This window comes from Coffea arabica, chromosome 10c (assembly GCF_036785885.1).
Source record: "Coffea arabica cultivar ET-39 chromosome 10c, Coffea Arabica ET-39 HiFi, whole genome shotgun sequence".
Lineage (NCBI taxonomy): Eukaryota > Viridiplantae > Streptophyta > Magnoliopsida > Gentianales > Rubiaceae > Coffea > Coffea arabica.
In genome coordinates, this window is record NC_092329.1 from 3,482,113 (window position 1) to 3,550,841 (window position 68,729).

A 68,729-nucleotide genomic window follows, 5' to 3' on the forward strand; every position below is an offset into this window, starting at 1 on the left:
TTTTTTTTAAAGAGGGCAGGGCTGCCAATGAATTCTAGCAGCAATTAGACACTTTTAAGAGCAGTGCATGGAACCCATTCTGGTCTAACTTTCTTCTTCAGCGAATTGTAAAGTTTAACATGAAAGATGAAGAAAGAAAAGTCGGTGACCCATCATCCATCATATAATTAATACTCCAGTTAAAGCATAAGCATCATTGGGTAATTCATTCATTTTCCACAGCAACTTTTAGAGAGAACACATAATTAATTAACGTACGAGTTCAAATGTTGCTTTAATTTCACAGCAATTTTTCCAGTAGTAATAATTTACAATGCATTTCTTCCAGTGATTAGCGAGTAGTGATACTACAAAAATTTCCCCTCGAAATTGTTTCAGCACCTTTAATTATGAATTCTTAGAGAGTAAGAAACCACAGTATGTCACATTATACCCATGCCAATATTCTCTCTTTTTTTCGTTTGACGTGAAAGGCAGGCTTCCAAGGCAGCAATAATAAATATTCCATCCCACCAGAAGGTAATAATGCAGGACCAAACTTGTTCCTCAAAGTGCCACGATCCCTAGCAGCCTGCACAAAACTCTTTTGATTTGATGTTTTAGATTCCCCCTTCGGTCCCAATCAAATCAAATGAACCTCTTTTTGTTATGCTTCCTCTTTACAAATGACGACGGCCCAAAAATCAAACTCACTTTAACGTGGAGTGTGAATTGATCACACACCGGCAAAAGCAGGTGCGGGCATGACTTTGGATAAATGGTTGCAAGAAAATGCCAAAAAACGAGAACCAACCCGCTAAATACGGCAGTCCGAAGCCAATTATGCCTGGAAAACCATTACTACTGTTAAACAATGCTATGCTAGTGGCAAGTTTTAAGGGAAAACTGCTTAATAAACTTTCATAGCTGCGTGTGTGGGAAATTTATGTTCAGATTCTTTTCTGCCATCCAATTAACATCTTTAATTCTTGGCAGGCGGCTATAAGGAGGGTAATCACGAGATGGCAAACGTAGTAGTACCAGACAATCCGACTTCAAGAGGATAAACAAAAATGGCAGGGACGAGTGGAAGAAACCTCGAGCTATGGAGTAAACATAAAGAGTCTTTTGATTCTGCAGACCCATGAATTTTTTCCTCGCTATCGGTTCATGGAACTGCGCTATGACATTGACGCTTCCCGTTTTGGTAAATTTACTTAAAACGCTACAACCGGTTGTACTAATCCAAGATTTATGAAGCTCATCCACTAGCTTTGAGGCACAGGATGTCAGTAGCCAGTCGAAAAGAATACAAATGACTATGGAACTCAAGATTTCCAAATGTTGGGAGATCCAAATATTTATCTTCTTCTTTCATCCCGGTAAGGTCCTTCACTTTCTTGATCCTTCAAGAAGCCTAAGAATGCAAGAAAGCCGAAAAAGAAGAATCCTCCAGACCAATTGCCTCCACCTCCACCGCCACCACCTCCACCATCACCATCATCACCGGGTGGAAATCCAGTCCCACCATCATCTAGTTCTGGAGATTTTTCCTTCCCTGGCATTCAGTACAACATCCACTATCTCAGAAATCCTTGATAGCAATCAAATTATCAGAGGCAAACTATATTTGTCATGCTTATGAAATCAAAAAAAAAAAAAAAAATTTATTGCTCTATAGGTTCTATATTTGCATGTTTAGTTTCTCAGAAATTTCACGCCGAGGAGAAATTCTGGTTCTTGGTAGCCTAATATATAAAGGCATGTCAATACAAGCAGCTGATTATGTTACAAACACGGATATCATGGACAGCCATAAAAAGGTTACCTTGAACAGGAGCGACAGTAATTGTCGATGATTGCCGTGTAACTGTTTGGGTCTGCCCTTCCGAGCATGTTGCATTCTTAGAAAAAGAAATAAAAACCAAATTATCAACTCATATATTGCTAATCATTTTGCTTACTGAAGTAATACAAACTGAAGGTAGACCCAGAAAATATACTGACACATCCTCAGACTTATGCATGATTACTTTTACTGATTATTGTCGCCTATCAACACCACTAATCTACCAACAGCCAACTCTCAGAAGTCATGCGCTAGCCTGTAAGCCTAATTAACCCTACCTGAACGCAATGCCAGAGTTCCCTGGCCTAAATAGTGTGAGCTTTTTTTTTTTTTTTGGTTGGGAGAGTGGGGAGTGGAGAGAGAGACGAGCTAACATTGAACCTTTTTCTTTTCCTTTTATTTATTTTTTGGCTCATTGTACAGAAGGATTCACGATGAGTAAATCATCAGTTAGATGAGGCTCAGACAAATTCTCATTTCAAAAACATCACAGAGAAAGCAAAGATTCTTTAAAAAAAAAAAAAAAAAGAGGAGGAAGTAAAGATTGTTGATGTTGAATATATGATTGTTAAACAACACCGGCATAGATTATCTCCAGATAACTTATAGGCAAAGTAAGATTACCAGGGCAGCAGAACATATTATGGAAGTTTGCTTTGTTCGAATAGCATGATTGATGGGTGTTCTCTTGTCAAGAGGCCGAAACCGTAAAGACATTGGTTTCAGTCCAACAGGACCACATCCAATATGCTTGATTTGCACCGGCCATCTATCCTCTGCTTTTACTGCACCAAAAAGGCCTCTAATATGAGAAAAGATGAAATGAAGAACAAAAGCATATATGGACCAAATGCAGATTTAATAAATCTATAAAACACATGAATAAGAACTCACAAAGACTTGGCACAAGGACAGTGTTAATCACCATAGAAGGGTATCATAAAAATGTCACCAGAAACACACTAGGGAGATTCCCTGAGATCTCATGTCATATGCTCATAAGTCTCCTGTGCAATTACCACAATATACAAGTGTGCAGAACTATGACCTAGCTCATTTACAAGATTAAACAACAATCTACTGCAGTATTAGAGCCTACAACCAAACACTGTCAAGGACACGAATCACATCCTCATCTACATCTGCTCGCACACATAGTAATACAATCAACTACATTAAGCTAACCCATCAAAATTACAGAAGTGCATGTATTTGGCCTAGAAATTCACAAAGTATGCTTGGGGCACAATTTTAACTTGAAGTTCAGTAAACAATCTATGCTGTAAAGCTACACATGAATGCATTAATTTGGACATATGACGGATGAAACAAAGAAGCAAGTTTGTCAAATAATAGAGTAATTGACCAACTTCTCATGCAGGTTCTATATGCCTGACTACAAAATGTTTGCAGTTTCCACCACTTCTCAGAGTTCTAAACTTAGAGGAATCCACCAAGGCTCAACTAACTGTGCATAGTAAGAGAGCCCTTTTGTGCTCATAATGTTGTTTTTAAATTAACAAATGACCATTCTTCCATGTTTGAGGGTTTCAACCCTAAAACTTGATAGTCAAGATTCAACCCTACTGATTTACAACATTTTTTTGAATAAGCATAGATCCAAAATCCTTTATGCTTCTGTATGATCCTTATCCTTGTGAAAGATATTGTTTCCACTAAGATGTGCTCCCAGGAAGCAAAATTAAGACAACAGAAAGGTCCAAAGGCACCAGATGTTTGCAGGCAGAGTACAAGTGATATACACAAAGTTTCACAGTCTATGGATTTATGTATTTATGCTATTTTTGACTTTCCATCTAACATTCATACCACTACAAAGTACCCAGTACAAAATTCGTGTCCTTATGCTTAGAAACTCAGAAGAATTCCAGTTTCCTTCTCTCAATTATTATGGCATCAACATACAGCATTCAAATCTCAAATGTTGATTGCTGGCTAATAAAGTTGCTGATTTCCTCTCTTAAGGTTATGCAGTGACTGAATAAGTAGCCAAAGATGTAAGACAACACGTAAATTAAATAACTACGGAAAAGAGTATCAACGTCATTTTAAGAAAGAGTACGGAAGTTCATTTTAAGAAAGAGTGCCCCTCATTCTACCAGAAAAAATGTTTAACTAAACAAGGATATCCCCATGTACACACACGTCTTCACTCAAAATCCAAGAGCTGCACTCTATGAACCTAAGCACATAGCCCTATGAATTCCAGACTGTATAAGTGCAACACAACAAAAGCACTGATAAATCACAGGCAGCTCAGAAACAAAAGAATTGTCAACCATCTGTTTCACATGATAAAGACAAGATATCAATGTCAATAAATAGAACTTATACACACCTGTGGCTAAAGTAGATGTGCCGGCACTTGTGCATGCCATCAAAGACATTCTGTCAATAGATGATATGACCTGAAAGTATAGCCACAAGTAACTATGCTATCAACGATAGAAAAATTTTTCGAAAAAAGTAAATAGATGCCCAGTTTAATACATATTCATCCTATTTTCCAGGCATTCGTATGACAACTCCATCCTGGATGAACGAAACTTAATTTTAATCTCCCAAAGTTCAATCAAGAAGAACATCTAAGAGGCCACCCATATTGGTACTTAGTTTGTGTAATTAAATTTCAATAGATTGTCAACATCATACACTTCCTATCTTGCAAAAATATCACATTTTTCACAATAAATGAAACTCAATCCAGGGAAAGGTCTTGGTTTAACCTAGCAGAACGAAAACATCAATTATTAAACTTGTTCGTGAAATTAAAAAAAAAATCTTGAATAGAGAAATAATAAGAAAAAGAGCACAATTTTTCCACATCCCAAATTAAAAGGGCGCTGATTTTCGTGTTGAATGATTAGCTGCTACAAAGTAGCAAAAAAGAAATCTAATCCAGCAGAAGGAAAAAGTAAAAAAGAACCATTAATTCAATTGCTTTCCCAGCTCGAATTCTAACATATCCAAACTTATCCGAGCTATAATCGAGCTATTAAGGTTATCAACAAAGTCGACCCTCTGAATCAAAAAAAAAAAACGGAATACTAAACGAAACCAATCCCAGCCCTCCAATATTCCCACTAGTTTAAATCTATAGGACCAACAATCAATATATAACAGAGAGAGGAAAGGGAGGGAATTGAAGAGAGACCTTACCCTGTTGTTGTTGTTGTTGTTGTAGAAGGCAGCAGCTGAGACTAAACGTGAGAGCGGATTGAACGAGACTTTTGGGGCAATCAATCGAACAGATCAAAGAAAAGAAAAGAGGGGAAAGGGTTTGCGAAGCTGCAGATGAACTATCCACTTATCTTCTAAGATTATTGCTTTGAACCGCCATATTTTTCCATTCTATGGGCACGTTACGATTGGATGGCGCTTCCAAAGTAAACTATTGGTTTTCTTTTTTTTTTTTCCCCTTAAAAAAGAGACTATTGCTTCTTCTTTTTTTCTTAAGCCCAAAAAAAATTAATTGGACGGAAGGTTCTGGACCCTCGAGTACAAATATTTCAAGTTTTGTTCAGTAGTGTTACAATAAGGAGATTTTCACTAATCGAAAACGGAATAACCTTTCCTTTCTCCTTTTCTTTTCCTTTTTTTCCCCTGTTTGAGAAAACTTTGTCGGATTGTACTTGCTAATAAAAAGAAACAAAGTTTAATTGAAGAATCAATTAAAAAAAAGGGAAAATCGTTCAAAACGTCTCTCACATTTTACAATATGACTTTTGTCGTCCCTCACTTTTAAAAGTGTAATTTTACGTCCCTTACAAATTCACATTGACCAAATTTGGTCCCTACCTAGGTTTCCGACTAATTTTTTGCTGGAATCTACCATGCGACTTGCATGTGATCATTTTTTAAGGGCAAAATTGTCAAATCAAATTTTTACATAATCTGATTCATAGTCCCTCACATTTCACAAAATGAATTTTTTCGTCTCTAACATTTTATAAAATAAATTGTTTTGTTTCTGACATTTCAAAAAACCCACGTATATGTATATTTGATTTTACCTAAACAGTATGAATAACATGTAATTTATCTCTATTGGATTTCAGCTAAACATGCTAATCGTAGTTATACACATACTATTCAATAGATATATATAGGGGTTTAAAACTAATAATTTTGTTTGAAACCCATGTATATATTTATATGATTTCACCATTTGAACCTATTCAATATTTGTAACCTTTCTCTTTTGGTAATAATTTATTTATTGAGTTGCATAATAAGATCATCTAATTAATGGGTCCTAACTCAAATTCTATAATTGTGCTAACAAATTTCAGTTTAAATCTGAAATTTCTACTCGACACTTTTAAGACCAACAGTTAAATTACTTGCCTTGAGATTGTTTTAAAATTTGAAAGTGCCAATCATTTATTTCTTTTTGTCATACTTTTCTTTTGTTTACTTTTTCAATCCAAATTTAATTTGATATAAACACTCGATAATATTTAGGATTAAATGTCTTCTTTATTTTCAAATTTCGAGTAAAAGAAAATGAATATAAGTGAAAAATTAACAAATCTTTTACACCTATGTATATATCTATTTGATTTCACTTGAATAGTACGAATAGTATGTAATATATCTCTATTTGATTTCACATGCTATTCGTACTGTTCAGGTGAAATCAAATAGATATATACATGGATTTAAAAAAATTATTCACACACATGATCAATAAAAGATGAAAAAATTCATTTTGAAAAATGTGAAGGATGAAAAAATTCATTTTGTGAAATGTAAGGGACAAAAAATTTTATTTTATGAAATGTGAGGGATTATGAATCGAATTATATAAATTTTAATTTGACAATTTTACCCTTAAAATATGATCACGTGCAAGGCACGTGGTGAATTCCAACAAAAAACTAGTTGGAAACCTATGTAGGGACCAAATTTAACCAATATGGATTTGTAAGGGACGTAAAATTACATTTTTAAAAGTGAGGGACGAAAAAGTTATTTTATAAAATGTGAGAAACGTTTTGAACGATTTTCCCTAAAAAAAACGCTGAAAGTGAAAATCAAAAAGATGTTTGTTCTTTCACGTTTTCTTTTTGGAACGGAGTTTAACATTGAGGAAGTGATGTTTTATATATATACTAGTGGTAAAAGGCATACTCAATGTGTGTGCAAGTTAGAAATAAATTGTTTCTTATATGAACTTATTTTACATAGATTTTTTTATATTACTGGACATGACTTTGTTCTTTTATGCTTTTTTTTTTTTTCCTTAAGAGTATAATTATGTTGTGTGTTTATGGGTAGTTGTATTGGAAATAGGTAGTTATAATGAAAATAAGTTGTGTTCACGGTAAATTTTAGGTCCTATGAAAGTAGAAGTGAAACATGAAAAAGCGACAAACAAATGTTTACACAAAAATTCAAGATTTCCACTTTGTGTATATGTACTAGTTCTCAATGCATACCCAATGTGTGTGCAATCAAAAAATACATAATATTTATGGTCATATATTTTAAATAAAATTTTTATTACTTAACCAAACTTTAATCTTTTAAATATTTTGCATAAAATAATTTTATATTAATAGTTATAATATTTGGGATTAGTTATGTTGAAAACATATACTTAAATGGTTAAAAGGAAAAATAGATGGGTAGTCAAAGTAAAAATAGTTTTTATAAGGGTAAATTCATAAAATGACAATAAATATTAAGTTGAATGTTAACACCAAACTCTTTCCTCAACCTTTATATATATAGAAGTATAGATATAGATATGTATATGTATATATGAATAAAGTTAACATGGGCTAAGGAGTGTAGATTTCCTTTCTCTTCCAAAGTTGGGCCCAGTTTAACATTTCTTCTGGACAGGACTCAGGGCCACAGCCTTTGATTGGGCTTCTCAGCTGCAGGCGTGGTGATGTCCTCGCAATGTGCTGTTAGTTGAAGAACAAATTGACTCTAACTTTGGTGCATTTGATATAAAATTGAAATTTGAAGACTAAAATATGAAATTTAAATTCATTATTGAATTGTTAAGTCTTAACTAATCTAATATGATATATTTAAGTGCATAGCACATTGAGTTATTCCATCACTTACTTAATTAAATTAGATATTCAATTATGGCTTAGAGGAAATGGAAAGCAGCTTTTGGGAATAAAACAAAACTTACTACTGTAATTTTAGATTAACATTGAATCGGAGAATTCATATTTTGAAGAATGTGATAATATATACTAAACGGATTTTTTCAACAGGTGCTCAACAAGTATTTTTTTCTTGATATGCATTTAACGTCGCATATCAATTTACACGCCAATAATTATTAGCTTTTCTCATATTTATATAGTTCTTTCTTTAATTAATTTTAAATTTTTTTCAAAAGATTTGACATTCAAATTATATTTTAAAGAGTGCGTGTTGCTTTGACTTTTCCCGATCGCAATCGTTAGTTAATCATCACTATCGAGACAATTTTGTTAATTACTAATTAACAGAATAATCATCGTCTCACATTGACCAAAAGGTCGAAGAAATGGACAAAAGGAAAGGAATATTCTTTTCAGAAGATCTTTTAGTAAAAAGAGTTGCGACACCACAACGTAACGCATCTAACCTGAGACCTTAGGCTTTCCGACATGTCAAACTGGGAGAACGAACATAAGTCCAGCCAGCCAGCTATATATATACTACTACAAGAAACTAAAGATTAGCTGTGTAATTAGTTTTATTTGTTTTACACTTGACTCATATTTTCTGAATTTCTTCCTTTTTTACAGATTTCTTTCTCATTAATCATATATTTTTTTCCATTAATGTACTACAGTACGATATTGACTGATGGATGTTAATGCCCCTCGATCATTTCTTCTTTTGTTTTTCCATGATTGTCAACATCTTTTGTGTCCGGACTCAGTAGTAGCAATATACCATCCTTGAAACGTGGAATTAATGTTTGATTAAACTCAAACGTGGGACACGTAACATGATCCAGTGGTCCTCCAAACTTGGCCTCAACAACTCACACGTAACCCCGCAGCCCACAGCTCAGACTTGCCAACAAATCAGATCCCTCACTCACTTCCCACTGTGGACTGGGACTCTACAAGAAGCAGTACCCCACCAATATTCAGACTCCTCTCTCCCACCGCAATCGTCCATAAACACACAGAGAGGATCAACGCGCCTTCTCTCGCATTTCATTCTTTCATCGTACTATAATATCTTTGGGCATTCACTGTATTGTCAGCTTTTCCCACCTCAACCTTTTGTGTTCTGTTGGAAATCAGAAGAATCTGAATTCTTGTCGGGTTGCTCTTGATTTTTCGGTTACTGAAGTTTTCCTCATTTTCGCGACCGGGGTAGTGGTTGGTCTGTTATTTTAGTGATACACGTGATTTGGGTCTCGAGTAAAAATTTGATCTTTGGAAGATTTCTCTTTTTATGGCAATATACATGTGAGGTTGTTGGGATCTTTTTGGAAAAAAAAAGTTTTGCTTTTTGTATCAAATAGGTATCTCAGAAAAGCTAGTGCTATACTGTCTACGTATTCTTAAGAGTTCCTCGTACTATATTATATTTGTTGAGTCACAATTTAATATTATATAGAACAAGAATCTTTAGTTGATAATCAGGGGGGTTTAGTATCTGGTTTGGGTTCTAGGAGCGGGATCGTTGCAATGGATTCCTGCTGTGCCACCATGAAAGCAAATGCCCATCCTTCGCAATTTAGAAGGGCTTTTGGCTATGGAGACAGTGGATTTCTGGGAAAGAAGATCAAGGGAAGTCTGAAAAGCAAGGCTTCAGGGACCAACTTTTGCAGGAGTTTGAAAAGTAGTAGTGTAAACAGGGCTAAAAAGATCAAGCCTGGGGTGGCTTTCTCCATCTTTACACAAGATATAGACCAAGAGATTATGGTTAGTGAACACCTCTTTGTGAAATTTGTGCTTTTGGCCTATATATGTGTGTGAGCGCGCTCGCGCGCGTATCTTTCTCCTTATTGCTGGCACAATGATGAATATTTAGAGTTGTTTTCTTTTATTTTTCATGTTGGATTCAGCAATTTGAAGCACCAGTATTTGATGAGAGTTCAACAGTAGATCCTAAAACTGTAGCTGCAATCGTTTTGGGTGGAGGTGCCGGAACTCGCCTGTTTCCCCTTACCAGCAAAAGGGCTAAACCGGCTGTAAGAACGGATCCCACTATCTTGGTTCCTACTGTTAATATCTATGGCTGTCACTGTTGGTTTATATTATTGTTTTTTTTTTTTGGCTGCAAAAGTTGGACAGAATTATAGAATTTTGTGGACTATAGAAGGGTTATCCAGTAAAGTGCATTAAGAATTTGTGAAGTTACAGTATTATCATGATTCAAATTATGCAATATGGAGACACAGAACCAAGAAATTTTATTAAAATTCACTCACTATTAGTGAAACATTTGCTTCTGATGTGGAATTGTATTTCAGGTGCCAATTGGAGGTTGTTATAGGCTAATTGATGTGCCCATGAGCAACTGCATCAACAGTGGAATACGGAAAATTTTTATCTTGACCCAGTTTAACTCATTTTCCCTTAATCGGCACCTTGCTAGAACGTACAATTTCGGAAATGGTGTGAATTTTGGAGATGGGTTTGTGGAGGTAAGATCAATCGGGACCTTTTGGAAAGCACATTTTTCATCTTTAAGTAGAACTAGGATGGATAGGGGTTTATAGTTAGCCATTGTTTACTCTTTCGACAAATATACACTAGGGGCACCATTTTTTTTGTCCAAGTGTTAAGGAATATATTTTAAGCACCCTGCAGTCGAATCTTTTTGAAATACAAATAAACAATTGCCTAACATGATGGCAAAGGCAACTTGTTGCTGTTCTAAGAGAAATTTTAACTGGAAAACAGGTTCTTGCTGCCACTCAGACATCAGGCGAAGCTGGAAAGAAGTGGTTTCAGGGAACTGCAGATGCTGTTCGGCAATTTACATGGGTATTTGAGGTGCGTGTTTAGAATTGTGCCTGTTACTGGGAAAATTCCGAGTGAAAAGCAATAAAGCTTGGCCTTGACTTGTTTTTGTAGGACGCCAAGAACAAAAATGTTGAACACATAGTAATATTGTCCGGAGACCATCTATACAGAATGAATTACATGGACTTTGTTCAGGTTTATTTTCATCTTTGGCTGTATGCTTTCTCTAGCACTTTCTATTTCTCAAAATTTAGACATTAAACAAAGTTATACTTGCAGAAGCATGTTGACACTAATGCAGATATTACTGTTTCATGTGTACCCATGGATGATAGGTTCGTAATCCATCTATCTTCCAAACTTCGTATTTAAACCATATCATCACCTCTCTCTGCCTCTTTCATTTGATAGAATAGACTACAGACGAACCCTTAAAGTGGGTAATGGATCAGGAACTTATGTTTTAATTCTTTTCATGGCAGTCGAGCCTCAGATTACGGGTTAATGAAGATTGATGGGACAGGGCGTATTATCCAATTTGCTGAGAAACCAAAAGGCGCTGATTTGAAAGCAATGGTATTTGAACTCGAATCCCTTATAAATACTTTTTGACATATCCGGCTTAAGTTGATATGCATATCACTTTGGTATTTTGACTGTTGTTGCTTGGTGATTTTAAGTTGCCCATCCTGAGCTACTCTTCTTTTCGGCTTGGATACAGCAAGTTGACACCTCGCTTCTTGGACTTTCTGCAAAAGAGGCTATGAAGTATCCATACATTGCATCAATGGGTGTTTATGTATTCAGAACAGATGTTCTGCTGAGCCTTCTGAGGTGGAAATATCCTTCCTGTAATGACTTTGGCTCTGAGATCATTCCCTCAGCTGTGAAGGATCATAATGTTCAGGTGAGAATAACAGTTTACTGATTTTATAGACACAATCTTTGTTGCCCATGGCCTTAGGAATTTGGTTAAGTGTTGGTCAGGGAACTTTTTACTAACTTGGTTTGGTGATGAAATTTTATCATCAGGCGTATCTTTTTAGTGATTACTGGGAGGACATTGGGACTATAAGGTCGTTCTTTGACTCCAATTTGGCACTTACAGAGCAGGTCATTTTCCATTTTCTAAGAATATTCTTTAGTCTTACTGCATTTTTGTTCATCTAATTTACTATAGAACTTCATCATTGGGTTAAGTTGGAAGTTTCATAAAAAACTTGCAGCTTTGGTTGTCAGAAATCCAAAATTCTTATAATTCATGCCAATACACAATTGGGAAGAAGAATTTTGTTTAAGAGAAAAAGTTTGCAGATGGAAACATGAAGCCTCCAGCACAGTATGGTGGCTGCTTGCCCTTTATGAATTACTTCAACTATAATACAGAGCTTGGTTTATTACTCTGTCATTTGCAGTTTGCCTAATATGGTGGCTCCTAGCATATTATGAACCTGTTTGGCAATTGCATAAATCTTTAGTACTCTGTCAGTGGCAGTTTGTATCTTGGAATTAAAGTACAATTTTGATCTTAAGATTGGTTTTCAATGGTAAATATGTATCAGCTATTAGCTTCTGAAGGACTTAAAAAGTCCCCACGCTAATTATAATTTGTTTCTTTTGCAGCCTCCGAAATTTGACTTTAACGACCCAAAGACTCCTTTTTATACATCTCCTAGATTCTTGCCACCTACTAAAGTTGAAAAATGCAGGGTATGCTATTATGCTCGTCTATCTTCTTAGAGCTTGTTTCTTGCACATCTCACGAGTTTACTGGCCTTCTCAGATTGTGGATGCAATCATTTCACACGGTTGCTTTCTTCGGGAGTGCAGTGTTGAGCATTCTATAGTTGGCGTGAGATCACGCTTAGACTATGGTGTTGAATTGATGGTGGGTAGAAGTATCTTTAATTGTAAGAATTGCTTTTGGCCAACATAAAGTTAAGGTTCTGTGTGAAAATAGTGTTTTGAAGATTTACCAGTTGGTTTTGAATGTCATGCTGAGTTTCTTATACCATCATCAGTACCAGTTTTTTTTTTTTTTCTTTTTTCCTTCAGGCATCATCAGTACCGGTTTACCCGCCGCTAAAATGCTATGTCATGGTGTTTTGTTGTTTGTTACTTGAGTCTAATCAGTGCAGTGAAAGAGTTCAATAGATTATTAAATATTATCGGCAAAATCTTATGTTTTCTTTTGAGTGCCATGTGTACTTATGCCAGATGATTTTTTCGAATTTCAGGATACTATGATGATGGGTGCGGACTACTATCAAACTGAATCTGAAATTGCATCTTTATTAGCAGAGGGGAAGGTGCCCATTGGTGTTGGACAGAACACCAAAATTAGGTGAGATATTATCATAACTTGCAGACCGTCACTAACTTGCAACTTGTTTTAGTAAATAAATCCATAAACTGAACTCTGTTGTAGATCTCATGGCTTAAAATCCCATTCATTCATTCATTCATCGTCCATATAGTAATTTTTCCTCTAGGAGACTTGGATGTGCCTTTTATCTATGTGCTGACAAATTTCTTTCATCCTTGTCACTTTGTGTATCAAGAAATTGTATAATAGACAAGAATACCAAGATAGGAAGAGACGTGGTCATTACAAATGCGGATGTAAGCCTTTCTTGCTTTCTATTTTCTGTGCTTTGCTGGGAATCCTTATACAGGAGCATCATGCTGCAGAGGATTTATAAGTTTTATCGGATGTTACAGGGTGTTGAAGAAGCCGACAGACCAGAAGAAGGTTTTTACATTAGATCAGGAATCATTGTCATTCTGAAGAATGCAACAATTAAAGATGGAACCGTCATATAATGGTGTCAAGATTATCAGTTTCTGCTACGATGAGGCCCCTGTATATGTAACTATGCTGTGTTTTTGTTCAGACTCGTTTAAGGTCTAAGTTTTGGAATAAAATTTAATGATGGCGAGGACTATGCGAAGTGATGCTTCTAATCTGATTCTTAGTTTCTCAAGAATCATAATCCCCTGTGAATATAACTTTCACGGACGAAATGGTTCATCATTTGGTCTCTCTGTTTCATGAAAACTTTTCCCATCAAGTGACGAACAACAGAAAATCATTGCAGAAGCTTTTTTTTGTGTACCCCCAAAAAATCATGCCAGTTTACAAAACATTTTACATCCAACCAAACGGACGAGAGAAATCTTGAAGCGTTTTACATCCTACCCCGAAACAAACCGTGAGAATTCCTCCAAGTAAAATTTTACTTGGAGATTGATTTATCCCATTTTCTCAAGGTCCAAGATTGTCACCATCAAAGTTTCTAGCTTCCTTCCTTGGTAATGCATTACTGTTTCTAGAATACATTCTTCGGATTTTATTAAGCCTTCGTGATTGCTGGACGATGATGCTTGCTGTTGAAGAACTTTCACTCAAGATGACCTCGTAGCCATCGCGAAGAGGGTCCATTCCTTCAGTTAAAAATTGCCAGAATAAGCCACCTGCAGCCGCCCCTCCGCCACTGGCCGAGGAGTAAATGGTTGAATAGACAGTATTGAACAACAGGTCTCTCTGATTCATGTTGAAGCCGGGATCTTTTGATGATTTCCCGAATTCTGTAAATAGAAGGGGTTTTCGAAGAATCTTCTCTGCATCCTGAATGTGGCTTTGGAGCCAGTTGATCAAGAATGAAAGTTGAGCTTCTTCACTTTGGCCAGCTAACCTATCCATCCATCCACGAATATTCAAGAATTGTCATAGTACCATGTTTTAAAAGACTCGGATCAGTTATGAAGACAACAAAGATTGGGAGTGCCAGTTACCATGCATCCGGATACGAGTGAACCGTGGCAAAATCAATATCCTTAATTTGATTATTTGCTATGAAATCTGTTCCTGCTTGAAAATTTGGATTTAAGTGCTGCTTTTGAGCATTCGATGATCCGTAGAACCCTTCAAGCCCAGCTCCTAACAAGTGATTTCTGTCTATGGACTTCAGGAACCAACCCATTTCTGAGATCCAAGCCTGCGAACGAGTGCAAATCAAGTGAGTAATGAATCAACCTCCTTTAGCGCATGCCAATTCTATCGACCTCCTTTTGCATAAAACAAATGGGATAATATCAGAAACCTTCCCTGAGGTTTCTCTTAATATCACTTGACACCCCTAAAGTTTTAAAAATATCATTTACCTCCCTTACTTTTGTTATTTGTGTAACAAAATTTTTAAAAATCCTAAACTACCCTATCACTTGCTAAATAAAAATGTTCCTAAACCACTTTGTTCACTTCAAGAAAACCATCACATCAAAAGCAATCTCTTGTAGTACCACTACATCACAATTCTATACCCCATAAAAATATAAATTTGAAATACAAAAATGATATTTGAAAAGAAATACACTTGCATTAACTTAATTCTATATGCTCAAAATCGATTTCCTATAAATTTACATTTTTTTCCAACATCTTCTTAACCCTTTACTCAAACCATTAAACTATACCAATCATTATAAAAATCAACCCAAAATAAGCAAATAAATCATACTCCACTTTATCACAATCACAAAAAGTAAAAGATAAACAAAATTTAATTTATTATAATTTACAATAAAATATTGCATATTTATCCAAAAAATATGAGTAAGAGAGAATGATGGAGAAAAGGGAAAAAGAAGAATGTGACTTCTGTTTCTTTAATTTTTGAGCTTCATTTATTTGATATGTTGTGAATTATGTGCCAAGTGAGAGTTAATATAGTTATTTTACAATTACTAGGGGAGGTAAGTGATATTTCTAAAATCTAGGGGTGCCAAATAATATTAAGAAAAACCTCAAGAGAGGTTTCTGATATTATCCCAAAACAAATTCCAGTAAGCGATTGAAACTTGAAAGTACAATTATAGTACGAAGTTAGCGCCCAAGTTTTTCTTATCTTTTGTCTTTTATTTCTCCCTTCCAAATTTTGTGTAGTTCCAAGGTGCAGCCCGTGACTCTTTATGGGGCCAGGTTTAGTGCCCGTGGCTTCTTTTTGTAGGACGCCTGGTCACAACTAACCAAGACATCTTCTGAGGCCCAGGCCTAGCCTAATGTAAATAAAACAGAAAGACAAAGTACTAGATCCACAGTAAATTGTGACCAGTCATTTGGTTTGTTAGTCCACCACCAAGACTTTTGGTCTTGATTATGGGTGAAAGGTCGAGGGTTTAAACCTTATCTTCTATCGATCACTATTTGTGACTTATCACTTTAGTGACTTCCTTTGATGGTGTTTTCCATCGGTTAGCTTTCCCCTCCCCTAGAATAGGATAGAGTAAGTTATACAAATGTTATCGTTGTTGAGAAAAAAAAAAAAAAAAAAAAACTAGATCCATAGTAAATTGTGAGAGAGTGTGGACCTCATAAATTATTCACAGGGACGGTTATATATCCTCAATTATCTCATACTTTGATTAACACTGCTTGTAATTTCTTTGGGATGTGGGACATGATGATGAATTTCATTGATGGGAAAAAAAATTCAAAATACAAACTGCTGCCCACACAAGCCTAGCTATCAATGTTGTCAAAGAGATATTATTGATCGAGTGATTAAAATTGAAATCCCAGAACTAGATTCATGTCTCTTTGTAGAATTAGCTATCAATGTAGAATTAGCTACTCTTCCTATTCTTTTGCCATGCAATGTACCCATGCCCATGCTAATGTGGTGAAATAAGACAATTATGTGTCCTCTGTTTTCCTGATAGACCAATAAAAGTGTATACTTTGAAGACGTTCAACTATACTGTAATGACCGAGCTGGAGTCTAGTTATTTGACGTTAGGAAGTTAGTTGTAGAAGATATTCCAAATAACAGATTGCATGTGTCGGTTAATTGATCGAGCATGTGAGTCCTTTCATATTGCATGCGTTAGTTATATTGTTAGAATACCAGAAACTAGTATAAAGCAGAGGAGGAAGAGAAGGGATGTAGTTTTTGGATGTAACAATTCTCATTTCCCGTCTATACTATCTTAGTCTTCCCCTGCTCTCTCTTCTCATTTCCCCTGTATCTGCATTTCTCTCAATTTCTGTCTTGAATCCGTCCCTTGTTGGGCAGGTCCAGTACAATTGGTATCAGACGCTTGCGGTCCTTGGATCTGCAAGCTCAGCTACCGAATCTGTAGCTGACTATGGCGGAGGGCACCAGAATGAAAGGCTTCGAGGAACAACTGAGGAAGCAGGATTCTCGGATCCAGGGCATCCTTGAAGCCAATGCAGCTGAACGACTAGCACTGGAAGAGAAATTGGCAACAAATCACTCTGATATGAAGGCACTCTTGGAAGCGAACTCAGCTGAGATGAAAAATTTCATGGTTTCCATGAATGCTCAATACACCGCTTTTGTGAGAAGCTTGCAAAGCGACCGAGGGATCTTAGGAATTTCACCAGACAATACGGAGAGGCAACCTGTCCAAAGGCCTCAGAGAAACTTGGAGTTGGGGCTATCCAATCAAGGAGAGAGGAATTTCCTACCTGTAGGGACTCCTAAGGTGGAATTTCCCAAATTTGATGGCTCTAACCCCAGAGAATGGGTCAGGAGATGTGAGAAGTTTTTCCGTTTATGTCGCATTCCTGATTCGCAGCATATGGATTTAGTGGAATTGCATCTGGATGGGAAAGCTAGTATTTGGTATCAAGGTTTCAAGATGGACAAGGGGGAGTTACGATGGGATAGATTCAGCCAAGAGTTTTGTAGTCGATTTGGGAATTTAGGGGAGGATGACGTTATAGAGGAGTTTAACAAGCTTCATCAAACTTCCACAGTAATTCACTACCAAGAATGGTTTGAAGAGCTGCGAGCTGCCGTGATGCTCAAGGTCCCTGGTCTTACTGAATCATATTACATCTCCAGTTTCCTAAGTGGCCTAAAGGAGGAGATTAAGTCTGTGGTCAAGATCCACAAACCTGCGACCTTGCAATCAGCATTTGAGAAGGCGAGATGGCAGGAGCATTACTTACAGGTTATGGCTAAGCAATCTAGGATGGCTACAAAACTAACTCAGGTTACGGAGACAATACAGAAGAAGCCTGCACATCAGATGTTTGATAGCAGCAACAACAAAACTACTCCCCAAGGCTCTAGGAGGATTACCCCCACTGAGTTCCAGTACAGGAAGGATCACAGTTTATGTTTCAAATGTGGAGAGAAGTTCTCCCCTGGGCATGTTTGCAGGAATAAGGGAATTCATTTGCTGCTAGCAGATGAGGGCGAGGCTCAAGTAGAGGAAGTAGTAGATGAAGAGGATGAGGTCATTGAGTATCAAGGCAACAAGTATGGCAGGGATATTACACTATCCCTCCACTCAGTTTCTGGCCAATTGTCTTCCAGTACCATTAAGATGTTGGGAGATTATGGTGATCAAGAGGTGTCAATCCTGCTGGATGGAGGTAGCACCAACTGCTTCATAAAGCCAACTATTGCTCAACTCTACCCTGAAGCTGTTAAGAATCATAAACCTTTTAAAGTCAGAATTGCTGATGGGAAAGAATTAGTTTGTGAGCAATGGATTCCTGGTATGAAGTGGATGATGCAAGGCCATCATTTTACTCACAATGTGTATGTACTAGACTTGGAACCGTACGACCTGATTTTGGGGGTTGACTGGATGAAGTGTTATAGCCCCATGACTTTTGACTTTCAAAAGTTGTCATTATCATTTGAGAAGGAGGGTGAAATGGTGTTACTACAAGGGGATTCCCACTCTGCCAAGGTGTTGATGAAGCAAGGAGTATCAGCCCAGAAGTATTGCAGAAACAAAATCAGAACAGCCTTGCAACACTCTTGCATGATACGAGTACAAAACTCACAGGTAACTACTGTGCCCAAAACACTCACTCAATTACTTGCTCAATATGATGACATATTTGCTGCACCTACAACTTTACCCCCCAACCGTAGCCTCAATCACCAAATACCTTTGAAACCTGATGCTAAACCTTTCAAGATTAGACCCTATAGGTACCCCCACAGGCAAAAAACAGAAATAGAAAGGCAAGTCAAGGAAATGTTGGCCATTGGTATCATCCAAACCAGCCATAGTCCTTTTGCATCCCCAGCCTTAATAGTTAAAAAGAAGGATGGCACTTGGAGGTTATGCATTGACTATAGACAACTTAACAGCCTCACTATCAAAGACAAGTTTCCCATCCCAATCATTGATGACCTCCTAGATGAACTGCAGGGTGCCAAAATTTTTTCAAAAATTGATTTGAGGTCAGGGTACCATCAGATAAGAATGCACCCATCTGATATCCAAAAAACAGCTTTCAGAACCCACTCTGGCCTCTATGAATACTTAGTGATGCCATTTGGCCTCACTAATGCACCAGCAACTTTCCAGGCTCTAATGAACTCGGTATTTGAACCTTTTATTCGAAAATTTGTGCTAGTGTTCTTTGATGACATTCTAGTTTACAGCCCCGATTTTGACTCCCATCTCAAACACCTCTCCCTTGTTCTTGACACCCTCAGAAATCACTCATTATATGCAAAAATGTCTAAGTGTTCATTTGGGCAAGATAGAGTAGAGTACTTGGGGCATATAGTTACTGGTGAGGGAGTCTCTGCTGATCCTGCAAAAGTGGAAGCTATGCTGTCCTGGCCATCTCCTACCACTGTTAAAGGTTTAAGGGGTTTTTTGGGACTGACAGGATACTACAGGAGATTTGTGAAGGGATATGGGAAGATCGCTAAACCTTTAACTAATCTGCTAAAGAAGGATGGTTTCGGGTGGGATGAACAAGCTGAGCAAGCTTTCCAAGAACTCAAACATGCTATGACTCAAGCTCCTGTACTAGCACTTCCTGATTTCCTTGGAACATTTGTATTGGAAACCGATGCTAGCCAAAAGACCATTGGAGCAGTTTTGATGCAGCAAGGTAGGCCTATTGCTTTCATGAGTCAGGCACTTGGACCCAAAAATCAAACACTGTCCATATATGAAAAGGAATTATTGTCATTGATTACTGCAGTAGGGAAATGGAGACACTACTTGCTAGGAACTCACTTCATAATCAAAACTGATCATGAAAGTTTGAAATACTTACTGGAACAAAAAATCACTACACCTCTCCAGCAAAAATGGTTAGCAAAGCTGATGGGACTAGATTATGAGATCCAATATAAAAGGGGTAAGGATAACTTGGTGGCTGATGCTCTATCTAGAAGGATGGAAGGAAGGGATGAAGGGTCAGGTGGTGAGGAGGTGCAGGTCCATGCCATTACCACAGCAAAGCCATTATGGTTAGCAAGGGTCTCTAGCAGTTATAATGGGGATGAGAAGGCCAAGGAACTACTGACTGCACTAGCGGTAGACAAATCTAGTGTGCACGATTACACATACCATCAAGGGATTATCAGGTATATGGGAAGAATGTATATTGGGAGTAACTCAGAATTAAGGGCTCAGCTCATCAATTGCATGCATGATTCTGCAATTGGAGGGCACTCGGGGAACCAAGGAACATACCAGAGAATGAAGAACTATTTCTACTGGCCGGGCATGAAAAAGGATGTGGAATCTTACGTACAGGCTTGTGACATTTGCAAGAGGAGTAAAGGGGAGCATTGCTCCTACCCAGGGTTGTTGCAGCCATTGTCAATTCCTGAGCAAGCATGGCAGGAAATTTCTATGGATTTTATTGAAGGACTACCCAAATCATATGGTCATAATGTCATTTTTGTGGTGGTAGACAGATTTACAAAATATGCTCACTTCACCTCCATGACTTCTCACTACACTGCTAAGAGTGTGGCTCAGGTATTCTTCGACCAAATATTCAGGTTACATGGGCTGCCTAATGGGATTGTATCTGATAGAGACAAAGTGTTCACTAGTATATTCTGGCAAGAGCTTTTTAAGCAAGTAGGGACTGAACTTAGTTTCTCTTCTTCCTATCACCCTCAGTCTGATGGACAAACTGAGAGGGTGAATAGGTGTCTAGAGACTTACTTAAGAGCTATGTGCTTGCAGCAACCAGGCCATTGGAAAAGGTGTTTACCTGCAGCTGAATGGTGGTACAACACTAACTTCCACTCCAGTTTGCAGATGACTCCGTTCCAAGCTTTATATGGCTACAAACCATCCCAATTGAGTTTGCACTCAAGTGACACTCCAGTTGCTGCTGTGGAGGATTGGATAAAGGAAAGGGTAAACTGGAATACATTGCTCAGGGAAAATTTATTGCAGGCTCAGAACCGAATGAAGCAGTTTGCAGACAAACACAGAATAGATAGGTCCTTTGCTGAGGGTGATTGGGTGTATCTCAAGCTGCAGCCGTATAGGCAGACTACGGTAGCACTAAGGAGGAACTTGAAGCTGGCAGCCAAGTATTATGGCCCATATCAGGTGGAAAAGAAGATTGGGTCAGTTGCTTATAGGCTCAAGCTTCCACAGGGTGCTGCTATTCACCCTGTTTTCCATGTTTCACTCTTGAAACCAACGTCTAAGGGAGCTCCTATCAGCAATGAATTGCCACAAATATCGGAGGAAGGGCTCTACACTACTGCCCCCACTGCGGTTCTAGACAGAAGAATGATAGACAGGGCTGGTCAGCAGGTGGAGCAGGTCTTAATTTGTTGGAAGAACATGAATGAGGAGGATGCTACCTGGGAGGACTTGACTGTTATACAAAGCCAATTTCCATCCTTCAATCCTAGAGACTAGGATTGTTTGAAGGGAGGGCAACTGTAATGACCGAGCTGGAGTCTAGTTATTTGACGTTAGGAAGTTAGTTGTAGAAGATATTCCAAATAACAGATTGCATGTGTCGGTTAATTGATCGAGCATGTGAGTCCTTTCATATTGCATGCGTTAGTTATATTGTTAGAATACCAGAAACTAGTATAAAGCAGAGGAGGAAGAGAAGGGATGTAGTTTTTGGATGTAACAATTCTCATTTCCCGTCTATACTATCTTAGTCTTCCCCTGCTCTCTCTTCTCATTTCCCCTGTATCTGCATTTCTCTCAATTTCTGTCTTGAATCCGTCCCTTGTTGGGCAGGTCCAGTACATATACGTATGAAAAGAAATAAGAAAATGAGGAGGTATAGTTGAACATTCTGAACCTGTATAGTTTTGCCTGATGCATCTGTGGTGCACCTTGGTTCGTTCATAAGCTCCCAAGCCATTATTGTGGGATCATCCGTGTAAAATACTCCCGTGATGCTATTTTGTCTGGTTAGAACAGCCTGGCCAAACACGGGAACTCATGGCTGATAAATATGTTCTCGTTACCACAATCGTGAAAATAGTAATGCGGATAGAAATGCTAAAATCAAAAAATTTTGTTCTTTGCTACTTTGTCCGTCTTATCTATTATACTGACTAATTACGAAACACAAGAATTCTTAGGAAAAAAAAAAATCTTTTCCAACGAATGTGAATAGAAGAAAACGATGACAATAAAATGTTTGGCTGCACCAACCTTGATGTGATCTTTATAGTAGCCTTTGACAACAGCATTTGTGAAGAAATCATCATCAGAATTCAGATTCTCGCCTTTACTTCTAGCCCAGTCTACATACTGCTTCTTTCCTCCAAAATTGTCATAATTGTTTACCAAGCTTAATATCAGCCTTATTCCGTACTTTCTTGCTTCAGAGATGACAAGGTCCAATCCCTTCAACAAATTCGAGCATGCGCTCTATATTATTGTCTTCTAGATGCTAAAGCAAGTTGGTTAATTAATAACAAAAAATGGACAAATAACAGAAACGGGGCTGACCTGAAACATCTTTTCATTGTAATTGCCAGGAGAAAACTGCAAAGGGAAATCACCTCCATCATTAAAAGCCCAAGTTCTTGCAACAGTAAGGCCATGGCTAACAGCTTCTTCAAATGCAGTAGATACTTTGTTTTGCTTAGATGGGTCAGAGCCAAAGATCATCAACCAGTAGGCATTGAAACCATTTGCATAGAATGGACTGCCATCTTCTAGAAATTGTACGCCTTCAGTTCTGATAAATTCATCTTGTGCTGAAACTTCTGAAGAGGTTCGTCGGTTGTGGATCAAGAACAGAAAAATAAGAAAAAAGGGACCGAAGTGCTTCTTCATTCTTCTTTTCTGACAGTGACCAGCAATGGGAGATTTTATACACAGTAATGTAGTAAAACTAGTATGTTTCCTCAGGTGGAGGAAGGATGAACTTATAAACTAATAAAAGTGGAGACGACAATTACAAACAAACAAATGTTAACAGTTCTCTGCTGTGTTATATTGTTGTCCAACCTCGATGCTTTTAGCTTGGTATAACCCCGCCCGAATCTTGCTTTCCTTCCTTGGCAAAAGGTAACTCCCACGGGCGATTCTTGTACTGACTTGTTTCTGTTGTGAATATACCAGAATCAACATTTTGCTCGCCTATCGTAGTAAAATTCCTAAAACATCACCATTAAATCATCAATTATACGGAATCTGATACCTGTATACCCTGAATTTTTCTTTCCCTCTTTAATTCTAGTCATCCGCACAATCCCATTAAGCTAGCACAAAGGAATACATGTAATTTTGGATGGAAGCAAGTTGTTTGCAGAGCCTAGTATAGTGAACGACAACATGGATAATTTGATAGATATATATAGGTTCGTTAAAATTGACAGAGATAGGGTGTTTTTATTTATTGTCGACGTTCAACATTTTTCCATGTACAAGATGAAATTTTGAGGGGCGATATATAATCTATTTGGACACATATGGTATGGGATCCTCTTATTATGTGTATTCAGTATTTCTATAATTATATTTTATTGCTTGGATGATGAAACTTTAGGGATCTTCCGATGTTGATTCTTAAGACCAAGAAAGTTATATATATATATATATATATATATATATATATATATATATATATAAAGGGTTTCTTATTCACAAACGAGAAGTTATGAAATATATTTTAACCTATTAAAATTCATCTCCACAGTCCATCAATCTTACTACACATTAAAAAATAAAACATTATTCTAAAAAAAATATATGATTGTATCTATCATAAAAATATTTTTCAATTACCATTTTAATTTTTTTTTATTTCATATACATCACATCACAAGCAATGCTATAATATTATTATAAAATTTTTGCCCAAATAATCCTTTATCTATAGACATTCAAAGCTAATTTCAATTTAGAAGTAAATGTAGTTTGACGGTTGGATAACCGTTGCTATACAATTAACCATTCTGGAAATTTGCAGTGACCAAATTCGGATTTTTCCTTTTCTATTATTATTATTATTATCCCATGTTGGACGCTACGTGTTACATATAAGGCAAAATGCAAATGTTTTTGGGTTTTCCCTGTTCTCTTTTTTCTGATTACATTTCCTTAAAAAAATATTCTCAGTGCAACCAAGCACACCTTCTGACTAACACTACTATATTTTCATTGTGGAAATAGGGCGGGACGGTCATCAGTCCTGAGCAGTTCATGGCCATGATTTGGCCAAAAAATTTTCTATGATCCAGATAACAATGAAGTTTATAAAATTTTGTATTAAAATTACACATTATGTAAATAAAGTTACATCGTGTGTAATCAAAATTACGGCGTTGAAAATGGCCAAAACCGTTGGGGCGGTACAACCGTCCGTGCCCCTTGTCCATTGTTAACAAGTTATTAGTGACACTGACAAGCTAGAACGCCGACTGGAGTAGTGTCAACTGCACTGGAATAGGACTGAACAGTAAAGCTTCTGCTCGCTTCACACTGGTGTACTGTTATGGCGGCCAATGCTGTTTTCTCTCAATTGCCCTCTATTGGATCAACAACGGACATTGCTATTTCTTCGCCTTCGTCTTCAGTGAATGGGAAAGGTCAGGCCCCGTCGTTTGGACTCTGTAAAGATCCTGTCTTTTTTATTTAAAATTTGTGGGTTCTTCTCTGTTTGTAGAATATTTGGTTGGTTTTTCCTTTTTGACTTGTCTTTGAATACATTCCAAGCAATGGGATGAGGAGGAGACTTATTGCTTCTGATTGTAAGTAATGGGGTTTAACGGTTTTTTTTTCATTTTTTTAAAGATTTTAAAAAAAAGGAAAGAAATCTTTTTTGCTCTTTAAGTGGGTCTGATGAATTTAGCATATTAGCGTTTGGAGTTTTGAGTACATTCCTGAAAGCGTAGATTATTTAGTCGATGCTTTTATCCTTTTATTTCAGAATTAGTAGAGTTTATCCCCTCTAATTCGAAATCTTTATGCTTTTGTAGTATGCATCTTAACGTTATTTTCCTGTAAAAATATTGTGGATAAATTCAATTAGCATGAATTTTTTCAGCTCAGTTAACTCATTAGGAAGCATCTATAAATCATGAGTCCTCTAGAGTCTCGAAGTCTGTTTTGTTTATATCCTGCTTTTGTATATTTGGACTTGGAAGCCTTCTATTTCTTTCCTCTTTTGTCATTTTTATTGTAGAGTGAAAATCTAGAAAGATTTATGAACTAATATGCTTGTTATTCTAAGCACCATCAGTTGGCCAATTCTCATTTCAAGCAGATTGTTCTTGTTGTAGTAGGCCTTTACAAATTTTTATAAAGATCATAACTAAATTGATTGCACGTCATACATTACATTATCTGAAATTGGATTTTCAAATGTTTAGAAACGCCCTAAAGTGAGTTGGATTGATGCTGCTAATCATGTCTTGGCAAAGATCTGTCTCACATTCAAAATTTGTCCAAATGATGGTCCAAAATTTTCGTACTTGTGTTCTTTTTGATATTCTGCTGTTCCAGCTAATTCAGGTCTGAAGGATTTTCTACACATTAATGATTTTGATAAAGCCACGATTTTGAATATTTTGGAACGGGCAAAAGAGATCAAGGCACTGATAAAATCAGGGGAGAGGACATATCTTCCATTTAAGGGTAAAACAATGGCTATGATTTTTGCCAAGCCATCCATGAGGACAAGAGTTTCATTTGAGACAGGGTTTAACTTGCTTGGTGGTCATACTATATACTTGGGACCAGATGATATCCAGATGGGTAAGCGGGAGGAAACCCGTGATGTTGCTCGTGTTCTGTCTCGCTATAATGATATCATTATGGCTCGTTTGTTTGCTCATCAGGTATGCTGGTGAGACACCTCTCCAAATTTTTTAGACTGTATGAGAATCTTCAATTTTCTCGACATGTAGAAATTTTAAAGAAATGAAAATCTTGCTCCACATATATGATAGGCATTTCGAATGACCCTTATGATCCTGCAGTAGTTGTTTTTTCTTTACATTGCTACTCCCATCTTCATCGAATGAAGTTACTTATTAAGCCAATTCTGTTGAAAATATGCAGACAGGAGATTGTGTGTCCTTTTTTAATGTAAGTGGTAGGTCTCAAACTCAGGGCCTCTCACTTGCATTTGATTTTCATCATCTTCCATAATATTTTGTCCATTTGTTGTGTGAATTTACTTTCTTTTTCTTCTTTTTGAGGATGCTAGTTCTGCTTAGTCTAAAATAATGTTTATCTTTTATGCCGACAGGAAAAGTTAAAAGTAAAAAGTCCAAACCAACTACATTCCCCCATATATAGGAGCTCCTGAAAGACAGTGCAAAATTTTGAATTGGGTGATGTAAAAGCTTCAGTTCACTTTTCTTTGCTGATTCACAGTATTTAGAAGGGCAATGTTGATTTCTGAATTCAATTATATACATTTACCTGAGGTTAATTACTCTGACTTCAGGACATTCTTGAACTGGCTAAGTATGCAACTGTTCCTGTTATCAATGGCCTGACAGATTATAACCATCCTTGTCAAATTATGGCTGATGCACTGACCATCATTGAGCACGTTGGTCAGCTGGAAAGGACTAAGGTGTGCCTCTTCTATATGCTCTTTTACCTGGGCACTTATTTGGTTGTCAAATTAAATTTCTCAATAATCACTCATTTTGTTGGATAATTGAATATTCCAGGTTGTTTATGTTGGAGATGGAAACAACGTTGTGCATTCTTGGCTGCTGTTGGCATCAATTGTTCCTTTTCATTTTGTCTGTGCCTGCCCTAAAGGTTTTGAACCGGATTAGGAGACAGTTAAGAAAGCACAACAGACTGGAGTCAGCAAGATTGAGATAAGTCACGATCCCAAAGAAGCTGTTATAGGAGCTGATGTTGTGTATTCAGACGTTTGGGCTAGTATGGGTCAAAAAGAAGAAGCTGCATATCGCTGTCAACTATTTCAAGGATTCCAGGTATATAACCATGATTACTTACTGCCTGACCTGTAAAGCTTGACAAGTGGACCGCATTAGACCACAATATGAAGCCTTGCTACCATTTTAAGGCATCTTTTAAGACGTGATTGACTATGAGACTAGTCAAATTCCTAACCACCACCTGCAGGTATCCATTCTTCTTAGATAAATCGAGTTCTATGTTTTTGGCTTTAGGAAAAACATAGTTTGAGTACAGCCACATGGCAGAACTGAATAACTGGGAAAATATATTGCTAACTCAAAGCTTTACAAATTTTTGAACGCTATGGCTTGGATGGTGTTAACTTTTAAGTTCGCCAGGTAGCGGCTGAACTTTTCAGACGATACGATGCTAGTAGGATGAGCTACTTAAGATGACAAATATGCGCTACTTGAGAGTGATGAGTGTCTGTTGCGACTATATCTCAAAAAACAGCCACAGAAGCTCTTACAAACGCATGTGCATGAGGACTATGCGGCAGAATTATTTATGTATTTATCAGCCAGATGAGAAGATGTTGATAAAACATATTAGCATAGTTAAATTAGTAATGTTGTTCGCCAGCATGTTTATATGATGGTCTTTCTGCAATGGCAGAGCTGCTGCCCAGCAGTCAGCGCGGTTGCCAAATCAACAGGGTCAATATCACATGATTTAAGTTTTGATTATTACAAACTAAACAAAAATGTGCACAAAGATTACATTAATTTTGTTTGTTTCTAGATTTAAAGTTGTTGAAATTGTTTCTTGTTCAAGTGGTATTTTTACTTTTCAAATATTGGTCATGGTACTAATTTTATATATTTATGGGTGGCAATGTGAGAGTAGGTTGGAATTTTGCCAAATTTTAGTTGGTGCAAATGTGAGGCAAAGTGAAGAGTTTTGAAAATTTACAAGCCTAATTTTGTGTGTGTGTGTGTGTTTTTTTTCCCTGTGGGGGAAAGAGGGGAGGGGGGGTCGGGGATGCGAGGCGTATCTCTGTAGCAACTGATACTTGCAGCAAACACAGAAAAGGTAATAAAAGATTGGACAAATCAGAAAACTAGCAACATGGATATTTCCAGCATTCCGCTAAAGAAGGGATTGTGTTGTGTTACTTTCGATAATGGTTGTTTTACAGAAATATCTGTGAAATGGAAATAATCGGAAGAACCCAAGAAGCATTTGAACACAAATATATACTTCATGCTTTTTCTGAAGTGTGCGAGTCCAATGCAATGTACTTATTTTTGACGCGATATCTACTTGCAGGTGGATGGGGAACTGATGAAAGTAGCTGGGCCTAAAGCTTATTTTGTGCATTGTTTACCGGCAGAAAGAGGTGTAGAGGTCACGGATGGTGTTATGGAAGCTCCAAACTCCATTGTCTTCCCCCAAGCTGAGAACCGGATGCATGCGCAAAATGCCATCACGCTTCATCTGCTTGGAGTATGAATTTTCTTAGTCAAGGGACTTCAATTGATCCATATCATTTAGTTGACCCTTTTTCATTGTTCTTTCTCAGTGCAATTGGAAAACTTAGCCATGTCTTCCTCTGTGGTCTGTGTTTTTCTTTTTTTTCCCTTGTTAAACTCTTCTAAGAAAAGCTTAAATGTAGCGGGAATAATTATGTGGGTACGAATCGAGTACCTGTCCTATCCACTATTTGGTTGACTCGACCCGCACCTTGCGAGTCAACTATTTTCTGACCCTTATTCATTCCGCATGTCAGCGGATATCCTGTTATGAGATAGGGTCGAGTAAACGGATACCCGATCTGTCCCATTTATCATTCAATTTTTTTTAAAAAAATAATTTATACTAATTTAATTTTATAATTTACATATTCATCTACGATTTAATAAAGATTTTTTTCTCAAAAAAAGTCTCCCATCAAGAAACAAGAATGCGAAGAAAATACAAGATAAAGGAAAAAAATTAAAAGAATTCAAAATCAATAAAAGTTTGAAATAAATAACACATTTTTTAAAATATATGTTCTACATTAATTAAACTCTTTTTTATAAAACATAAGATTATGACTTTTATAAGCGAATCTTGTAAATAAATTATAATCTCTCATATTTGTAATCTCATATTTGTAATGCAATTTGTTCAATAAAATTACTTATTAACTTTAAATTATTATTTTATAATATGTATAAAAATTAAATATATATATATATATATATATATATATATATATATATATATATATATATAGAGAGCAGATAAGGTATCCGCAAATTTTTAATTATGTGACCCTAATTCGCCGCGCATCTTAACAGATACCTAAAGTGTATTCCCTATGGGTTTTTGATACACTATTTTCTATTTCAAATGAAGTGTATTATATGATATCTTAACTCATAGAGCCATTTGTGCAAATTCAACATCCGAAATTCCGAGGTGATCAAAGCTTCAGGTTCATTGGGGGTGAGGCTTAGTTAAACAAAATAGTTATGTGGGCCTTTGAGGTTAAGCCGCGAGTCTTTTCTCTGCGACCGTTACAAACTTCTTCCATTGTGAATCCAATTGTCTCTACATTGTGAAATTACTAGAATTTGCATAAAATTGCCTATTACTAGAATATCGTAAATATATCTACATGGTGAGAGGAGATTATGGCAAATGAAACGAGGGCAGCTACAATTACAGTGCTGGCACCATCTCTCGAATCTTTGTTCACCTTTCTTCGGAGTTGAATTTGTTCCATGCAGCCTGCATCTCGAAGGACTAATAGATTAGATGAACAATCACACATTTATCAAACAAATTGATGGGAGAAAGGTCACAGAAAAAAAAATTTTAAATGAATCCGGCAAGACTTCGAAAAAGGTTAAGGTGACCGTATAAGAGGGTGATGCTAAGTCTCAGTGACGGAAAATGGCTACATGACACACCGCTTTGCAGACTAATTGTTTTTCTCCCTCAAGCAACAAGTCTCAAATTTGGAGTCAAGACTCAGCATAGAAGAAAAAACATGCACCTTGAGAAGATCAAAGACTTTTTCGCATATGTACTTTTGCTGGATGCTTGCCCCCCTTTGCTGTAACTTGTCAGGATGAACATAAAGAGTTGCCTTCCGGTAAGCTTTCTTCAGAGCATTAGTGGTTATAATCTCTGTCAGGGAAATTGACTGCCATCCACTGTTTGGCCCTAGAATCTGTATTCAGTGAGAGGATTATCAGCCAATGCCTAATACAATCAGCAATTAGAAGGGCAACAACTAACTCCACATGAGAAGAGGCAAATCATATTAAGAGTCAACTAGAGTTGAACACTTCTTGCATGCATTCACATCCACCAAGACACCGAGGGAAAATAGTGTCATTGTAAATCACGTATGTAGGATCACACAAGAACTTCAAGCATCACAGCAAGGAACGTACTAACTTAACATCAAAATGAGATCAATTGGAGTATTTTCGCAGCAGTTTTTAATCAATTTGATGCAATAGTGAAGTTTGACAACTTCCAAAATCGAGTTAATCAGAGTTTTGATTTTTTTTTTTCCAATTTTGAAACTGGAACATCGCAAGACCAAAAATGAAGAAAACACTGATGCAACAAGGAAGCTGAAAACATACGTATTGGAGAGTTGACAGCAGTGCCCGCAAGTTCCCCTCCTTCCCACTGGCCCATCGCTTAATATCTGCATCAAGAGTTTCTGCTAGTCTCTGTATTTCAGGAATACAAACAAGCTGGTGAGACAAAATGCATAATCTTTTATAGGGGAGGTCAAATAGTAAGGGAGAATTATTACATTTCTCTCGGCTTGCTCTCTCTGAGCAAGAACATCTCGAAGGTTCTTCTCTGCAAGGGCTTTTGCCTGAAAAGCAGACATCAGAACATTATCATAAATAAGTAGGCCAAAGTGAATGTCCAGTATTCTTAAAAATTATGAATACAACAAATGCGTACCGCTCTTTCCATGATTCTCTGATGTCGCTCTAACCTTGCTTTACGTCTCTGAGCTGATTCATTATTGGTCCCATCAAAGCTCTCTAAATCCTGTCGGATATACATGTATCAACCACTGGAGATGCAAGTAGATATCACACTTTAAGAGAAATGACAATTTCATGAAAGACACTCACAGATGAAGAAAAGCTGTGTTTTAACCCATTAACTCTGGAAGCACCAGAAAACTTTCCAGAAGCATTTCTTTCTGCCTGCGTTCTCATCTCACTGGTAGTCTTCTGGGACAATGCTTTTTCGAGAGCACGCTCACGAGCCTCTGCAGTAGCTCTCTCTACTGCAGCACGTTCTGCCCTAAGCTTGGCATCAATGGAAGAAGCTTTACCTGTTGGCACCTTTGGCCCAGAAGACTTCTTCTCAAGCTTTTCCCGTGCTTCGGCCATTGCTCTTTGTCGAACTTCAGCAGTTGCTTTGTCCACAGCAGCTCTCTCTGCCCGTTCTCGGGCTTCAGTAAATGCCCTTTCACGAGCTTCACGAATTGCTCTTTCAACGGCTATTCTGTGTTTTTTCTGCTCTCTTTCCCTCTTGTTTACTTCAGTACTTTTAAGGCAATCCTTTGCTGCCTCTTCTTTTTGCACATTTTCTCTGATTTCCTTATCTTCCTTCGCAAAGGTTTTGCATCCATTCTCCTCATTATGTTCTGTACTTTGGCCTGTTTTCATCTCAGTATTAGTTTCCACATGTTCTTCCCATTTAAGCTCCACAGGGAATTCAGAATTTCCTGGTTCCTTTTGGCTCTTGATGCACTCTCTTTCTTCGAGATGTAATTCAATAGTATCTTTTTCATCATCTTTCTCATGAGCAATGCCATCCACATGGACACTTTCTGCATTTCCCCCAGATTCATGAACTAAACCACCACCATTTGCTGGATTGATGCCAGATTCAAATCCTCTGTCAATTTCTTCACTTTGTTTTTGCCCATACACTTTGTCAACCAACCCAGCACAACTTTCAGTTTTGATAGAATTTTCGGATTCATTGTCATTGTTGTGAATTTGTTTCTGCCCATTCATGTTGAAATCAAAATTTGATGAATCTTTAATTTCGGAAGGAGCATCATTTGCCTGTTCACCATCTACTGTGTCCTCTGTGGTGCAATTGGAAATGAAAACAGTTGTAATAGCTGTCTCTGCGTCCTTTGACAGTTCTGCCTCACAATTAACCTGTGTAAAACCAAAATCTGCTGTCTTTTCAAAAAAATCAACAACCTCAGAGACATCTCTTATCCCGCTCTCCATTGTATGCACTTCTTCACCCTTCAATGTGGATGCCTCTTCAATGTCCTGGGGTGCTTCCGCATCCTCTTCGAACTCATAAAAAGATTCTGGGATCCCCACTTTGCGAGCCTCCTCTTCATTGTTTCTTCTTTCCTGTTGATTATTTTGCTCACTGCAATTTTCTACTTCAGATCTGCATGGCTCCTGAATGTCATCTGGGTTGACACTCTGATCATTGTTGTATGCATCAAAATCCGTATCAAGACTCTCCTTGTAAGCAGCCTCCTGAAATAAATTTGCCCCAGGATTTTCCGCACTATCTACTGTTCGGTCCCAGGAGTCACCAACTTTTTGAACGGAGTTACCAACTTCTTGAACCTCTTCATTGACTTCTATCTTCTGGTGCACTGAGCTGTTATCAGCATCTTCATCCATACCATCCTCTTCTATACTTTGGCAACTCCCTGCAGATCTTCTATCCATTGCTTCCCATACATGCTCTTCCTCTGACATATTCTGGTTTTCCTCTCCATTAACAGATTGCGTTGATCTCTGCCCATCAGTTTCTTGCTTATAATAACCTTCCAACCTATCCTCAGAATCATCTTCCAGTCCCTTTCTGCTACATACACAGCAAGTGGCCCTCTTTAGCGCATGTTCATTACCAAACCATAGATGAAAATCTTCCGGCTCAAGGTCAACTTCTTCATCCACTTTGCAATCTTCTTGTCCGCACACATGAATATCCTCCAGTTTTTCCTCTCCTTCCTGATCAGAGGATCTTTTCTCTAGCTTCAAGAAGTCATTTTCTTGCAAAAGATTCCCCAACTTTTCAGGCTCAAAGTGTCCTTCACTTATTTTTTCGTTAAAATCCTCATGCTTCTCCTTGCATTTTTGCTCTTCAACTAAATTAGCTCGTCCGTTTTTAGTTACTTCATCTGCTTGGGAAAATATCTGGGTTTCACTTACTTTGTCTTTGTTAGCAAACAGAGATGACTCAGAACCGTCTACATTTTTTTTCAACTCCTCTGACCTTCCAAATGCATTTAACTTAGCCTCTGTATCCCCAGACTCAAGGATTCTGTTAACAGCATTTACTTTCTCACTAGCATTCAAGTCCACGGTCACCTTAACCAGCTTTGGCTCTTCGATGCTATGTTTTTCTTTATCCAAAGTTTGAATAGTGCTATTCCTCTTACCTACCAGCTCAGAGGCCAAAGCTGCCACTCTATGCTTTCCATTGCTAAGCAGTTGAGAAAACCACGTTGCCACCCCATTTTCCTCAGCTACTTCAACATTTTCACCATTTATTGCCACCACACCCTGTTGACCTGTAGAAGACTCCTCACAATCTTTGAAGGGTAAAGCAACTTCACCATTTCCAAATGCAAGGTACTGGTCACCTCCACAGGAATCTAGCATTTCATTATCTACACTTCTACATGCTTCATTCACATTTTTCTCTCTGACATTGTGTAGTTCCTGAACATGCTTCATTTCCCTTGCATCCTTAGTTTTTAACCTCCCCTTAGAATGCAGTTTAGAACCTTGGCCAGAATCTCTTTTTCGTTCCATTATTTCCTTCACAATTCTTATGCTTTCTTGGGCCTGCTCTATGGCTTTTTTTAAAGCAGCTGCAGGGGCAGCAGCAGCTGAATTTACGTCAAGTTCCTCATCAGAGAAAGGAGTTGAATAAGCACCAGTAACCTTTTCAGAAGCCTCGACTTTTTTAGAATTTGATCTGTTGGTGTGCCCCTTGCTATCAAACAGATTGGCTGAAGAACTACAAGGTGGAGGCACATTATAAGGATGTGACTTCATGCCAGGTTTCTCCATATTTGACAGTATATCGCTCGAATTGGATGCATCCTGATAACATTCGCCTTTATCTTTAACCAAACTTTCAGAAGCTTGTATCGTAGGGAGCTGCCATTTGGCTCTCCTCCCAGATTTTTCTTCAGATATGTCAACATTTGAGCTCCTATTATGATTAACTTCTAACTTAACTTGGGGCATTGCCTTATCCTTTTCTCCTTTTTGCTGACGATCACTGCAGTTCCTGTTATGATTAACATCGGATTTGACTGAAGGAATAGCCTTATCCTGTTCCGTCTTTTGCAGACAGTCACTGGAGCTCTGGTTACGACTAACTTGTGTTTTCAATGGGGGCATTGCTCTGTCCTGTTCTGTCTTTTGCAGACAGTCACTCAAGTCCTGGTTATGACTAACTTGTGCTTTCAATGGAGGCATCGCCTTATCCAATTCTGTCCTTCGCAGATGATCAAAGGAGCCCTGTTTATGATTGCATTCTGCTTTAACTTGAGATAATGCCTTATCCTGCTCTACCTTTTGTAAACGGGCAGTTTCATCAATAATGCATGTAAACCCAGGAACAGCATGGAGTTGAGCTATGTGTGTAGTGCCGCTGGAACCATCTTTCCTCTGTTGGCCAGTCTTATGATAAGACATATTAAACTGCTTTCCACCATCAACAAAATCCTCAGATGCTTCAGAAGAGTGGCTTTTATTCTTCTCAGAAGAATTAAAACGATCTGATCCTTTTAGAGGAGGACACGGGTCTGTTGAGATCCTAAAAAAGTCAAAAAGAAAACTTGACCTAGTAAGATAAGGTGACAAGAAAATTTTAGAAGAAAGCCTTGGAAGTAACCAGTACTTGTATGTGATCTGACAAACAGGTACATTGCTACAGATAATCACTGTAAACCTGCAACCCCAGCATCCATATAACATCACTAGATGCTTCAAACACATGCAATAAAAGCTGCTCCCTTCCTGCCTTTTGCCCTATCCCTCTAACAACACAGAGAAAATCACCCCAGAAATGCATTCATTGTACATAAAATATGCACTTTTAGTTTGTCGAGAAAAATGATAATCTGCTAAAAATCTTATTTCATAAGAAGGTTGTCAAACACCTGTCCCGTGTAAACCATAAGCTTTCTTTTATCAGCTGAACAACACCTCACATTAGCGAAAAACAAGATGTGTAATTAATTCTTCTAAACAACATCTCACATTAGCAAAAAACAACAAGATACGTAATTAATTCTTAAAGCAACAAGATAGAGCAAAAACTATCAAAACCTCCAGCTACTGCAACAACCAAAATCCCAAGAATCAGGCTTGAAACAGCAAATTTAAACTTTTCATAATCGCATAAACCTGCCACATAATCAAACTGCACAGGAAAACCTTCTAATACCTCAACATCTGAAAGAAATAATAGCTTACAGGATATTATTGAGACACAATACCCATTTTGGCATGACCAGGCCAAATTTTCCCTATTCTACCAAATGTATAAAATATACATCATTCCAACAAGGTATCATTAGAAACACATTGACTAACAATATTCCAGTTCAATCTGCGAGCTGCAACAAAGGAAAATCTATTATAGCACTTTCCTTGAAACGAAAAGTCCACGACTAAAACACAAACAAAGACAGAGAGAAGTTAAACGAGAAAAGTTCCAGTTTTTAGCAGGAATGGAGAAGATAAGTATCAGTATAATCTTCAAGATTTAAATTTGCTATCAGCAGCCAGTAAGGTCAGCTAAAGAAACTCTATCATTCTCAACATTTCAACAGAAAACAAGAAAAAAGGAGGACATTTTTCACTTCTTCCTGGGAAGATAAGCAAGACCCTTCAACAAACTAAGCATTACCTCAAGAACCCAGAAGGGAAAGGACAAACAAAAATTCAACTCTAATATCCACAAAACAAAAAAGCGAAATATAAAAATTACCTAGCTTTAGCTTTATCGCGCTTGACTTTTTTAACCCCATTAAACAACTCTTCACAAGGCGGCACAGCCATAGCTACATCATCACCGCCAGCACCACCACCAAAGCCTCCAAAAATGGTCGAATAGTCCAGCTTGCTATCGGAGCTCCGAAACCCACCAGGGCCATGTCTTTCGTCCAGGTCCGACAGGTCAAGAACCGGAATAGAACTGCCACGTGTACCATTTCTGCCACCAAAAATTTCAGCGTAGTCTTCAGCAGCTACTTTTCTTGAGGCAAATCCTGCAACAGCTCCGAACCTGGGTTTAGAGCCACCCAGCAAAACGTCGTCGTAGGCGTCTTTACCGGAAAATGACAAGCCATTGCTGTTAGCACTACTGGCATTAGAAAGCTTTCTTCTGTGATGAAAAAAAGGCCCAGTCAAAGACTCCATCGAACAAAAATTTCTTCGAGCTTTAGCCTGGTTTTTTCTCTTCTGGTAAAAACGCGTTTTTCAAAGTTTCTCTGATTTATTATTATTATTATTATTATTATTTTCTTCCACTCTTCTTCTTCCTCGGTGGTCTGTGTTAAGCCTCTGCAGGGAAAACGCTGCCCTGCAGAGCCAGACAAAAGGCGGAAGAGAAAAAATGAGTGGGGTTAGAATAACAAAATGGAGAAATGATTTTAAGTGCTTGCTCGCTGTATTGGGGCTGTGCTGGCATTTGGCAAGCAGGGAGTGACCGGTTTTGCCGGTGGGGGAGGCAGTGTGGCCCCTATTTGAGACATAACGTCGCCGTAAGGGTATTTTTGGAAATTCGGATCCCACCCCCTTTTGTAGGAATTGTGCATAGGGCTGCAAACGAGTCGAGTCGAATCGAGTTTTGGATTAATCGAGCCGAATCTCGACTAAATTTTACCAAACTCGAATTCGAGCTCGAGCTCGACGAGCCGGTAATTTCGAACTCGAGCTCGAAAAAAAAATAATTATTTTATTTTTTAAAAAATAAATAAAATAACATTTTTTAATAAATAATAAAAATATTAAGGATATATATGTAATTTTACTATTAAAATAAAAAATATATATACTTAAAATAAAAAAATAAAAAATATTATATATATATATACTCAAACTCGCGAGCCGGGCTTAATATTTTGAGCTCGAGCTTGAATCGAGCCGCTCGATTCGTTTGCAGCCCTAATTGTGCAGGCATGAATGAACTATGAAGAGGTTGAGAACCAATTTAGGACGGAATCATTTATTATTAGCTCTATTAGGCTAATTAATTAAACTAGTTTTGAACAAAGATTAAGGGTATTTGTTTTGACTTCAATTGTAAAATCATTAAAAAAGAAAAAAGAAAATTGATTTCATGTATGAACTAACTGCGTAAGAGGAAGTTGGACTGTAAGTTTGAATAATATCTAGTTCACAATAAAATACTATAAGAATCTTCATAATGAAAGCTTGATTTACTTTCTCCATTATTGCTCGTTTCTTTTTTTTTCCTCTCTTTTTGCACCCATTGTTCTGGAGAATATTTTGAGAAAATATAGTGATTGGTAGCTCTGTTTGAATTAGTTGTTTTTTAAAGTGTATTTCAAAAACTTTACTATAATTGTGTGTATGAAAAATTTTTACTGTAAATGTTTTTTGAATTGTTTTTAAAATATATTTTATGATATTTTTATAATTTATAACTTTTTAAGGTATTTTTTAAAAAAACTTTTACACCACCCACCACCACCCCCTCCATCCTCCTCTCTTTTCTTTCCTCCCCCTCCTCCTCCCTCTTTCCTCTCCCTTCTCCCTCCTCTCCTCCTTTCCCCTAATCCCAAACCTCTCTCCTATTCACGGGTGGTGGTTGCGAATCTAACCACCACTTTAGCCGCGACCTTCTTGGTTGCTATCAAAAAGGTCGCGACCAAAAGCCATGAGTCGTGGCTTTTGGCCGTGACCAGAAAGTTGCGGTCAGTGGAGGAGATGGGGTATTGGGGGATGAGGTAAGGGAAGAGAGAAGGGAGGAAAGAGAAAGAGAGAGAGGAGGATGAAGAAAAGAATAGCAGAAGAAGAGAGAGAGAAGGGAGGGTCGTGGGTGTAGGGTGATGGCAATAAGGTGGTGGCAGTGGTGGTGGAGAGTGATGGATGGTGGTTGTGTATTTTTTTGTATATTTGGAGTTTTTTTTATATATATATTATGTGAATATAGTGTTTTTAGAGTTATTTTTATTTGTGTATTATTATAATATTATATATGAAAATTTTGTTTTTCAAAATTTGAAGAATCCAAATAGAGCCCAAGTTATTCGAGCTCAATTTCAAGCTTGTCTTGTTTAAAACTTAGTAAAAAGTTAAATAGAAATATAAGTTTGACTTTAAGGAGGTAAAAAAAACACAATTTGAAGTAAATTTGAAAACTGGAGTAATTTTTGGGCTCGACCAAGGACAAAGAAGATTGGTATGTTTGGAATGTTGTGATTGCTAAGGTGTTTGAATAGTTGGTTCATGGCTGTGGCCCTGTGGGATGTTTAATTTTTTTCAACAGCCTGAATCAGACTTTTGTTGTTTTATAAACCTAATCCCAGAATTAACCTCAAAAGCCGGCAACTCTTGAGGCAATCCCAGGGACTTATATCCCAACCCAAACCCAACCCCAACCCCGATGTGGGACAAATGTACCTATAGGGGGGACCTGCTGCTAAGTGGGATACTACCACCCAATACCCTTTCAACCCTGAGGCAATTTGTCTTTTTTCAACAGCCTGAATCAGACTTTTGTTGTTTTATAAACCTAATCCCAGAATTAACCTCAAAAGCCGGCAACTCTTGAGGCAATCCCAGGAACTTATATCCCAACCCAAACCCAACCCCAACCCCGATGTGGGACAAATGTACCTATAGGGGGGACCTGCTGCTAAGTGGGATACTACCACCCAATACCCTTTCAACCCAATACCTGTGGGATGTTTAATGCGTCAGCGTTTTTACGTGTAGTTTGGGAGTGGGGCCTTTCGTAGAAGTCGCTTATAAGTTGTTGTTCGGATTGTCGTTTTAGACAGCGGGTCCCTTGGGCTTAACTGGGAGCTGCAGAGCTATGTTTGCATAGTTGAACCAAGTATCGACTCAATCGAGTACAAGGGTCAGGGTTCGCTCAGGATTGAACCAGATGATATCATAAATAAAAATTATTTAAAAATTAAAATATTGTATGCAAAAAATCTAAGAGCATGTTAATATTAATAAAGGTATATTCATATATATTTGATGTTTCAAATATATTTAACAAGAAAATACAAAGAAATTAGAACGATCAAGTAGCAATTTATATTATTTAATGAACAGTAACAAGTTTAGAATTAAAATTATGGATTTGATTGAAAAATAACATCAAACTTTAGGACACCATTTATAAAGTATGAAATATTTGAAATATATTAATAATTTTTAACAATCTAGAAGTCAAAACATAATATTGAAAATGCTTTCACCTTTAAAAAAAAAATTTTTTTGACGCCAAACCGGTTCTTCCGATTCTTTCTATTTTTCCCGTCAAACCCGATTTTTTATTTGATTTGATTGAGTTTCTATCTATTTGATTTTTTAGGATAATTTGGATCGGACACTTGGTCGGTTTCCGGTTTGACCGCTCGATCTGGCTCGAGTTTAAAAACATAGCATCAAAGTTTACCTTTACTATTCTTAATTGTGAAATGCTTCTCATAAGATGCATTAGACGGAATTTAAATCCTCAACCTAATAATATATGAAGAGTTTTAAAGGGTTATTTTTGGTCATCAGACCAAGGCCAATGACTTCAATTCTTTGTTCATTGGATATCTCATTTTCGTTTATAGCTTTTCATATATTTTGGCTGATTAATTTTGACTCATCTTCTCATGTTGTGATTGCGATTGCAAAGAGAGAGAAAAAAAAATAAGGGTCTTTCCCAAACATGGTGATGGGCGAATCCTTCATTTTAAAATTCAAACAAGATGATCATTTGACATACACGTTACAATGGAATTGAATAATAGCGAGGTTAAGGATTTAAATTTTACTTTTCATCAATGATCACAATACGTGATTTCTCAAAAAATTCATACAGGTGCATAATAGATAAAGTGACGAAGTGATGATGACAAAAAAAAAATGATCATATATTTTACGCTTCTTTGGAGATTCACTAATGGGAGAGAGGTTAATATGCATGACAACATCCTATGACCTAATAATTACAAACAAAAAAAGAAGTAATTATTACGACTTTTTGCTAAGGCTTTGATATAGTTGTCACTTTATGAGTTTCAAACTAAGGAATTATCATGTGTTGAATTTTGAAAAAGCTACACCGCTACTGGACACTGCCAAACTGTCATCCGCTCAGATATACTGTAGCATGCAAAAATAGAGAATTCAATTTAGTGCTCAAGTTTCAAAACTCGCAGTACAAAAATTTAACAAGGTAACTAGACAAATTATATATTACTCCGTTTACTAATGGCAACTTGAGCATATAAGATTGTCTATGTTTCACAATAATGATTATTTACATGTAAATCTTGAAGTGTGTGCAATACAAATTTCTGCAAAATGGTTGTGCGGCTAGATTAGCCTGAAATTAATTTAGAGTTATATCCTATTTATAGTTTCACCCAGAGTCTCTCTTTAATCTGTTTTCCTTAATGATATACGGTCTTGGAGCACAATTTTTGTAGGTCATTAAAACACATTATATATTTCGTAGGTAATTACACAATTTTGTAGCTCATGATTTTTTTCAAATGGATATAACATGTTCTAATATAAATGCAAGTATGGAACAAAAGCATATTTAAGAGCAAGGCATTACACGTATTAAAGTTATAACCATACTCTCAATTATAGTAGCCATGCATTGACCTTTCAAACTAAATTCCCTGTATTCTCTCCAGATTTATTTTTTCCCCTTGAAAGTACCCTGCACAAGGTGTTGTGTGACCCCAAAATAATGACCTTGTCAAATCATGCACCTCATAGTTCTCAACTAGACTTGATTTCAAGTGGTGGGATGGTGGGGTTTTATTCCTCCGGCACCATTTGTTTGTTTAGGGGCTGCATCTGCAGAGGATTTCACAGCACATTCAGACGGGCATTTCGCATTTTTCATCATATGCAAGACTGCCCTCTTCACTTTGCTTCCCAGTTATCCAGTACTGTGTATATATTTTACAGATGTAGTATCTTTATTTACGCATTTAGCATAAGGTACAGGATCCCTTTTGGGTAGCTTTTCTCTCAATATATTGTTTCTAATAGCGTAGATAGGTACTTTTTCTTCATGAACTGAAACAGTAATTAGCATTAGTCATTCAATTTTGGGAAAGTACAATGAAGGTGGCATTTGGTTTTGAACCATAATTAATAAAGCACCGACCAGATTCGTCTTTAAATAAAATATATTGAACTATCTGAATTATTAGTATTTCTTTATTTGTGTCAAAGCCCTCCTCCCATTGACATTCACATCTACTAAAAAGAAGAAAATGATTCCGCCAGAGCAAGAATCGCCAGACAATAGAACTGCAACCAATAAAAAAGTACAGTCAGTATTTCCAAATCGCCCAAAACATGTTACTGTCCGGACACCTTCCAACATGGCAGCTTAATTGAAAAATCGAACACGATTAAATTTTGTTACCTTATCTAACTTGAGGGTATAGGAGAATTAATATTTCAAATTACTCAACCTTTTATCTGCCATAAACTGATGTATATTGGCCATAATAAACCTCTTAGCGAAACAGTTAAATTTATATATATATATGTATAGTTATTTATAAATTAGAGATTTTGTACTCGAAACCTCCTACTTACGGGTTACGGTCCTCCCCTACCCAACCCTCCTCAGAAGCGGCATGAATTTGCACCACAGCTCATTGACAGTTTGACGCCAACCATGCTAACTTCCATGAAAATGGAAATGTATGGCTGGATGCGACCTTTCCAAGAAAAACCAAACTTGGAGGCAAGGGGAAGTAATCTTCTCTTGCACAATGTAGACATGGAAATAGACGACCTTAAACCCTTTTTTTTTTTTGGGGTTTTGGACCTTTCTGTTGTGGGGTATTCCGTCTTCATCAATGGGATCCTAGTAATGATTTTTGGTTCTTGCACATATAGAATCATTCACAGCCACGTTACATGAACTAACCGTCTAATACTTTTGAGAGCTTAGGTTAGTTTATTAGGAATGAGATCCTATAGGACCCGCATAAGCATGGCACCATCCTACAGGACCTACACTTGAAGGCATATACTAATTGACAACAAATTTTAAACCACAGACAGGGAAAAATCAAAAGTTGTCTCCTCAAGTGATGGCCCTCCATTGTTTAAAGCCACTTCTTTATCAAAAGGGTGTCTTTTCCTATGGTGGTATTATTATTTGAATTATTGGGATGTTAATTGGTAAAAGGGTGTTCCATTGATTGTCTTGTTGATCCTGTCATCATTGCATTCTAATTCCGTTTCAAAGTTGAAACGATTTAATAGAGTACTAATGCTCTTTCAATAAACAGAAGCGCTGCTTAGTGTTGATGGTGATATCAATAAATTTTGTTAATTCTATCACTTTTCCCTGTTCTCTTTCCACCTTTAACTATGAATTATTAGTCACAAAATTCAAATTCCGAACCTTAATTACTGTATGCATCAACAAAATAAATTTACTAATTGATGTGATTGATTCCCCAACTAGAACTTTTTACTTTTTAGGTCTCATTCTCAACCAAGATGTTTTTTCTTACATTCTATATGCATTGCATACAACCACCAGCCCAAAGGCTAGTGACCATCACCAATGCATTAAGACTTGGTGACCAATTTGCTACAATTAAATGTGACCTTGTTTAAAAAATTCAGGCGGGTACGTAGTGCGGTTCAATCTCCTCCGAATTACCCCAGGACCTCTTCAGACCCTCCCCTCCCCTCCCCATAGTGTTTGAAACTATTGTATCGAAAAAAAAGAAGATATGCATTGCATACATCTCATGCAACAACAAAAATTAGGACGGGTAAAAAATTGAGAATTGAGGTAGATTTGCCGAATCAGTATTCACATTACCTTTATTTTATCATTGAAATAACTTTGCTTATTCTTCTGGGACAGAACAAATGTGACGAGACAGGTTTCTTGTGGAACAAAAATCTAATCGAACGAATTAGCGCGGAGACAAAAAGAAAAAGTAAGATTAAACTACTGTGATTGGAGAAGTAAACTTTTGAAGAATCTTTGTGAAAAGATTAAAGTAATCATGGAATGAGAGAAGTGAGAAAATATAAATCATTGGAAAAATTTGATATCCAAATTTGCTTTTCACTTTTGATTTGTTTTCTGAAAAGAAACGTAAGCTAATGACAATCTGCTAGATCCACTCTGACTTTGACAGCAGATCCGCCAAATCACTGGCTCAGTGGACACCACCTAGTTGGTGCGGTGGGAGGCAAGGGTCCCACAAAAAATGCCACATTTAAGTGGCTTATTTCCAAAAAAAATTCAGGCGGGTATGATGTGCACCCGTCTGATCTGGTGATGGTTCAGTTCTCTTCGGGTTATCTCTGAATCTCCTTAGGTCCGCCCCCTTCCCCTTAGTATAGGATAAATTAGGTTTATCGTTTCCGAAAAAAAAAAAAAAGACAGCAGATCCGCCAGACATCTTTAGTTATAGATAGACAGATATCTGAACACCATTTTCTACCAATGCACACAAAGTAAAGAGGAGTGGAAATTAGTATAATCAAATCGAACATTTTAATATTTAAATTTATTTGATTATTTTAATAATTTTAAACATTTGTTTAAATATAGTTTGTTTATTTGTCGAATTGAGCTTGAATGACTTTCTTTTATTGAATTTGAATGTTATGAAACATAAAATATTATTCAACCTTGGCTTGATTAGTTAGCAACTCAAGATCAAATGAACTCTTACCAAATTGAGCTCCATTTAATTTGAGAATAGAATAGTTTGACTCATTTTTTAACGGGAGACACTAAATGAACATTGGGCCATTCCAACTTTGAATGTGATCGGGCTTGAGATGAGCCTACTTTAGTCTTACCTCCACCAATAGTAGTTAAAGTTATGATCCATCTTTTGATGCGCATGACCACATTTTGTCAGGGTTTATCCTGCTTGCTTTTACGGCTGAACATGAGGATAATGCAACGAAAATCTGTTTTAACAAATTTCAAAATGATGGCTCCTCCAGTTTGCCTATGTTTGGTATCGCTTCTTCAATTAGTAGACTTTTTCATCGGATATTACCGAAGATTTTATTTTGTCTGAACAAAAAAACTACCATATTTCCTATGTATTAAAGCAGCATTATCTTTTAGTACAATTACTCTAGTAATTTCTATCATCAACAAAAGAAAATATATACTCATGTTTCGGACGCCAGTGTTGTTGTTTTTTTTTTTTTTTTTTTTTAAAGTGCTAGACATCATCTTCATGAATAACATAAAAAGCCATTAAGATAATGATAGCGCTGTAATTTGAAAATTAAAGAGAAAATAAACATCAAGAAAATTTGAAAACAACAATAATTCTTCCCACCCGCTTATTCACTTCTCGTGTCTAATGCACATTAAAAAAAAAAAGAATAGCGTCTAATAAGGTGATTAGTATAACCAAATAAAAACCTATAATGATATGTTTCTTTCAAACATGATAGATTTAGTTAATTTTCATGCAGATAGATTAGTAATTCTGAGATCAAATGAAATATTACATATTACATATTAATTGTTGATGAGAGCTAAAAACTTTAACGCCACAACAACATAATGCAAGTCAATTAGGGAGAATTGAGTTGGGTGATAAGGTGAGAGGGATTATAAACAAGAGGTTTTAGATTCAAATCCTTTTACTTATACAAAAAAAAAAGGAGAAAAAGAAAGAAAAAGTCAATTAAAAACTGGCACTTGGTTCGGCCCATGTGAGAAGCTTTGGACCAGAAGAAAAAGGCCGGAGCACAAAGAGAAATGCGTAGTTCCAAAGGGTCCAATCTCAATGGCCCAAGAAGTCTAATATCCAGACCCTGTATGAACCACCCATATCCTGATCGGCTTCTGCACAAAATTATGGGTCCAATCTCAATGGCCCAAGAAGTCTAATATCCAGACGCTGTATGCACCACCCATCTCCTGGTCGGCTTCTGCACAAAATTATTGTAGTCTCCCATGTACTCGAACCCCTCTCTCTCTCTCTCTCTCCAATTAGAACCCTCACTAACCAAAAAATAAAATTGTAAAACCCCGGATGTCTTTTCCAATCTTGTCTTGAGGAAAAAGAAAAGAAAAGAAAAGAAATTAAATTAAACCTGAAGTACTTCTACTGAGGGCAACCAATACTCCTCCATTGCGTGCTTAGTGTGTGAAATCGTAATAACAATTCGAGAAAGTTTTTGATCGGGAAATCTAACTAAACATGTTTCGCAATCAATACGATACGGATGTGACGACATGGTCGCCGGCGGGGAGGCTATTTCAGGTGGAGTACGCGATGGAAGCGGTCAAACAAGGTTCGGCGGCGATAGGGCTGAGATCGAAGACTCATGTGGTTTTGGCTTCCGTTAACAAGGCCAATTCCGAGCTATCTTCTCACCAGAAGAAGATCTTCAAGGTCGATGACCACATCGGAGTAGCTATCGCCGGACTCACCGCCGACGGCCGCGTTCTCTCCCGTTACATGCGGTCTGAGTGTATCAATTATAGTTATTCTTACGAGTCTAAGTTACCTGTCGGACGCCTCGTTGTCCAGCTTGCTGACAAGGCGCAGGTTTTGTTTTGTTCTGTTTTTTTCCCTCTCTTCGTTCGATTTATTTGATTTTTTTAATTTTATGTTGTATCTGTTAGTACACCTAACTTTTTGTTATTCTGTTAGTTTGTATTTGTTCTATGGAATTTCAGTTTGTGAAGTTTTAGTGGACACTTAGGGACAGAGTTTTAGAAGGGAGCATTTAGTGGATTGAAGCTGGATAATGAAAAATTTTTGTTATTTGTGATTTTTAGGTTCAATCTGATCGGATAATTATGAGAAAATGGTTTATCAGAGCCAAATAGTGTCGATTAGTTTCTTATGGATATTGGACATACCTTCAGTGAGGACCATGTCTATGTGGTGCAACGAGTGCTAAATTGGGTGAGCGAATGCCTGAGTGGTGGCGGTGTTTCTGATCCAATTTATGGCTATTCGTATATCAGCTGTGCCATGGTTGAAATATAAGTTTAATTTTGTTGTCCTTTTAACATAATCCTAAAGTCACAACATTTATGTCTCACATGCTACATTGTTTGTTCAATACAAAGTATATTGAGATTTTCTTAATCTGCTTGCTAGCACACACCTTTGAATAGCTTGATTGGAGTCCTAAATTCATCAATGACATGCTATATGATGTAACATGAATTATTACTGTCTTAAGAAAAGAAAGTAGAAATTATTAATGTGATATAGATTGGACTAAGTTAGCTTATCAAAGTTTACGGTAAATTAATTGGTGCTTCTTGTGTAAATAGTTTTCCTCCTTTAGAATTTTTTTGGGTAACATCGAGTGTGTTTGGATAGGAGATTATTGGAAATATTATTTAGAATAATTACTGTAGCACATTTTGCCATATGCTGTATGTGAGATAAAAATGTGATTAAGAAGATAAAAAAAGGTGTGTTGGAAAATGTGTTTGCTTTACTTTGATAAACTTTTGTTATCAATTCCCATTGTTTTTTTTTTTTTTTTTGGTGGATGGTCTTTTCTTTGAAAAAGTTTGTAGATAAGTGGCATCTGATTACTGTCTATTCATGGACTGACCCTTATTTTTCTGTGAAATTGTTTAGATGGGTTATTAACATATGCATTGATTATACTGTTACCCAAACAAAAAAGAAAAAGGTAATATAGCTTACCTGTTAACAAGTTTACGCAATGACAATATAGCTCCTGAAGTTGCAAAATTCAGGCTTGAAGCTGTCTGAAGGTCCTGATTTGTGATATCATAGTGTAGTGACTGGCAGGCTATTTAGTGACAAATTACTCTGTGTTCATTTAAAAAGAAAAAAAAAAGAAAAGAAATGATGGTGCTTCTTTGGGGTTTTGTTCAATTTCAGAGCAGCTCACAGGAACTGAACCCGTGAAACCATCATGTCTAGGCTTTGAAAAAAGAAGAGGGGGGGGGGGGGTTGCTGTTGTTACAATTTTTCTGGGGGAAATTGTTTTGCAGAACTACTGTCACTATGTAATGACCTTTGCTTGTTTGGGTTGAGGGGTTGCATGGTTTGTGCTCAGTCCAGCTTTGCATGTGTTGGAAATGTTCCAGTCAGTCTGATGTATGGAATGCTGTTTTATTTTGTCATTCATGTTTTGTAGTTGCCTGCTTCATCTCTATCCCCCCCCCCCCCCCCTCTTTTTCCTCTCTCTGTATATTAATTTTTTTTTGGCACACTTGATGATCAAACCTGACTCTTGATGGATCGACTTTTGAACCAGGGTATTACCTTATTGCTACTAGTGTGACAGAAACAAAGTTGGCTAATGGCTTTCTTTGTAAAGGTTCTACTAGTGGATAACGTCAAGATTGTCTACATATAATAATAGTTTGCAAGTCACATTTGTACTTCTATCAGCAGTATGGAGCACCTTTGGAGTATTGTCTTGTGGAATCTTATTGTTGCTTCGGTCTATATAACTTGGGCTGCCCAGTTTTCTGATCCAAAAATGCCAAGTAATTTGGAATAAATCTTAAATTTTATGCTGGTTGCATGTAGAACTGTTATTCTTAAGATTCTGGTGCATTGCATGGTACATGCACTGCCTGGTCCGTCGGTTCAAATATCCTGGCTGTTTACAGTTGTCTCCTCAGGAGCTGAGCTTGACGAGCTATCCTCAAACTTTGCATGATTTTGATGTTGACCTTGTTATTTTATTCTTTTGAATTTGTTGATGTAGGTTTGCACGCAGCGCTCCTGGAAACGGCCTTATGGTGTTGGTCTGCTGGTAGGCGGTTTAGATGAATCTGGAGCTCACCTTTATTACAATTGCCCTAGCGGTAATTATTTTGAATACCAAGCATTTGCAATGGGGTCTCGATCACAAGCAGCAAAGACATACATGGAGCGGAAGTTTGAGACTTTCACGGAGTCCTCACGAGAGAATCTTATCAAAGATGCACTTTTTGCATTGAGGGAGACCTTGCAAGGAGAAAAGCTGACAAGCTCCATTTGCACGGTTGCTGTGGTAGGAGTAGACGAGTCATTCCACATATTGGACAAGGAAACTGTACAAGCACTCATCAATGAATTTGAGATAGCAGGCGAAGAGGCTCCTGCTAATGAGGCTGCTCCCCAGGATCAAGGGGGTGATGCTCAAGCAGGTGCCGCTGATCAGGGGCCTACTGATCAGGGGGTGGCTCCAATGGATATATGATGGTATTTGGGAGGATGAGAGTTACTCTTTGATGAATGATGGGATCTGCTCGAGCCGTAGACAAAAAAACATGTTCTTGTTGGATATTTGATTTTCATTATGCGGTCTTTTGGTGCTTCACTAATGCAAACATGTTAAACTTTCTTCTCTTAGACCCCAAGCTAAATTATTTTCCAGAATGAGTTTCTGCTTTCTGGTTGGACATTGCTGCATTATGTATTGCCTTTTAATATGTCGTCCTCTAAAGGGAGAGGAGCTTTAGTTATGTGTGACAAAAATTCTATTTTATTGTCATAGTTGTTTTCCTTTGAGGAAAAAATTGGAATAAATTAGATGTGTATGTATTAAAATGAAAAAAAATGACAGCAATAAAATAAAACAAAATAATTGACAAAATAAAATAAAAAGAATTCCATAGTTTTTTTTTTTTTTTTAACAAAAAAAAGAGTAAACAGCTAACTAGAAATAACTGAATGTGGTGGATCATTAACACCCCACCAATGATATAACGTTCTTACAATTTAAGTATTTACTTTACTCATGTTTATCAATTTTGTTTGTTACCTCTAACTCGATATATACACAATACATTTCTTGTAGAGAGTCAACACTTGGCATTAGAGTTGGAGTCATGATTTATCTCAAAAGGTCAAGATTTATTTTTCGAAAAACATATCCATATAAGAGTACAAAAATTAAAAACATTTTTACAAAACTTGATTAAAAGAACTCAGAAATATAACAATTATTCCATTCTAAAGCTAACAATTCCAAAGAATTGTAGTATCTCAAAAGTGTCATATTTTGTATTATTACAATCACGTGCAATGCACGTGAGGCATTATTAGTGTGTAAAGAAGTGGACTAAGCAGGTTTTGTTTAGCATCATCACTACATGCATCCAACAGTTAACAGGATGTTAAAGTCCAGAAAGATTGGTGAGATGTTCGAAATTAATCCTTGCAGGGCTAAGAAAATATTATTGGGTTTGTTTGAATAGAGGATTATTTGTCAAAATTTATTTGCTTACATCATCAATACAATTTCCAACACACATTTTTATCTTTCCAATTACCTTTTTATCTCACATACATCACATCACAAAAAGTATTACAGTAAAAATATCTCAAATAATTTACCATTTTATACATCTTGTCGGCATCCAAATCCAAGTTAAGCTTTCATTAGTCGGTAGCTTAAGCAAGTATGGTACTCCCAACTTTTGGAGTGCCATCCAGTCACAATTCAATAAATTGAGTTGAAACCAGTACAAACAAGAAACTGTAGATTGCTTAAACAATGGCATTATGCGTAACATAGGATTAAAACTTTCTACAACTTTCCAATGAAAAGAGTGGTTGATAAATCAAAAAAATAAAAAACATTAAGAGGGCCTTCCTTAAACATGATGGCCAAGCAAAGAATCATCTAACAGCAATGCCAATAATCTTCAACTCCGTTAGAAGTCGGAATTTGCCGAATCTGGGACTGTAAGTCCCTTGTTTTGCATCTGTTTGTACATCCACTGCCAATTTTCTCGTGTTACCTCACCCCCGAGAGAACGGATCACAGACCCACCACTACATGAGCCTATTTTGCAACATTCCTCCAGTGATAGTCCCTTCATCAGTCCGTACAAAAATCCGCCGGCAAAGAGGTCTCCAGCTCCGGTGGCATCAATTGCCTCTTTCTTCCCGGTTGCTGGTACTCGCACAACCTGAAGTTCATATGCATCTCAACCCATCAAACAGCGAGCAGGAAAATATTGAACGGCGAACTAAATCTTAACCCTCACCACAGAAATGAAACAGTCCAAATACACCACATATAATAATACTACACGTATATAGGCTCATCAAATCTTGGATTTTGTTTTGTTGGTTGTCTTGTAACCACCAAGTTCATTATTTGCAACTACTGCCAAAAATATAGCGAAGTAAACAACAAATATAGCATAGCAAACATATATTTGTATCCACAGATTGGCATCTTGTAACCAAAGTGGAAATTGTCATGTTCAACCAAGATTATGAAGTGGATAATGATTGACATGAAAAAAAACTTGAAAAACTAGTCAGACCAAGGATTATTAGCCTTCTATAAGTGGCCAAGCTTATCCAAGTGAATAAGTAAATCACATACCTCTTTTCCATTCTTAGCTAGGCATCCACTTGAACCCAATGTCACCACAGCCCATTTGCAGTATTTTGACAAAAATTCAAGGGCTACCTCATAATTGGCATCCTCTTTGGCATCCTCTTCACCCCTACAAGCACATCAAGGAGAAACACCATTGACCTCAAATTTCACCAACGATTGCAAGATTCCAATGTAGAGCTCTTCATAAATGTAAACTACATATTTAGTCTGAGGATCCAAAACAATAGATGAGAAATTTAAGCTACAATAACCTTAGTAGTTCAATTGCTTCATCCTCATTGGCGAAGCATAGATCTATGTTCCTTGACTCTAGTAACTGCAGAAGTGGTAACCTAAAATTCCGTACCATCTGCTCAACAGTAAGGTCAGCAGTGAAGTTAGGGGTTGTGGCACTCATACTTAAAGGTCATGCTACACTACAGATCTCATTATAAACTGAGTGCTACACCACAGAGCTTAATATAAACTGATATTGGAGGTGGCTTAATATAAAATTTATTGCTGTCCGATAAGAAATGACTTTCTTTCAGGTGTTTATTCCTGATAACAACCCTAAACAAAAAATGCATTGAACGGCAGGGGGGAAAAAACCCGAAAAGATACTCTGTTGGTACAAAAAGTGCTTCAAGTGAAGAAAAATAGTACCTCAAAACTGGCTAGATCCAAGGAAACAGAAAGACCTTCTTCCTTAGCCATTTGGATAGCTGCCTGAATGATGTCCAAATTAAATATGGCATATCTCACGACCAACCACTGTAAAATAGAATAACAGAATTAGGAGTTATTAAATGCACTTCATCAAACACTGCATTGCAATGGCTAATATTCAAAACAAAGTTTGTGGTACTATTAATCATTAGTTCAAAATGATGGAAATATGAGTTTGAAGAACATAGAATTAAAGCAATTGAGCAAGAACTCCAACTGCAGTCAACAAGCATTTTGATTGACAACTGACATAATTCTCATTATGACGTCGATGTGTATTACCTTGGAGCCTCTGAAATCTTCTTTTTTAAGTTCATTTGCCTGTCAAAAATTTAGGAAAATGAGGACCACAGGCAAATTCCTCCTCACCAAGCAAAAACCTCTATAAATGCCATATTACTAGTATCTAGACTGAAAACAGCAAGTACCTTAACTTTCACAGCATCAGAGAGGCATGGCCTCATTGTGCGATTGCCACGTTCATCAACCAAGCAAACACACTGCAGAATTAGCATACAAGATTTCAGCACTCTGGAATTTTTTAAGAAATTTTTATGCATTTAATTAAATGCACAATGTAGATGCAACAATAAACTCACCTGAGCTGTTGGACCACTCTTCAATCTCAATCTGGACAAATCAACTTTGTAAGAGCTCATATTAGTCCTAAACAATCTGCCTTCTTCATCATCACCACAAGCCCCAATTATTCCACAATTTACCCCGAAGCCAGCAGCAAGGCCTCTAATAGTGTTTGCAACACTGCCTCCAGCCATGGTTTTCGAAGAAGATGAATTGTCATGAGAGGAAAGAATATGGGTGTTTACCTCACTCAAGATACACTTCAGTTCCTCAGCAGTAACCTGTATACAGTAGAAAGGGAAAAGATAGAAGCTTTTACACAGCCGGACAATTATATTGAACAACTCTAAATAGTTCTCAAACAGCAGTGGGAACATCCAAGTTTGATGTTGAATCACTGGTTTTACATCCTAGAACAATGACAGGAAGAAAACCACAAACAAGGGAAGGTTGACACCCAACCACACAGAATACAACCATTGTACTTATATCACCAACTGACAACAATATATAATACAATGGACGAGTCACAAAGACAACCATCGTATCCCAACCACATCTAGTTGAGATCAAATATCTTCCAAGAAAGAACAATCAAAAGACTACAAAAGCAGCCCGTCTAATCACGAGATGCTGTGACCTCATGGTTTAGAAATAGACAACATGTTAAGCACAATGAATCCTAACAGTAAATGATATTTTTTTTTTGGCTTACGGAATGGTATACTCAGTAAAACAGGAATTACGTGCCTCCAATTCTCTCTCCCGAAATGTTCTACATCAGTGTCTGGTGAGGATTCTGCTTCTAGTCCATAGTTACCTTAATGACTAATAAACTTAAAAGCCAAGCACTCCTTGGAAACCAAAAGTCCCATCTAAAGAATTCACCTGAATTTCAGCTCCAGTGATCCAATTCAGCAATCTAAGTAAAATTCAATCTTTCACTTTAACTAAAAACAGAGACATTGTTTGGGCATGCATCAATTCAGTATTCAATTAAGTTTAGAAGTGTTTGAAAATGAGTGAGTGAGAGAGAGAGAGTACAGGAAAGGAGCCACCAGGCTTGCCGGAGATTTCAGAAAGGAGGAACAAATCAACTTTAGCTACGTGGTCAACCAAGGCGGCTGGTTGTAGACCCAACACCAAAGGTGGAGGCCAAGTAGCACTGGTTTCTTTTCCAGTCTTGTTATAGTCCCTAGGCTGAAATTCAACACCCATCTCTTCCTCTTCCTAGATTTAGGTAATCAGTCGGCCGATGAATGGTCCAGATGAAGCTTCCCTTCCCTTTGGGCGCCTGCACTCCGGCAATGGGACGTTGGATCGCCCTCCAGCCTCCTTCCCAGCTTTCTATCTACTCTGACATCATGGTATTTATAGACAGGCCCGACTACTGAGAAGCGACTGAACAAAACAATTATCAGATGTTGTAGTGTGTAATTTTTTTTTCCCTTTTCTCTTCAGTTCTAAATTTTTTGGACTAATTAAGGGTTACGTTTTTTTTTTTTTTTGTACTTTTATCTTTTCCATCTTATAACAGAATAAATAAAAACAAGAGGTCATGCACTATTGTTTCTTTTGTCTTTTCCCCTCAATTATAATGGGAAATTTTCAAATTTGGTACAAATTGAAGTAATAGTAGCCTATAGTAAGATGTACGTCCTTGAATAAGAATAAAAATTTTCACCTATAATTGCATATTTTCATTTTAGAAGTATCTCGACTTCAAAGATTATTCTGACTTTTCTTTTAAATTTTTTTCATTACAAATGAAGTTTTTTTTATTACAGGTAAGATTCGAATCCTCAACCTACAATCCAAAGAAGGATTTAGTCATACTAGCCCATTCGTGTTATGTTATGTGGTTGTGCAGTACAGGACCTGATTTGGGCGAATTACCTAGAAGCCATGTACTTACTATAAAGTTAAACTTGGCAAAAGGATGTGGTGGAACATTTTTTTTTTATTTTAATATTTTACAAAAAAAAAAAACTTCACTTGATTTGCTGATTCTTTGTGCATGAGTAAAGCTTTTTATATGCTCGTACATAATTGTGTTTGTTCACCAAAATCCACTTTCAACCAAAAGTACCATTAGAAGTGAAATATAGTTTAATAATTTGGTGCTACATGCTAAGATTGGACTACTGGAAGCAGCATAATCAAGGCTTAAGGACTCCAATGATGGTGGGAATTGGGCAGTAGTGTACATGACCATTTTTATTTCTTGGTCGAGGAAAGTGGGCGGCAGGATCATATGGAATTAAACTACATTTGTTCGTTCGACTTGCATTTCCTGCGTAGAATAGCAGAATCTATCTCATTGATTTTCGTTTGAAGAGAAGATGATTCATACATGTTGTGGCTCATCAAGAACTATACATGAACTATTCTCTCGATGTTGTACATTTCTTTTTCTCGTGTAGCCTAGTAAAATTAGGACACTCTGGAAAAATGATCAAAGAAGCTTCACAAAGGGTTTTGTCTCTTGTTATTTGGTGGTTCTCCATATCTTATAGTATATATATAGGATAACATGCAGATATTCTTCATCCACCTTTCAACACTAATTAACTCGGTTCTACATCTATTCTTGGTTGGTTAACTACTACAATGTCGAATAGGGCAGGGAGGTTTTAGTTATTCTCAAGATTTATCCTAATCCGGGTTAACCTTTTGTTTATGCTAGTTGTGGGGATTCAAATCAAGAGGAGATGATCAGCCCTGCACAAAACAACAGTACTAGCTAGAGATCACATGACCAGATTCTAACGTAATAGCCTCTAACGGAGGATATGGCCGAAAGAGCGGATGGATGGATGTAAAGCCACCAGCTGTATACTTCCATCAGCTACTGCAATTTTGTGTGGACCAAAGAAAGCAGCCCACAACTTTCTTGATTTCTTGGACTCATTTTGTCTTGGAACTTTATCCATAGGGAGGCAGGAGGGAGGAAGATGGAATAATTGAACAATAAATTTTTTTTTTTTTTTTTTGAAAAAAGTGCAGAGCCTGGGAGACCTCAATTATTTGAGATGTTGAAATATTTGTGGTCATTGTTCTTTGCCTGGAAGTATATTATACACTAGGAATTAAGAATAGCAGGACTTGAGATGCATCTTTCATCTAAAAGTTTTAATTAGCTTTAAACGAAAAAAAAGAAGAAAAGAAGTCAATAATAGGAAGACAGGGGGTCCAATCCACGCATACAAGTTCAATTGGCAAAGAATCCAGGAGAGCCAAACAAATAAAAAGATTCGAATCATGCATGCTTGGAATGATTGAGAGGACAAAGGACAAGCCCTTTTGTTTTTAATATAGTCCAGAAAGCAGCTGAATTTCCGGGATGGCTCATCTTCTTTGCCTCTTCCTGCTCCAGTCGGCCAACACTTTTCAAGATTCCACTTTTGTTATTCAAACTTTTGGATACGCAACAATTACAGGGAATATGTCAGTCCTTCCACATAATTATAATTTACTTCTGAAAGAAGAAGAATTACTAGTAGTTTATTAGTACTTGCTATTTGTTTCTCCAATCATGCTCAGGCTGATGCACATGGATTAGCCATTAGATCCTGCTACAGCTATAGCCTAGCAGGCCGGGTCATTTTAGCAGCATATGGAATAATTTTCAGGCAGCAATTTGAGGTCCACAAAAAGTATTCACTACAACCCCCCTTTTTTTGTCTTTTTAATTTTCTTTTGGCGTTAAGAATTAAGAAGAGATGAGTTTGAGCTGGAACTAATCAAACAGTTTGACATACAGCAAAAGAGATAGTAGTAATTTCGAAGTATAACTGATCCACACTGTCTGATAAACTTCTCCAGAACTTAAAAAGGATCAGATTGGTCGCTCAAGATTGGGACGTTAGCTCTACAGGATATTCAAGAATAAGGAAAACAAGAGAACGTTAGACGTTGCGTAAAATAAAGGGTATCAGCCAACAAAGGGCGGCTATTCGTGCATATTGCTCCGCAACATTGGTTTCTCTCCGGAGAGGAAAAAAGCATCTCCGGAGATAAAGATTAGCTAGCTGAGCCAGAAGTTCAGATGCAAGTGTCGTGATGCATGAATCTACCCTTAAAGAAGTCTATAGTGTTATTCTGGAAGGAGGTGACCGACCATTTCCGGATTAGATATTTGCAGAGGATAGCTTCTACTGACCATGAAGCCTCGAGGGGCAAGCGAATAGGTGTAAACATACTATCAAACTAAAAAAAAGATCTTACTGGGTGCCCTTTTGTGGTTTATCTGGTAAGATGTTATCTGGAAGAACGAGTTCTGGTGGAGTTTCACGAATAACTCCTAGCATTGAATCATACTCCTCGTCACGGCGAGAATACTTCTTGCGAAGAACTTTCTCAAATTCAATCTCATCAAAGGATTTTGCATTTTCAGCAGCATGGACCTGTGCTAGGTTGCAGTAATTGGTTGCAGATTGGGATATAAAGGCTATCTCTTCATCACTGAGCTTTCTGAGGACCTTGGCTGGATTACCTCCCCAGACCTATGGCAAATTAGCAGATATCTCAGACAAAGCTGACAAAGACTAAGACTTAAACGTCAATAGAACCATATTTAAAAAACAACAGCATCAACATTACTTTCAAAAGGAGGAAAAGAAAAAGTAAAACCATTGAGCTCTCCTTTTAAATTTTGGAAAGAATGGGAAAGATTAAAATAATTGCCTGTCCACTGGGGATCCTCATGTTTTGCCTCACAAGGGCACCCGCAGCAACCATGGCATGCTTCTCCAAGACTGCTCCATCAAGAAGCGCAGCTCCCATACCAACAAAAGCCTCATCCTCAACAGTACAGCCATGTAAAACAGCACTATGACCTGCGTGGATTCAATTTGAGTACTATACCAAAAGTCGGATAGGACTCGTGGGGAAAAATAGAAAGTTTCAATTTCTGACCATACATGAAAGCAGAATCATTAAACAGGATGCTCACCAATAGTTACATTATCTCCAATGATGGTAGGAAGCACTTTCCCGCTTAGATTGGATTTTGCCACATGAACAAGGGAGTTATCCTGTATATTAGTTCCAGACCCAACAGTGATGCTGTTAACATCTCCTGCAGATAAAAAGATGGATCCAGATGAAGGTTAGTGACAGATAACAGCATTCTCTTCCTATTTCTTGTCTCCTTTCTTTGGAAGTTAAGGGTGTAGAGGAAAATTCTTGAACCAATTTTGCATGTTAAATCTCAGATGAAAAGGGTGGTCATAAGTTCTCTTAAATGTTATCATCTTGTATTCTCAAACCCCGCTCCCCCCCCCCCCCCTCCTTTTTTCTTTTCTTTGGAGTCGCATGGGCAGCAGAAGTATGCAATCCCACAGTGAGGGTAGCCCTATGTTCCTATCAAAACTTAAGCAGGCAGCAACATAATTTCTGAATGACAAATACCTTCAAGAACTAATCACCTCCACAAATTCAAAATGAAATTCCACAGGTCAGAGAGAGAGAGTAGGCAAAATGGTACAGTAGTGGGGTGAAGAGAAGTGAATGCAACTGGAAAGGAAAACAATCATTTACGTGCAAAAAAAGTACTGCCTGAATGGGCATTACTTTGGAAAATCTGGAAGTGGCATAAAAGAATGACATACAAGAATGATCACGATGAATACAAAGGAGGGTACTTAAAAACATATCTCTTTCTCTCTCTGGGCTTAGAAAATTGCATCCTAAAATTTCAGACAATGATGTGCACAGCTGCAGCAACCTTTTTACCCTTCTTGAAGGTTATTAATCATTTTGATATCTTTTTATTTTCTTTTCACACAAAGACCCTTAAGGACATGAAAACAAGCGTAATGTATCAGATCTTTCAAGAATATGTAGATTTAGTTTCTCATGCAACAAGTAACAAATTCTCGTTGCATTCTGATGGTATTAGAGCCCTAAAACTAAAAGAATACCAAAATCGTTCAAAAGGAATATCATAAGCAAATACTATATACTTTAACAACTTTCTTAAGCATCTGACTGAAGATAAAATGCAGCAATATTTCAAAATTGAATCTCCTTGTACAACATCAGGCAAACTTCAGATGTCTGCTTTCTTTTTTTACAATTAATTTTTTTTTTGGGCATGTCTGCTTTCTTCTTTTAACTGAAGGGCTAAAAAATTTTGCTCTCATATTACTGAGCAGCAAAAAATTTAGTCATAACCAATTGAAAAAATTAAGAAAACCAAAAATCATGAAGAGGGACCATATGCCACATGCAGAAGTTATATTCGAACTCTTCTTTGGTGTCAAAGTAATAGCTATGAATAGTCATCAACCAAGCAACAAAATGACTGAAAAACTGCTGTTGAACATCCTCCAGGCATGTAACAGTCTGAATTGCTATGGATATAAACATAATTTCTGAGTGAAGCACTGACCTCTCAGAACACATCCATACCAAATAGATGACCCTCTTCCCACTTGAACATCCCCAATGATGGAGGCACTTGGGGCTACAAAGGCTTCCTTATCAACCAGAGGAGCTTTATCGAATATGTTCATCAATGTACGGTGTCTAGACACTGAAGAACAAACAAGCGAGTAAAAATGCAGAAGCAAAATGCAGCTCATAAGAGAATTTGGTAATTGACATTTAGGGATGGGATAGCCAATAACTAAGCAAAAACTGGGCACAGAAGTGCATTGAATGAAATCTGAATCAACAGGCTTAAAATGTGCTTTGATTCAGAACGCTAGTAGCCAGGATACATATAAGTTGCCCTACGAGGGGCCTTAAGGTTACATTCATCCTCAAAAAGTGCAATTATAGGGTCAGGAAGTATTGGCACAACAAAGAAAATAAGTAAGATGAAAAAGTATAGGTAGCAAAATCTGAAGCACCAAGCATACATGTTCATCAAAGAAAAAACTAAAGGTCTAAAATCGATCCAAATGCAGAATGAAAATTTCCAGCACGAGTTCCTAACATGTACTTGAAACTACTGCAAGAGTTTCAACTAAAACACTTCATACTAATTAAATTTAGTATTGCACATTTCTATAACTTCTTTCCTCGCATTTCCTCATTAAATGTCATCAGAGAAATGGTTTGAACTTAACATCCCACATATGTATATTATGACACACATAAACCATGAGGCCATCTAACTCATTTGAAGGGGTGATCCATAAAATAGAATCCCTTCCTCTTTTTTTTTTTTGGTTTTTTGGTCACTCACCAGCAAAGAATTACATAATTCGCTCCCCACTAAACCGTCTCAGCAAGATCCTATTGCCAGTTAATTTGAGCAAGATTAAAACTTTACCGGAAAAAATTGACAAATAGCTCAATTAGCCCAACAATCTGAAGATAAACGAAGAAAAGAAATTTAGATGGGCGTCAACATTTGTCAACATTTGTACCAAAAGAAAGAAAAAAGAAAAAGCTGTGGACGCAAGTATGTTAAAGGTGAGAATGAGGTGGGCGCAACTTACATTGTTCTTGGAAATAATAATTTCCTTGGAGACGGCAGCCAAGGCGATCGAGGGCTTGACCCGTCTCTCTGATCCAAAACCCAACTGTATACACTGCTCTTCCCAGGGTTCCCATGATGATGATGACTCAGGATTGATAATCGATCAGCTCCTCCAGGAGAGGTGTTTTATGGGGTTTTTCCAGCTAAGACTAAGGGTGAGTCAGGGTTTTAGCCGTTTGGATAGGCCTTGGAACTTGAAGGGCATCTTTGGTAATCGGCATGCATAGCAGACCTCCTGTTTATTTGATGGAGTCACATTTCTCCTCTAATTTGTTCTGTTAATTGCAAAATAGGCTCTTGCACTTTCATGTGCTACATTGCTGCCATTACATGATACGGTCTTTCTTTTTCCCTTTTTCTTGATAATCATTTCAATAAGGTAAGCACTCGAAGTACCTCTAATCTAAAGCATTCTGATCACACTTTGTTTTGATTGCTGCTTATTAATAGCTTATTGGGACGTGCTTAGCAATCCATTTTAGACTTTTGGAATTTTAGGCGAACCTTTTTACGAAAATCCCCTCAAAAAAAGAAGAAGAAAACTACTGTTTCCCATAATTGAGATTTTGGGGATATATTTCAAAATGGAATGCAACAAATTTACTTGAAGTGTAAGATGGATGCACATTGAACAATTTCACCGTTTAGGTCCAGTACTCCAGTCTGGTTGGAATTTGGAATTGAATACTCGGAGTCGGAGGCATGTAATTTTTGTTCTTACAGCCTTTGGAAGTGCCAAGAAAAACTGGAATTGTACCAAGGAAATGAAGAGATTTCAATACTGTTTCACCTGGCTGAAGTGGTACAAACTTAAACACTCTGATATCATACAGACATGTTACCTTCACTTAATTATGCTACCTTCACTTGATGAACACATAATAAGAGAGTGAGACATGAAGCGTTGATTGAACTCCTTCAACGTATATTTCTACTGTTTTTGTATAAAAAACATAATCCGAATCACTTGCTTTTGTCAGTTGATCCATGTAACATCAAGGTACATAAAAGCTTCGAATGGAAGAGGCGTATGGCGATGGTAAATTCTCAGTCACACCAACAGCAAAGTGGCACAATGACTTTTCAAGGGTGTTCTAATATTTGTCTTGGATAGTTCAGCTCCTCATCGACTCCTGAGGCGGCTTGGAACGGTTGCCGCTACTGCGATATATGTCTTGCGGGTTTCTTGCGTTGAAGGATTCTACACTGTTGATATCCTGAATTTGTTGACTGGACTTCTATCCCCTAAGGCTGGAAGCTTTAGATGGTGTTCCGTTGCCAGCTAATGTCTCCGATGAATTTAGGCCTTTTATTCGGTGTCTTCCTGGATTCAGATTCTGGTGAGAGTAGCTCCTCTTTCACAAATTCACAAGATCTAGGAAGAAGTTAACAAAGTTTAGCAGATAACATAATCTTGTAAAGGGGTCAGGGATGCAAAACCGACATGTCAAATACAGAAGTGCTGTTAGTTTCTTCTTTGCTGATCGATTGTTGAGTTACAGATTCTTTCCAGTTTGACCTGTACTGCTATTAATGGATAGTACTGTTGTTTAGAACCCGTTCAATCAACGTCAATTTTTCGGTTCTGTCTCGAGCTGTTTCAATTTTACTAATATTAATCAAACCTTCTGACATATATTCTACTTCTAAATGTGACAACTTGGCATTCATCATTAGTTCAAGCGGTGACTTTTTGATCAGCATACTCTTCCTAGTATTCGTTAGTAGAACCTTCATTCTCAGTTCATCTAAACAAGTACAAGAAAAACGGAGTAACCCGTTGCATAAGAACATCTTATCAGACGGAGAAAGTGACTCGTTACCCTTTTCAACAGCGAAATGACCCCTCGGCCTAGGAAATTCTTAACACACTGAGGATTAAATATGCTTCTCATGATACTCATCAAATATTGCTAGTTTGTTCTTCGGATATGAAGAGGATTCCGTGGAGGTTTGGGAGAAAGTCTGCGTTCTATAGAGTCCTCTGTACAGCGTAGCAATACCAATGTCCAGGCTTTGAGCATTTCATTAGTCCTTGACTCGAGTTCAACAAGACATGCCAGATCGATTGTTAATGACAAAAGATTTTTATTGGTGCAACAAACTTCCAACAACTCAACACCAGAAGGCACAAGGTCATTATCAAATATCATCCCAATATCTGACTTTCTATCCATGACATCATAATACAAATAATAGTGTATACCAAACAGCATAGTGGGTTAGAATCTTCAAACATCACTTGCTAATTGTTTCTTAAACATGGCCAGCTAAAGTGACAAAAAGTCTCCTCCTACCACCCCCCCAACCCTAGATAAAAGCCTTCAGAAGACTTGATCAAATATGTATCACTCAAGTTTCTCCAACAAATGAGTGGGAGAACTTTTGTCTTGATTTTGTTCTTCTGGGCACTACTCACCATTGTCACCCCTATGCTTGTCCGCTTGTCCGCTTCTGCCAAACCCCACGTTGAATTCAAGGCCAAGGGTAAGAAAACCAAGAGATGTTTGTTGCTCATGTAATTTTTACACCTTCAGATTTCATTTCCAAATTCTTGTTTTTCAGAAGCAATATTTGGTCACGGGAAGAAGTAATTTTTTGTTTTTCAGAAGCAGTACTCTATTGAGCTCAATGCCAATTTGCTATAAGTTTGACTTATATTGGGGTAGCAATTAGTGCAAGGTCCTGAACCAAGAGGAAAATGAAGCATGATAATTGGCTTTGGTTTACTTTCTTGTAGGGGAAACACGAGAGGAGATGTACACTAGGAGGTTTTTGGAGATGTTGCCTAGAAGAGCACTTGTTCCTACAATGCTGCACAAGGCTCCATTGGCACCAGAGCCACCAGCTTCCGCACCAGCACCAGAACCAGAACCAGAACCAGAACCATCATTAGTAGTCAATGGCCTAGAACTTTTTGTAGATGGGGATAAATTGATACCCCATAAAGCACATGAGCTGCTGCTCAGATGAATTTGGTCCGGATTATTGAGCAAACCATCATGAGACAAGTGTTCATTTTTATTGAGAAGGTGGTTGGGCACGATTGTAAATAGAATGTTGGTAGGTTATTTTACCATAGAATTTTTTTTTTTTTTAGTATTCTTTTTTTCCCCCTTCCCTTGTGGTTATTCTCAACAATAAAAAGCACAGATAGAAAAGTATTTAAATTTACAGACTTCTATTAACAGGTTAATTTTGAGCTCAAGGGCAATAAGAGTGGAAAATTGAGGAAGAAATGCAATGTGTTTATATATATGAAAGAAAGGAATATATACAAATTACACATAGTTCAGTCTATATTAATTCCAAGATGTCATCATTTTCTTTAATCTTCTTCTTTCTTCTTTCTAATTTTTTTTTTTTATTCCCATCCATTAAGTTTTGCATTGGCGATGGATATGGTAAATATACCCTGTTCTTAAATTTTTTTAAAAAAAATCTAGATGGGCTCTAGTATTGGGCTGAAATACTACAATAAAACCAATCTAGATTCTTTAAGTTGGATGGGCCGCATGTGTGGCGTCCACCGTGTAAACAATGAGAACGGGGTCCTCCTTGTCCAATTCGTGAAGTAAAAGTAAATTTTTCTGTTTGGTTGGCAGGAAAATTGTTTGGATACTGTTAGGAATCTGTTACAAATCACCCCAAAAAGCCCATCGTCTTTATCATGTTCGGACAGTGTTAAAAATCTTGAGAGGAAGAATCTGGGTGAACATCTATTCAAATGTTTGGTTTATAATAATTATGTAACATCAGATTGCCATAAACATTCCTGCAAGCGTAATGTGGAATTGTTATTGTGAACCCCTTGTTTACATAATGGATGAAACACACCGTGCTTTAGTTCAATGGGGACGTATTTGAGATTATAAATAAACTTCCATTAAAGGTTCCTTAACAAAGTTTTGCTGTTGACATCATTGCTGTCTCTGATTAAAGAAACACGTCAAGAGTGAAATTCAAGCATCCCTAATTGAACAACCACCGGACACAATCATCACAGGCTTGGGTTTAACGTATAATTATGCACCTGCCACTCGACAACAAACGTCAAACTCTTAGTTCACCACAACGGCAATGGCACAGTTATGATTGCGTGTTGTCAAAGCTAGGGGTGCACACAACTCAAGCCGCTTGTGAGTAGCTTGAGTCGGAGGTCGAACTCGAGTTCAAAGATATTTCGCTCATTAACTCGTGAATCTACTCGATTATATATATATGTATATATGCAATGATACAGTTATAATTGCATATTGTCAAAGTTAGGAGTGCATACAACATGAACCGCTCGTGAGTCGTCCGAGTAAGAGGTTGAACTCGAGTTCAAAGATATTCCGCTAGTTTATTCGTGAACCAATAGTGAAATTACATATATATTTTTAATATTTTATTATTTATTAAGAAAAATTACTATTTTATTCATGTTTTTTAAAAATAAAATAATTATTATTTTTTATTTTTTTAAGCTCGAACTCGAGTTTTACATTGAGAGTTCGTCGAATTCGAGTTCGAGTTTGATAAAATTAAGCAGAGAATCGATTTGATTAGGGCAAAGCTCTTCTCTTTTGCAACCCTAGTCAAAGCCTATTCTTTCAATGGTCGCATTAGTGTTGTATTTACTGCCATGTCAATTACATTGGCCGATAATCCCACAAAGAGTCAGAAGTTATTAGCAGCAATTCACAAGATTGAATTATAAAATGAGTTGCAAAGTGATATGGCAAAAGCATTGTAGAAAGTGGAAAACGACTCGCTTCATTACTACCTCATCATTCCCACAAAGGGGCAGAGAATGTACAACACTAATATGGATAACACTCCTCATATATTTGAAACATGAGCTAAAAATATGAAGTAAAACCAAATGTAGCAGAAGTATTTAACAAAGATCATTACAAGACATTCAACACAAAGGCTTTGACAAAGTTTATCAGCCAAGGCCATGACCATATTAGAAGACCGATGAACTTCTCAGACGAATCGATCAAGGTAATCCTCGACAGTGGTGTACTTGACGTCAGGATAAAGCTCTGAAGCCTCTACACCAAAAGATGGCTCAATTGTAAAGTTGGTACTATCACCGTTAACCAGAATTGAATGGCGGATTGATAATGCAACATTGAGTGGAGTTGGAGCCTCTGCCAAGAAATGGTCCATCAGAAATTTAAACGCTAATAATTCATACAATAAGGTTTGCTAAGAAGAATAAGGAAATTGAAATCAAACTTCTTATCACCTTGGATGTTCTTCAGGACTTGTTCCTCAGGAATATATTCCTTCTCCAAAGTTTTACCAATCTTCTTCTCCCATATGGCCACTAACTCATTAAATGATGCAATATTCTTAGGAGGCATAATGTAGACAACTTTGTTCAATGTTCTTGGATCATCAACAGTTTTGATGGTGAAGGTGCCAATGTCATGTTCTTCATTGTAAACCGCTGCAATTGAAACATTAGAAAAAACATATATATGAAGCACCAACACAATATTCACGTTCTTACAGGATAACTTGGGCAGAGGATAAGAACATGATCAGGTGAAGTAGGTGAAAAAGAATAGCCGAGTGATATTGTATGCCATACCTTTGGCATTTCCATCTCCCCAGATGACAACTTTATCTCGTGGTGGAGCAGTGGCTCCTGGCTGTACCAAGGTTGCAAGAAAATATCCAGCAAAAGCGTTAGATACGAGAGGGGTGTAAGGGATCCCTGCTGCCTCGGTAGCTCTACGAATCCGAGACTTAACTGCAAATGCAGACTTGCCAGGCTCAACTGCATTTTGGCGATCCACATCAATTCCAAACTCTGAAGGGTAGAATTTCTGAGAATTTCGCCATATCATGTGTCAGAATTTGGGGATGACAGTTGATAAACTTGCACAAATTATACTCTAGTAAAATTTCTTTCCAATCTGCAATCTTTTTGTTGAATTCACAGATTGTCAAGATCACAATGGTTTCTCACGATGACTAAATCATCCTCAATGAACTTCTGCCCAGCAGATAGGCTAAAAATCAATTGACATTCAATTATGCAAATTGACCAAATTAATCATAGTTGCTTCTCCACTCTGAAAATGGGAAGTACTATATCCACGACTCACATATTATCAAGTTCTACGAACGACATATAGAACCCTCAAATACATGAATTTCATGTGGATTATCAAAATTTAATATATTTCAACAACTAAAACCTTTGATTATCTAAATTGCAGCGCTACAAATCTGCAGTGAGCATTCCTGAGGAAAATTGTGCTAGAGCTCATTAGCAATTACAGCATACATGTAGCAGTGTAGTGAAAGCAATGACAGAATAATCCAAGAAAAACAATAAAAGTAATCAATACATTCTCCTATGAGAATCATTAGTAACAAGACCACATAAACAACACACCTTGACATTTCCAGCTTCTTTAATTGCGTCAATGATCTTCCCCTGATCATTCACTTGACCGAAACCAACAGTTGATATGACCACATCCACCTGCTTTATGGCTTTCACTAAACTTTCATGATCATACAAGTCACCCTGCTCCAAGGAAGAATTCCAATATCAAGGACAAAAATATACATCACCAGCTAAAAGGGGGAAAAAATACTAATAATAAAGGAATCCCAATTGACGATACTCTCTTGGAAAAAATTAACGCTGCTTACATGAACCAGAGTCGCACCGGAGTTCTTGAAGCCTTCAGCAAGTTTTCCCTTAACAGGATCAGAAACGGTAGATTCTCTAACCAGAACAAAGGTGGGATGCCCAGCCTTAATGCTTGCCTCAACTATAAACTTGCCAATGTATCCCGTTCCACCAATGACCAAAATCTTGCTTTTTTCTGCCATTCTTGAATATTCGGAGATATCTAAAAATGAAGGGTTGTGGAGAGTTTTTTAACTGATGCAGCAGAGCAGGGAACGAATGAAGTGTTGGGACGTTGGCACACTGAGGAACTCTATTTAAACAGTTTGAGGATTGGTTTGGGAGTTATTAGAAAGACCTTTACGTCACTAGAAGCAAAGGAATCGATTGAGTTGTATTTGGTCGATGATAACGGTTAGGTACATCTTCTAGGTGACCAGTGAAAATATCTGTAATGATCTTATTAGCTAATCTTAGGATAAATGACATATAACTCTCTCGTGATTTTACATAATGTCATATGAATTTTTTAAAATTTTAAAATAACCACATAATTTACCTACATTTTATGTAAAGTGAAAATCCGATGGAATATATGGACGTTAATGAAACTAAATACCCATTTATTAAGAAAAAAAATAGAAAGGAATAAATTTGATAAGGGTTAATTTTTTTTATATAATAACGATAATGGGCCTGTTTGGAACCTGAGTTTTTTGGGAGTTTGTCTAAAACTTTACTGTAGTACACTGTAAAAGTTTTTGAAAAAATTTGTGTAAAATTTTTTGTAAGGTGAAAATTTTTTTTGTAGAAGTTTTTAAGAGGAAAAACCTTTTTTTTCTTTTTCTTTTTCTCTTTTTCTTTTTCTTTCTTTTCTTTTTCTTTTCTTCTTCTCTTCTTCTTCTTCTTCCTTCCCTTCCCCCTTCCCCGTTACCAGCCCCCCTCCCCGCAGCAACGCAGCACCCCCTACCCCTCCCCCTCTCCTTCCCTCTGCCGTCACCCTCCCTCTCCCCTTCCCCCTCCCTCCCTTTCCCCTTCCCCTTCCCCTTCTTTCCCCTGCCACTCCTCTTCTCCCTCCCCCGCCACCCCTCCTGCTCTCCACCCCTTTTCCTCCACTCTCCTTGCCACCCGCCACCCATATTCCTCCCCTCTCCCCCGCCACCCGCCACCCCTTTTTCTCTCCCGTCACCTCTTCTCCTCCCCTCTCCGCCGCCGCCCCTCTTCTCCCTCTGCCCCGCCAACCCCCTCTGCCCGTCACCTTCTTTTTCTCCTCCCCTTATCTATCCCTGTCACCCTCAGCAGCCCCGTCGCCCTCGTGCGAACAGATTGCAGCTCCCCTCCCCTCCACTTTTGCGATCTGGTAATGGGACCAGATCTGGTCGCGGGAGGGGGAGGGTTGCGGGGGACACACAAAAAAAAAAGAGGAAGGCAGTCAAATTGGGTAAAGGAGGAGGATGGTAGGGAGAGGGAGAAAGGCAAAAAAAAAAAAAAAGAAAATGGCGCCGGAGGTGGTGGCGGTCGGCGACGGAGGTGGTGGACTGGGTTGGGATGGTAGAGGAAGAAGAAAGCCAAAGGGAAGGGAATTTTTTTTATGTGTGTTTTGTGTATTGGGTTGGGATGGTGGAGGAATTTGTGTGTGTTTTGTGTATTTTGAAGTGTGTAGGTAAAAAATTTTGAGAAGTTTTTTGGGTTCCTGTAGCAAAAGTTGTTAAAAAACTTGTAGGTAAAAAACTAGCCCAAAAAACTAGCTTCCAAACAGGGCCAATATTTTTATAATCTAATATAGGAGGCTATGTATAAAGAGCTAATAAATATAAATACCTACTTAGATCAAAGGAGCGTTCTGATATTTTTTAAAAAAAAAAATTTCGCATGTAGGATTCGAATTCATAACCTACGATCCAAGAAGGAACTACCCTCTTTGGTGTTTGAAAGGTGTAAAGAGTTGTGACGTGAATTGAGAGGAAAATCTTACCAAACACTGTTCAGTTTTCTCGCATTATAGTTTATCTCACAATGCGATGAAATTTCTAGATTCCTTCAAGGTGTCATCTCCCGAAGAAGACAAAAGGGTGTTCGTTACAACTGAAAAATAATGTCTAAAAATCTGAGCACTAAAGACATTTAAATGCTAAAATATTTTTGGTAAATCCATTAAGTGATACATGTTTCATAATCGGTTGAACTTGAATATTGCACTGCGTGTATATTATATAACTAGGTACTCGTACAAGTTAGTAAATAAATGAGCCGATTCGAATTGATTATTTTGCTTTGAGCTCGACTTATTAATCTAACACGTGGGATATTTTATAACCATATCATTTTGCGCGGAGTATACATATACAATTAAGCTCATCCTAATCAAGTTTTACATTTATAAACTCCTAAATACCCCACACGCGATTTATCGCAAGTATACGAATCGTGAGCGAGTATAGGGTATTAAGGGTCGATCCCACAAGGAAGATTGCAATTACCGGTACTACTAAAGCTTCTCTATTATTTAGAGTATCAATGAATTATAACAAATTAAAACCTACTAAAATTATGCAAGAAAATAGCAAATGAAAGCTCCTTAGGTTGTGGTATCCCTAACTACTCATGCAAGTGCTATAATTGGATCATTGAATACTACTATCTAGGCTAGTTATGGTGTAATTTCCTTAAACATATGAAACCTACTTTCGTAGTGAATCAACTATACTTATAACTAATTCATACCTATTTTCATGGTTATGAAATTAGCTAC

General features: G+C 37.3%; 8 protein-coding genes, 1 long non-coding RNA gene and 1 pseudogene across 13 annotated transcripts; 4 read left to right on the top strand and 6 right to left on the bottom strand.

The window, feature by feature from the left end:
* Positions 1-1,066: 1,066 nt before the first annotated feature.
* On the bottom strand, positions 1,067-5,208 carry LOC113713531 (uncharacterized). Of its 2 annotated transcripts, none has more exons than XM_027237270.2 (5): positions 5,004-5,208; positions 4,188-4,257; positions 2,453-2,613; positions 1,808-1,883; positions 1,067-1,537 (listed from the first exon to the last, which is right to left on the bottom strand). In XM_027237270.2, the coding sequence occupies exons 2-5, from the start codon at positions 4,234-4,236 to the stop codon at positions 1,341-1,343; spliced, it is 483 nt and encodes a 160-aa protein (XP_027093071.1). In that variant the 5' UTR covers positions 4,237-4,257; positions 5,004-5,208; the 3' UTR covers positions 1,067-1,340. The 2 variants fall into 2 exon arrangements, with proteins under 2 accessions (XP_027093071.1, XP_027093070.1); XM_027237269.2 differs by having other exon boundaries at positions 5,009-5,148.
* Positions 5,209-8,901: 3,693 nt separating this feature from the next.
* On the top strand, positions 8,902-13,745 carry LOC113713197 (glucose-1-phosphate adenylyltransferase large subunit 1-like). Of its 4 annotated transcripts, XM_027236855.2 has the most exons (14): positions 8,905-9,747; positions 9,891-10,016; positions 10,299-10,472; positions 10,732-10,824; positions 10,906-10,989; positions 11,074-11,129; positions 11,277-11,370; positions 11,516-11,701; positions 11,827-11,907; positions 12,418-12,504; positions 12,578-12,682; positions 13,032-13,138; positions 13,356-13,416; positions 13,516-13,745. In XM_027236855.2, the coding sequence occupies exons 1-14, from the start codon at positions 9,511-9,513 to the stop codon at positions 13,615-13,617; spliced, it is 1,593 nt and encodes a 530-aa protein (XP_027092656.1). In that variant the 5' UTR covers positions 8,905-9,510; the 3' UTR covers positions 13,618-13,745. The 4 variants fall into 4 exon arrangements, 3 of the variants coding, with proteins under 3 accessions (XP_027092655.1, XP_071925423.1, XP_027092656.1); XM_027236854.2 differs by having other exon boundaries at positions 8,902-9,747; positions 13,356-13,745; XR_003453481.2 differs by lacking the exon at positions 13,516-13,745 and having other exon boundaries at positions 8,903-9,747; positions 12,578-12,704; positions 13,356-13,382.
* Positions 13,746-13,865: 120 nt separating this feature from the next.
* LOC113713198 (mannan endo-1,4-beta-mannosidase 7-like) lies at positions 13,866-23,051 on the bottom strand. The gene is made up of 5 exons (XM_027236856.2): positions 22,537-23,051; positions 22,237-22,431; positions 21,878-22,000; positions 14,590-14,792; positions 13,866-14,489 (listed from the first exon to the last, which is right to left on the bottom strand). The coding sequence occupies exons 1-5, from the start codon at positions 22,864-22,866 to the stop codon at positions 14,060-14,062; spliced, it is 1,281 nt and encodes a 426-aa protein (XP_027092657.1). The 5' UTR covers positions 22,867-23,051; the 3' UTR covers positions 13,866-14,059.
* Positions 23,052-24,334: 1,283 nt separating this feature from the next.
* On the top strand, positions 24,335-28,535 carry LOC113713704 (ornithine carbamoyltransferase, chloroplastic-like; annotated as a pseudogene).
* An 854-nt stretch (positions 28,536-29,389) lies between these two features.
* On the bottom strand, positions 29,390-36,582 carry LOC113713477 (uncharacterized). The gene is made up of 7 exons (XM_027237204.2): positions 35,950-36,582; positions 31,080-34,770; positions 30,904-30,993; positions 30,746-30,811; positions 30,570-30,659; positions 29,969-30,145; positions 29,390-29,700 (listed from the first exon to the last, which is right to left on the bottom strand). Exons 1-7 carry the CDS (start codon positions 36,378-36,380, stop codon positions 29,665-29,667), a joined length of 4,581 nt encoding a protein of 1,526 aa, XP_027093005.1. The 5' UTR covers positions 36,381-36,582; the 3' UTR covers positions 29,390-29,664.
* An 8,550-nt stretch (positions 36,583-45,132) lies between these two features.
* LOC113714658 (proteasome subunit alpha type-1-B-like) lies at positions 45,133-48,657 on the top strand. Its single transcript, XM_027238638.2, has 2 exons — positions 45,133-45,751; positions 47,916-48,657. The coding sequence occupies exons 1-2, from the start codon at positions 45,401-45,403 to the stop codon at positions 48,390-48,392; spliced, it is 828 nt and encodes a 275-aa protein (XP_027094439.1). The 5' UTR covers positions 45,133-45,400; the 3' UTR covers positions 48,393-48,657.
* A 1,007-nt stretch (positions 48,658-49,664) lies between these two features.
* LOC113714746 (uncharacterized) lies at positions 49,665-53,230 on the bottom strand. Its single transcript, XM_027238792.2, has 8 exons — positions 52,887-53,230; positions 51,860-52,123; positions 51,689-51,760; positions 51,543-51,581; positions 51,198-51,305; positions 50,804-50,901; positions 50,535-50,658; positions 49,665-50,109 (listed from the first exon to the last, which is right to left on the bottom strand). The coding sequence occupies exons 1-8, from the start codon at positions 53,058-53,060 to the stop codon at positions 49,852-49,854; spliced, it is 1,137 nt and encodes a 378-aa protein (XP_027094593.1). The 5' UTR covers positions 53,061-53,230; the 3' UTR covers positions 49,665-49,851.
* A 2,501-nt stretch (positions 53,231-55,731) lies between these two features.
* LOC113713719 (gamma carbonic anhydrase 1, mitochondrial) lies at positions 55,732-59,623 on the bottom strand. The gene is made up of 5 exons (XM_027237508.2): positions 59,294-59,623; positions 58,237-58,380; positions 56,797-56,922; positions 56,529-56,680; positions 55,732-56,347 (listed from the first exon to the last, which is right to left on the bottom strand). The coding sequence occupies exons 1-5, from the start codon at positions 59,406-59,408 to the stop codon at positions 56,066-56,068; spliced, it is 819 nt and encodes a 272-aa protein (XP_027093309.1). The 5' UTR covers positions 59,409-59,623; the 3' UTR covers positions 55,732-56,065.
* A 1,489-nt stretch (positions 59,624-61,112) lies between these two features.
* Positions 61,113-62,508, top strand: LOC113713260 (uncharacterized). Its single transcript, XR_011822530.1, has 2 exons — positions 61,113-61,821; positions 62,075-62,508. It is a non-coding gene; the product is annotated as an uncharacterized lncRNA (long non-coding RNA).
* A 1,558-nt stretch (positions 62,509-64,066) lies between these two features.
* LOC113713801 (eugenol synthase 1-like) lies at positions 64,067-66,289 on the bottom strand. Its single transcript, XM_027237590.2, has 5 exons — positions 65,998-66,289; positions 65,735-65,869; positions 64,922-65,159; positions 64,574-64,777; positions 64,067-64,475 (listed from the first exon to the last, which is right to left on the bottom strand). The coding sequence occupies exons 1-5, from the start codon at positions 66,178-66,180 to the stop codon at positions 64,309-64,311; spliced, it is 927 nt and encodes a 308-aa protein (XP_027093391.1). The 5' UTR covers positions 66,181-66,289; the 3' UTR covers positions 64,067-64,308.
* Positions 66,290-68,729: the final 2,440 nt, after the last annotated feature.

Excerpts from the sequence above, each read along its gene's own strand:
- LOC113713531 (XM_027237270.2), bottom strand. The coding sequence starts at position 4,236 with ATGTCTTTGATGGCATGCACAAGTGCCGGCACATCTACTTTAGCCACA. Across the intron at positions 2,614-4,187 it reads CACATCTACTTTAGCCACAG|TAAAAGCAGAGGATAGATGG; the intron begins GTGTGTATAAGT and ends TTTTTGGTGCAG. Across the intron at positions 1,884-2,452 it reads TAATATGTTCTGCTGCCCTG|AATGCAACATGCTCGGAAGG; the intron begins GTAATCTTACTT and ends TCTTTTTCTAAG.
- LOC113713197 (XM_027236854.2), top strand. The coding sequence starts at position 9,511 with ATGGATTCCTGCTGTGCCACCATGAAAGCAAATGCCCATCCTTCGCAA. Across the intron at positions 11,130-11,276 it reads TGTGTACCCATGGATGATAG|TCGAGCCTCAGATTACGGGT; the intron begins GTTCGTAATCCA and ends TTTTCATGGCAG. Across the intron at positions 11,908-12,417 it reads ATTTGGCACTTACAGAGCAG|CCTCCGAAATTTGACTTTAA; the intron begins GTCATTTTCCAT and ends TTTCTTTTGCAG.
- LOC113713198 (XM_027236856.2), bottom strand. The coding sequence starts at position 22,866 with ATGAAGAAGCACTTCGGTCCCTTTTTTCTTATTTTTCTGTTCTTGATC. Across the intron at positions 14,793-21,877 it reads CATCAGGCAAAACTATACAG|GCTTGGATCTCAGAAATGGG; the intron begins GTTCAGAATGTT and ends ACTCGTTCGCAG. Across the intron at positions 14,490-14,589 it reads CACTCGTATCCGGATGCATG|GTTAGCTGGCCAAAGTGAAG; the intron begins GTAACTGGCACT and ends ATGGATGGATAG.
- LOC113713477 (XM_027237204.2), bottom strand. The coding sequence starts at position 36,380 with ATGGAGTCTTTGACTGGGCCTTTTTTTCATCACAGAAGAAAGCTTTCT. Across the intron at positions 30,146-30,569 it reads TGCTGTCAACTCTCCAATAC|ATTCTAGGGCCAAACAGTGG; the intron begins GTATGTTTTCAG and ends CACTGAATACAG. Across the intron at positions 29,701-29,968 it reads AAGTCTTTGATCTTCTCAAG|GCTGCATGGAACAAATTCAA; the intron begins GTGCATGTTTTT and ends TTCGAGATGCAG.
- LOC113714658 (XM_027238638.2), top strand. The coding sequence starts at position 45,401 with ATGTTTCGCAATCAATACGATACGGATGTGACGACATGGTCGCCGGCG. Across the intron at positions 45,752-47,915 it reads AGCTTGCTGACAAGGCGCAG|GTTTGCACGCAGCGCTCCTG; the intron begins GTTTTGTTTTGT and ends TTGTTGATGTAG.
- LOC113714746 (XM_027238792.2), bottom strand. The coding sequence starts at position 53,060 with ATGGGTGTTGAATTTCAGCCTAGGGACTATAACAAGACTGGAAAAGAA. Across the intron at positions 52,124-52,886 it reads AGCCTGGTGGCTCCTTTCCT|GTTACTGCTGAGGAACTGAA; the intron begins GTACTCTCTCTC and ends TACTGTATACAG. Across the intron at positions 50,659-50,803 it reads GAAGCAATTGAACTACTAAG|GGGTGAAGAGGATGCCAAAG; the intron begins GTTATTGTAGCT and ends ATGTGCTTGTAG.
- LOC113713719 (XM_027237508.2), bottom strand. The coding sequence starts at position 59,408 with ATGGGAACCCTGGGAAGAGCAGTGTATACAGTTGGGTTTTGGATCAGA. Across the intron at positions 58,381-59,293 it reads TTATTATTTCCAAGAACAAT|TGTCTAGACACCGTACATTG; the intron begins GTAAGTTGCGCC and ends TTTGTTCTTCAG. Across the intron at positions 56,348-56,528 it reads TGAGGATCCCCAGTGGACAG|GTCTGGGGAGGTAATCCAGC; the intron begins GCAATTATTTTA and ends AATTTGCCATAG.
- LOC113713801 (XM_027237590.2), bottom strand. The coding sequence starts at position 66,180 with ATGGCAGAAAAAAGCAAGATTTTGGTCATTGGTGGAACGGGATACATT. Across the intron at positions 65,160-65,734 it reads AAGAAGCTGGAAATGTCAAG|AAATTCTACCCTTCAGAGTT; the intron begins GTGTGTTGTTTA and ends CGAAATTCTCAG. Across the intron at positions 64,778-64,921 it reads GGGAGATGGAAATGCCAAAG|CGGTTTACAATGAAGAACAT; the intron begins GTATGGCATACA and ends TTTCAATTGCAG.